The 70,722-nt window shown below is 52.3% G+C and overlaps 1 protein-coding gene across 1 annotated transcript; it reads left to right on the plus strand.

The window, feature by feature from the left end:
* The first annotated feature begins 24,669 nt into the window (after nucleotides 1-24,669).
* Nucleotides 24,670-43,689, plus strand: LOC142076216 (olfactory receptor 14A16-like). Its single transcript, XM_075138595.1, has 4 exons — nucleotides 24,670-25,412; nucleotides 43,232-43,346; nucleotides 43,466-43,562; nucleotides 43,607-43,689. The coding sequence occupies exons 1-4, from the start codon at nucleotides 24,670-24,672 to the stop codon at nucleotides 43,687-43,689; spliced, it is 1,038 nt and encodes a 345-aa protein (XP_074994696.1).
* The last annotated feature ends 27,033 nt before the right edge of the window (nucleotides 43,690-70,722 follow it).

Genomic DNA, 70,722 nt, shown 5'->3' on the forward strand with positions numbered 1-70,722 from the left:
CCCCAGAGGTGGAGTTGTGATGGAGAAGGACACTGTCCCTCACAAGAGAAGCAAAGGACTCTGAGCGGAGAGTACTGACCTCCAAGGGAAAGCTCAGCCCTCCCTGGGATCCTGCAGGAGAGCTGTGCCTTTCTGGAGGGCAGCTCGCAAGCCCAGCAGGACAGGCAAAGCGGAGCGTCAGGGGTCCTGAAGATGGGATGTCCTAAAGGGAGAGTCAGCTCATTGCCCAGCAGACAATGCCCAGAAGACATCCACAGTGAAGGACCGAATGAGAGCTGCCTTAACGGAGCCTACCCTGGTGCTTGTTTGCAGCTTCCTCCCACCCCCTGCCCAGGTCTCTGCTGCCTGGAGCTGTCCCTGCCGAGAGCTGGTTCCCTGTCCCCACCTCTCCTCCCTGTCGGTGCTCACAGACCCCATCCCACCCGCTGTGTGCTCAGCTCTGCCCTGCAGACCCCTCCTGGCAGCCGGGCACTGCGCAATGTCTTCTCTGTCCATGCAGGCTCTGATGGGATCATCAGACCAACCCTGATGAGCCTGGAGAAGTTGTACTGCTGCTGTCTGTAAGCCACGGTGTGTTGATTTCTCATACTCCCTGCTTTATTCACCTCCAGGAGTAACAGATTTGGAAATTCAGTGCCTCCTCTTGACATGAGACATTAATTTCTATGTCCCATTGCCCACCCAGGCAACTCAGAGTAGAAGATAGAAAGAACAGGACACTTGATTTACAGGTAGCCCCTGCCTTGCTGTGCTTCTTCAAAAGTCTTCTGGGAAAGTCCTGTAGTGATCTGAAGATGTGAGCAGGGCTGACCCCGGCAGCAGCCTCTCGACAGCAGAAGGACCCTGCCCTGCTGGGGCTCGCTCCTTCCACCCACAGCTTCTCCCCACAGCGCCGTGGGGAGCTCCCCGGGCAGGCTGAGTGCTGAGCCTGGCAGGCGGCAGAGTCCCTGCCCCAGCACACAGCCCCTGGGGTGCAGGGACCCTGCTCGCAAGGACAGCCCTGGGCACCCCTGCCTGCACACCCCTGCAGTCCCCCCCAGCACAAGGCAGCCCTCATGCCCTGTCCCTCTGACCGTGCAGCAGGGAAGCCCTGCTCTGGAGCACCTCCTCCTCCTCTACATTACAGAAACTGAGTGACTCCTCCTGACAGAACCAATAAACTGTCAGATGTACCAGTTTTCGGAGATCCCTCCAGGAACTGAAGCTGCATTGCCCCGCACCCAGAGACTTACCACGTAGAGGGCTGTGAAGATTCTCCCCCAGTGAGCTCTCAGCATCCTCCAACTCCCAACTGCCTTTAAGCTCTCTCAGCCTCGCAGGTCTCCTCTCGGTACCTGCAGGCAGTGCCCCCAGCCCTGCTGCGCTTTGCAGAGCAGCTGCTCCTGGGCAGAGCTGTCTCTCTGCAGCGCTGCCCGCTTGCCATGAGCTCCCTCCATCCCAGGAGCCCAGCCCAGCTCAGCAGCAGAGGACCAGCCCAAGGCACCACTTGCTCTGCCCCCTCGGGGCTCCCTCCACGTGTCCCTGCGCCTCTAGGGAACCTGCTGGGAACAGCCTGAAGCCATCACTGATGGTCCCTCCCTCAGCTGCGGAGAGACACTTCTTTCCAGCAGGGGCATTTCTCCCATCTGAAGAAGAGTCAGCTCCAGGAATCACCTTTTCATTGGCCCATCTGTAGACAGGACACCCGGACAGGGACAGGGAAGGACCTCATTTAGCAGTGCCGAGGGAAGGGATTCAGCCCCCATTCCATGGTTGTGGCCCTGGGGCTAGAAGTGGGCTCAGCTGCCCCCCACGCACAGCACAAGCCCACAGGAGGTGGGATTCCTCTGGCCTCAGCTCAGGTGTGCACACAGCAGACACCTGCATGTCAGCTCCTTCTCTCAGCTCCCTGCTAATTAATGGAGATGGAGGCCAGGGCTGACGTGGTCACGTGCAAAGACCTGGGGACATTTGGAGTGCCAGAGGTGGTCCAAGATACCTGGAGCTAGCTGCAAGCTCTAGTGGAGCAATGCTGAGAGACAGGGCAGCATCTGGGGGCACCTTCTTGGAGACTGGAGGTGAATCTCTCTGGCCAGTGGAAATGGCATCAGATGCCCACATTTAGGATGATGGAGCCTGTCTCTCTTCTTTATGTTCTGGGCAGCCTACGCAGGGATTCATCTGATGGAGTCATGTACCACAGGGAGAGCTCAGTTCCTCTCTGTCTTTCCCATCCGCCAGGTTGACTAGATCTCCATTGACTCTAATGGCGGTGGTGTCCTGAACATTCTCCCATTGCCCAATCCACTTCAGGGCAGTTATTCCATGTAAGGCCAGTTACAGGCCTGTAATGGTAGGTGAGGTGCCAAGGCTCTCGCACACAGCGACATGCCGTTGGCAGGGACAGCGATGGTCCTACACAGGAAAGCCATCCCCATGCAGAGCGAGGGTGTGACAGACACCCAGACAGCATTGCGACAGATCCAGGGCCTTTGGGCCAGAAACTGATTGCCACCCCTGCAGCGTGGCAAGGTCCGTCCCTTCTCTCTCCAGTAGAGGTAGGGCACTCCATGGATAGGAAGCCCATCACACCAGGGTCACCATGCGTGTGTCTACACCTTCAGACTTCTGTTTTTTTCTCTCCACCAACCTTCACTCCTCCCCTGGAGAACACAGTCAAGGACCAGACCAACAGTTGTCACAGTGGGCCTCTCAGGAGCACCTTGTCATTCCTGGAGATCAGCTTCACCTCCACCAAAGGCCCTCGGGGACAGCAGAGACCCCACCGACAACAAACCCATGTCTTGCCAGGGCTGCCCTTCCCAGCCCTGGTCCTCTCTGCCCTTGGGGACAGCAGGGTTTGCTCACTCTCTTGGCACCCAGGTTCAGCTTTCTGTTTCCACCTGCTCTCCACTCTGGCATGTCTCTGCTGTGAAGCAAAGCCTTTGCACACACGGGGGCTGGGACACTTGGTCCCAGGTTTGCCTAAGATAAGTGAGAGCTTGGCCTGGGTCTACACCTGAAGTGCTACAGCCCAAATGTGCACTGATGCCCTCAGCCGGGGGCACAGCCAGGACGAGCTGGAGCCAGATGGGCCAGCAAATGTAATGCAAACCTGGATCTGACACTTGCAAGCAGGTGAGAGCTGGCCAGTGAACTGAAGGTCAGTGTAAGCCTTGGTTGTCCTGACACTGAAACAGTGGGGTCCCAGCTCCCGGGGGAAGTCAGGAAGGAGAATTGAAGGCTGTAGATGCCGGACATCAGAGGAGCAGACTTTGGCCTCTTCTGGGGAGTTCTGGTGCGGTCTCGTGGTCAGCAGCATTGAAGGGCAGCAGAGCTCAGTGCAGCTGGTCTGCAAGGACAGCATCCTCCAAGCACAGAAATGGTCTCTCTCAAAACTCAGTTGAAACTTGAAAGTAAATTCAAGGGCACCATAATGAGCTGTTACTACTTCAGGGACAGTTCAAGAAGAAGCAAAGATAATATGGGATCACTCCTAAATCTAGTAAGAGTAGGCATGGATAGATCTGAGATATTTCATGTGCTTTTATCACCAGCAAGGTCTCCCAGGCCTTTGTGCCTCAAGGCAGGACTCTAGAGGAAAACAGCCATCAGTGGACAGGAATCAAATCAGTAGCTGCTTGAGCAAACTCAAACTTTACCAGTGAAAAGGGACCGGATGTAGAAATCTGTAATTACATCGAGGGAGAGAAAGTGTCATCAGCCTTGCTGGTCCATGTCCATGGCCTGTGAAAAAATAATGAGAATTTACAGACCAGTGTCAAAGCTGTCAAGATGAAGCCTTCTTACACACTTATTACGCCGAGGTCGTTTCTGCATATGTTTCAACTTCTGCCTAACATCTTCCTTCAGGGGTTGATGCACTTGCCCACACCGAGGCGGGCACTGCCTCTGAGATTCCCAGGGGTAGCTGAAGACCCCACATGGTACTGGGAAATGTTACCCAGGGCTGACAGGAGCCTTTCTGGAGCAGGAGCTGGTGGACAGGCAGGGTAGGCCAAAGCATCTCAATTGAGACAACTCATTTCTCTCCCTTGAGTAGAAAGGGAAGCCTGGACAATTGCCCCCAAGGTGTCCAGCACTGGAGGAGAATGAGAAATGAGTGGGTCTAGGTGCTGCAGAGTCTACTTGAAGATGCTCCTGTAACCCCGCTATGTTGGGACTAGTGCAGATTTGGCTGTTCAAAAGAGAGCATTCCATGCACTTTGCCTCTTTGCTTCCCTCTGTGCATTAAGGGAGCTCATGACTTCAGCGTGTGACTCGCTGTGAGTGAGTATGGAGAAACAGAGTCTGGGGCAGGGAGTGCTTTGGGGGTTCTTGGGGTCTGTGCTTGACACAAACATGTGTTTTCTGTTGGTCTAAGGCCATGCACTGTGGAAAGTGGACTTCAGAGGAGGTAAGGTGGACTGAATATACAGCAGAGGAGAGTGGTTTATTTTTTATTGAACCATGCCTTCATTTGGTTTTGTTTGCTGGAATTAAGAAACATCCTTCTGTGTCTGCGTGCAGCTCGTTCTCCAAGCAAAGCGGGTGGGAGTTGGTGCCAATGGGCTGAAACACGCAGCTACGGACTGTAGTGGAGAAAGCTCAGGTTTGAACAAAGGTGCTGTAAGTCCCAGGGGGCTGATGGGAGAAATGGTGGGGTTGGAGGTAGGGACAAAGACTGCCAGTCTGACATACAGGGTCTTGACTTCCCTACATCTTCAGCCTCCGTTAGGAGATGCTGAGGATCAATATCAGTTGGAGTTTTCTGGTACCACTGAATGTGTAAGCAGAAAAAGAAGAAAGGGAAAAAGAAGAAATGGTTTCTTACTGATATTTAGTATTGAAAACTTTTCACTTTGACTACACTCCTGAAACCTCTCACATTAACCACATAAGAACAGAGGAATGAAGGAAAGTTATGCCCAGAGACTTGGCTGGGTAGGGCATTTTGCATGTTAATGAGCCCTCTGGTGCCAAGGTCCTGAACTGCAGATACTGAAAGAGGATTGAACTGGCCTCTGGAGAAGGAAAAGTCAGCAGCACGTCTCCAAGTTTCTGCAGGTGTTATTTAGTCCCCCTGAGGGCCATCACTGAAGAGATCATGGAGGGAATGAGAAGACAAGGCGACTGTCTCTGGGGGCCGGTGAAGCAGGAACGCAGAGGCACTGCTTACAGGTTGAAGATCAGATGTGCAGGCAACTGTGAAAGGCCTTGATGTGTTTCATCAAGCAGATGCTCAAGCGCTGACCCCCATCCCATAGGAATGGGGATCCGTTCCCTCCTGTGATGCTCAGGGCTCTTCCAGGGAGCAGGGAGATGTGGGGGTGCGATGCCGAGGGCAGGGCTGCAGTAGGACTCCTCCCAGGCTGTGTGGAGGGTGGGTGAGGAGGCAAGGAAGTGCTGGGACTGTAAGGAACTGGTGTCCTCTCAGGGGCTAGAGTGGAAGAGACAGCAGCCATAGTCGAAAGGACAAGGATTTCAGTTCTGTTGGGGGGTCCCAGCCCCCACAAAGGGGCCATCCCCTCCACAGGCTGTCCTACACCGTTCTGTGCCTGTGCCTCTTTCTCTGCAGGTTTTAACCACCAGCCCTGATTCCCCACCTCACTCTCACCCCATCATGTCCCAAGCTTTACTGATGACTTTCTGTCCTCATTGACTCATTCTTCAAACACAAAGCTGTGGTTTTCTGAGGTTCTGCAATGGCTGTGAGTTCTCCACAAACTGTGCAGCTTCTTCCAAAGCCCTGCTAATGCTCCTCAATCAACCAAAATGTGATGGGACATCAGCCCAGGAGGTTTGTGCGTTCTCCAGGCTCATGGATGTTTGCCTGAGGTCCATCCAAGCGTGGGCAGTGAAGGAAGAAAAGAGATCAAGGTCAGCTCATTGGGCACCACTGAGCACATTCCCCCCAGCAGTGGGCATTCCCCTTCTGCCAGGCTGAGCTGTGCACACAGGATGGAAATGTCTCTATCATCCCTGTTTGTACAAGAAGGGCCTTTCTTCCTGCCATATTCCCAGGACAATCCTCCTCTTCTTCCTCCCCCACCTGCAGACATCAACTGCTGTCCATTGCTGCGCTCAGGCATGGTTGTAAGGATTTGCTAAAGCCATCAGCCATCCCCTTGCTTCTCCCGGACATCCCCCGATCCTCTCTCCCAGACCTACCCATGGCCAATCACTGCTGCTCAGGGCCTCTCGCTCTTCAGAAGAGGCCTTGAGCTTCTTGGTTCTTCCTGGTGCTCATTATAAACTTCCTCGCTCACTCCAGAGCTCATGGTGAGCTTTCTTGTCCACAACAGGGCCTTTTTGACCAGCTCTTATGAAACCGTTTTCTGTTTCTGATCGTCTGTGCAGAAAGAGCAGAAAAGCACCAAAGAGATCAAAAGGGATGCTGCGTGAAATGCCATAAAAACCTGCTGAGTTCCCCCCGCGGCTGTGTCTTTCTGGCAAGGAGTCTGTCCTGAGAAGGGGATCCAGCCTCTGCCACTCTCTGGAGAGGCAAACCAGCAGCGTCCATGCCACCTGGGGAGAAAAAGGGTGACTTGTGCAAGACCGCCCTTCATCTGAACCACTTAGATATGTACTTGGGCATGGGGTATCATGCCTTAGAGTGCAAACACCGATCTGATGGGCACTGCCCAGAAGGGCACCCACAGATGCAGACTGCTATGTTGCAGGTGTTTATATTCAGGCAGATTAACCCTTTTGAAATTGGCTTTTATTTTTCTAAAATACTGATACCCTTCGGGAAATCACACAAGCACTTGAAGGATTATTGATGCATTTTAACATGATTATGGACAAAAGACCCACCAGCTTTGCATGTAATGGGATGCCAGAGGCCAAGGGATGGATGGTTTGGGCACTGCCCTGGGATCAGGGAAAGAGAAGCGTGCTCCCACCTCCCCGACACCCTGCCCTCCTCACTGAGGCGTGTGAGAAACTCTGCCAACGAGGTCTGAGCTCACAGTCATGACAAGTATCATATGTCTAACTGCAGCCAACGTTGTCCTGCCAGCTCAGGATTTGAGCTTCCATCTGAGTCAAAACCCTTTCAGTTCACACTACCTCCAGCTTCCCTCTGAGGCTGGCTGTTGTGTGGCACAACTGTCCCAGCTCTCCAGGCAGGTTGGGCAATGGGTTGATGCCTGAATTGGAAGTTTTCCTCTTCCTGGGGTACAAGACCCTCGATGAGAGAAGGCTGTAGAGATTTGGTTGCAGAGGTTTGAAGTAGTTCTTTCAAAATCTGAGCAGGGTGAGCTTTGGAGCCAAGGAAAAATAGAGCAGCTCTCAAGGGTGTTTTTGAATTAGTGCTACACCACCAGTACCTGCACTTCCAGTTCCCAAAGTCCTACCGGTGCAGCAGAGAGCCTGGAGTTGTGAGCTCCCTTCATCTGCCCCGCATGTCAGCATGTGAAATGGAACTAACCTAGTCACAGAGTTGGGTTTGGTTCTCTCCACAGCCTGAAGCACCACATGGGTCAGGAGACAAGCCAGGATACCTGACGAGGACTCACACTTCTCTGCACTTAAAGCTTAGGGTTCCAGGGAATCTCAGGTGGCATGGCATACCGATTCCTGATTTGAAGGAGCTGGTCAAGTGCCTCGTCTCCATTTCTGTGGTGGTGGCTTTGATGCCTGGCTGATGTGCAGACTCTGTACATGGTTGCTGACACCTATTGAGAAACCTGCTCTGAAAGGATTACCAAGGTAGGCTGTTCTTTTTGGAAGGTATTAGGAGAGTAAAAAGGAAGAACGTGGGTTGGGGCAAATGAAAAGGGATGCCAAAGATGTGGTCAGGGCTGTTTGGGGGTACTTGTAAGGCAGCCCTGCACCTGATGTGAATTATTTCTGGGGTCAGGGAGAACCTGAGAGCTTCCTCTACTCTGAAACCATGAAGGGGAAGGAAGGACAGCATCCTTCAGGCTGGAAGGGACCTCAGGAGGTGTCTCCACCAACCTCCTGCTCCAAGCAGGGTCAGACCAGATTACTCAGGCCTTTATCCAAACACATCTTGATCATATTCCAGGACAGAGCTGGTGCACGCTCCCTGGGAAACAGCTTCCAGAGTTTGACTTTCCTCATGATTGAGAAGTTTCTCCCTTTATCTAGCGTCCTGCCAAGCTCAACCATCCAGCTTCTTTTTTACCCATCTACTTATACACCCATGCAGACCATAATATCCTCTCTTGGCCACAAGAATATTGTGGGGGATGTTGCTGCATGCCTTGCTGACTTCCAGGGAAAAGACCACCACCGCTCTCCCAAAGTCCAGCAGTCCTGTCCTTTCATCACAGAAGGCAAAGAGGCCAGCCAGGCACAATCTACCCTGGGTAAATGCAGTCACCTTCTCTTCCAGACCCCCAGAGGTGGGATCTGAGTGGACGTGCTCTGGGGCACAGCCTTTAGTTCCACTGCTCAGGCATTGGCCATTTCTGAAAAGTGCAGACCACATTTGGGTGCTGCCAGGCGTCAAGGAGTTCTCCCAGTCTCCGTGAGCTTTCAGAGATGATGGAGAGTGGCCTCACTGTGCCACCAGCCTGCTCGCTCAGCTCCCTGGGATGCCGCCCCTCCTGTCCCAGAGACTGGTAAAGATTGCATTAGTCCAAGTGATCCCGACTTGATCCCCATCCACTGCTGGCTGTTCTTCTCCAGATTCCTACCTCGAGTCACAGAGGCCTGGGAGACCTTGCTGGTGAAGACGGAGGATGAGAGGACATGGAGAATCTCTCCTCTATCCCTTATGAAATTCAGCAGTGGCCACACAGTGTCTTTGTTTCTTCTTTAACTCTTCCTCAAGGAGTCAACACTCATTATGGTGCCCTTGAGTTGCCTTACAGGTCTAGACTCAGTTTCGATCGGGACTATTGCTGTGCCTGGAGGATGCTGTCCTTGAAGAGCAGCTGTACTGAGCTCTGCCACCATGCCTTGGCAGTTCATTCCATCAGTGTCACAGCTCGGTCTCTGACATGAACGGCTCCAGCTCACCGTGTCTGTGGCCCTGGCTGAGGGCATTGCTGCACATCAGGGCTGAAGCACATACGCTGTGGAACCAGGCAAGCTCTGACTTGCCATAAGGGGTCCTGGTACCAAGTGTCCTCGACCCCGTGTGTGCAAAGGCTTTGTTTCAGCAAGACTCGCTCACCCTTTAACAGTCCCATATGGCCAGTGCGAAAGTCTAATGGAGAGTGGAGACTAACAGTAGACTATCGTGGCCTGAACGAAGTCACGCCGCTACTGAGTGCTGCCGTGCCGGACATGGTAGAACTCCAATACGAACTGGAGTCAAAGGCAGCCAAGTGGTACGCCACAACTGACATCGCTAATGCGTTCTTTTCAATCCCTTTGGCGGCAGAGTGCAGGCCACAGTTTGCTTTCACTTGGAGGGGCATCCAGTACACCTGGAACCGACTGCCCCCGGGGTGGAAACACAGCCCTACCATTTGCCATGGACTGATCCACACCGCACTGAACAGGGTGAGGCTCCGGAACATCTGCAATACATGGATGACATCATTATATGGGGCAACACAGCAGAAGAAGTTTTTGAGAAAGGGGAGAGAATAATTCAAATCCTTCTGAAAGCTGGTTTTGCCATAAAACAAAGTAAGGTCAAGGGACCTGCACAGGAGATCCAGTTTTTAGGAATAAAATGGCAAGATGGACGTCGTCAGATCCCAACGGATGTGATCAACAAAATAACAGCCATGTCCCCACCAACTAACAAAAAGGAAACGCAAGCTTTCTTAGGCGTTGTGGGTTTTTGGAGAATGCATATTCCAAATTACAGTCAGATCGTAAGCCCTCTCTATCACGTGACCAGGAAGAAGAACGACTTCAGATGGGGCCCTGAGCAACAACAAGCCTTTGAACAAATTAAATGGGAGAGAGTTCATGCAGTAGCCCTTGGGCCAGTCCGGGCAGGACAAGATGTGAAGAATGTGCTCTACACCGCAGCCGGGGAGAATGGTCCTACCTGGAGCCTCTGGCAGAAAGCACCAGGGGAGACTCGAGGTCGACCCTTAGGGTTCTGGAGTCGGGGATACAGAGGATCCGAGACCCGCTACACTCCAACTGAGAAGGAGATATTGGCAGCATATGAAGGGATTCGAGCTGCTTCGGAAGTGGTTGGTACTGAAGCACAGCTCCTCCTGGCACCCCGACTGCCGGTGCTGGGCTGGATGTTCAAAGGGAGGGTCCCATCTACACATCATGCAACCGACGCTACGTGGAGTAAGTGGGTCGCACTGATCACACAACGGGCCCGAATAGGAAACCCCAGTTGCCCAGGAATCTTGGAGGTGATCACGAACTGGCCAGAAGGCAAAGATTTTGGCATATCCCCAGAGGAGGAGGTGACACGTGCTGAAGAAGCCCCACTGTATAATAAACTACCAGAAAACGAGAAGCAATATGCCCTGTTCACTGATGGGTCCTGTCGCCTTGTGGGAAAGCATCGGAGGTGGAAAGCTGCTGTATGGAGTCCTATACGCCAAGTTGCAGAAACTGCTGAAGGAGAAGGTGAATCGAGCCAGTTTGCAGAGGTAAAAGCCATCCAGCTGGCCTTGGACATTGCTGAACGAGAAAAATGGCCAGTACTTTCTCTCTATACTGACTCATGGATGGTGGCAAATGCCCTGTGGGGGTGGTTGCAGCAGTGGAAGCAGAACAACTGGCAGCACAGAGGTAAACCCATCTGGGCTGCCGCATTGTGGCAAGATATTGCTGCCCGGGTAGAGAACCTGACTGTAAAAGTACGTCATGTAGATGCTCACGTACCCAAGAGTCGGGCCACTGAACATCAAAACAACCAGCAGGTGGACCAGGCTGCTAAGATTGAAGTGGCTCAGGTGGATCTGGACTGGCAACATAAGGGTGAATTATTTATAGCTTGGTGGGCCTATGATGCCTCAGGCCATCAAGGAAGAGATGCAACATATAGATGGGCTCGTGATCGAGGGGTGGACTTAACCATGGACGCTATTGCACAGGTTATCCATGAATGTGAAACACGCGCTGCAATCAAGCAAGCCAAGCGAGTAAAGCCTCTTTGGTATGGAGGACGATGGTTGAAATACAAGTATGGGGAGGCCTGGCAGATTGATTATATCACACTCCCACAAACCTGGCACGGCAAACGCTATGTGCTCACCATGGTGGAAGCAACCACCGGCTGGCTAGAAACATACCCTGTGCCTCATGCCACTGCCCGGAACACCGTCCTGGGCCTTGAAAAGCAAGTCCTATGGCGACATGGCACCCCAGAAAGAATTGAGTCAGACAAGGGGACTCATTTCCGAAACACCCTCATAGACACCTGGGCCAAAGAACATGGCATGGAGTGGCTCTATCACATCCCCTACCACGCACCAGCCTCCGGGAAAATCGAACGATACAACGGGCTGCTAAAGACAACACTGAGGGCAATGGGTGGTGGGACATTCAAGCATTGGGATACACATTTAGCAAAAGCCACCTGGTTAGTCAACACAACCAGGGGGTCTGTTAATCGAGCTGGCCCTGCCCAATCAAGACTTTTACGTACTGTAGATGGAGATAAAGTCCCTGTCGTGCACATAAGAAATATGCTGGGGAAGACAGTCTGGGTTACTCCTGCCTCTGGCAAGGGAAAACCCATCCATGGGATTGCTTTTGCTCAAGGACCTGGGTGCACTTGGTGGGTGATGCGAAAGGATGGGGAAGTCCGGTGTGTACCTCAAGGGGATTTGATTTTGGGTGAAAATAGCCAATGAACTGAATTTTATGATGTCAATTGTTATATGATATTGTATATCATTATTTCTATGGTTGCTATCTGTGGGTAGTTAGGATCAGGCGGCTGGAAGATATCGCGCTGTACGGAAAGATAGGACCCCCTCCCCTAATGGCCAGTAGCATTTAGGTGTGAAGTAAGCAGGCGGAAATGACGTCGTAAACCCAAGGTATATAACACCGTGTTATCCACCAATAAACACCATTTGCCGTCCACCACATTGGTGTCTGCGAGTCGATGGCCCGAGCGCCCCGGGGAGGGGGGTCGCCGTGCCGTTCCTGAACCAGGTCGCCTCGCCTCACGAAGGCGACAAGTGGTGCCGAAACCCGGGAAAGCCCACCTGGAATCGGGTGAACGGTGGCCGGAGCGGCAGGACCAGCCCGGCGGGGAGGACGCTCCCGGACCAACAAGGAGGATGGAAGCTCTTGTGAAGGTCGTATCGCAATTACATAAGCAGTGGGATATTGATTGTAGGCCCAAAGATTTTACCCTTGCCGTTGCGAGGCTTTTACACATTGGGGTCATTGACCAGCCGGTCGATATCCTTCACCCTGAAGTGTGGGATAAATGTACTAAAGCGTTAGCTGAGGAAACGATGTCCTCAGGTTCTGGGAAAACCCTTAAGTCGTGGGGGAAAGTCGTACAGGCTCTGCAGAAGGCAATACAAGAACAGGAGACTTGGAGGGCGGCAAAGAACTGTTTGCTGGCCATCCCGAAATTGGGAGTCGGGGCAGCCACGCAGACTTCGCACCCCTTAGATGGTGATGATTCTGCTGAGCCTAAAGATCTGCAAGAGGGCGCCATGTCCCCTCAATCCCCGAACCCTGACCCGCTTACGGAGGCGCAAGAGAGAGCTAAATCCTTCTGGGGAGGGCTGGCTGAGGAGGCCAGGGGCGTTACGAAAAGGATAGAGTCTGAGGAAGCCCGGGCTAAACCACCACCCTATACGCCCCAAGATGGCGCCGAGCACAAAGGGGATGGGCGGGCCGAAGATGCCCGCGGCAGGAACTGGGAGGAGGCGCTAGCATTAACAAGCGCACATGAACAAAAAGGGGAGGAGAACGAGAAGAAGAAAGGCGGCGGGAGTGGCCAGGAGGAGGAGGGGAGCGTGAGCGAAGGGCGGAAAGCCAATCAGAGCGACCATCTGAAAAAATGCCCTCAGAGGGCAGACACCCCCCCCGAGCAAAGGGCGGGGCGAACCAGAAAGGAGGGGCGGGCCAAGAGGGAGGGAATGGCTCGCCCGCAGGAGAAGCGGGCGGGGCTGGAGCCCGACAAAAAGGTATCAGAAACCGGAAGCAGCCGGTCAGTCGAGTTCCGGCTCCGGATCAGACACGAGCTGGGACGAGTGGCTCGTGACCGATTCAAGCTCAGAGGAGGAGGAAATGGGAGTACACACAGTCAAAAGCCAAAACACTTTCATCCAAAATAAAAACAAAAACCTCCCCCTCACCGACTGGAGGAAAATAAAGACTGTGTGTGCCGAGTGGGTTCCATCAGCCAGGCTAGCGTTCCCGGTCCGAGTGACGGACGGGGGACAGAGGGTTTACTCGCCAGTAAACCCTAAGGATGTACAAGCGATCGTTAAGTCGATTGCAGATAAAGGCCTTAATTCTGCCATGGTCTCCACCCTCATAGATGGTGTCTTTGGGGGAGACGATATGCTCCCGTTCGATATAAAACAAACTTGTAGATTGATTTTTGATGGGGCAGGGATGATCGTTTTTAAACAAGAATGGGAGGACAACTGTGCGAGACAATTAGCCCAAGTGGCCGGGGCGGATCACCCGCTGCATGGTTCCAGCCTGCAGCGGCTGATGGGTACAGACCCCACCATGATTACCCCCAGGCGCAGGCCCAGGGCCTGCGGGCCCATGAGATTATGACAACTACCCGCGCGGCTAGAGAAGCCATTCGCACCGCTTCTAAAGTTATTGCCAAGCCGTCGCCGTGGTCCACAATTAAGCAAAATGAAAGCGAGAGCTTCACGCAGTTTGTGGATCGCCTTCAGGCAGCGGTCGACTCCTCGACCCTGCCCGCGGAGGCGAAAGGCCCGGTTGTTGCAGATTGCTTACGTCAGCAGTGTAATTCGGCAGCCAAAGAGATCCTACGATCACTGCCAGTGGGGTCAAATATCGCAGACATGATCAAGCATGTCGCAAAGGAAGAGCACTTAGCCCCAATTCAGGTAGCTGTTCGCACTGCGATAGCTAATGTGATGGCATGTTTTAATTGTGGTCAGGTGGGCCACGTGGCGGCAAACTGCCCTCGGTTGGGGAACCTGCCCACAGCGCTCCCCCCGCGCCAAAATCGACCGAGAGGACCGTGTTGGGCCTGTGGAAAGAAAGGGCATTTCGCCAAAGACTGCAGATCTAAACACCAGGGAAACGGGAAGGGGAGAGGGCACTCGGGCCGCGCACAGCCCTCTCCCACTTGGGACATAATGCGGCCCAGTTATGCCAACCCCGGATGGGGCACAACACCGCCGAACCCGCTGCCCCCTCGAGACATGACCAACTTTATGGCTCAACCGACGATCCATCCGAACCAGTCCCTACCTCAAGGGCAGCAACAACCACCTCCTGGGGGCGAGACCCCAGGGTGGCCCTGGCTGTAAAATGCGATAGCCCGCCAGTGGTGTGGGGAATCTGTTCCCTCTATAATACCCTAGATGACACCACCATTAGTGTGCCCTTTTTGATTGACACCGGAGCAGATGTTACAGTTATTCCTGAGACAAACTGGCCCCCGCATTGGAAATTAGAAAACGCCCCCATGGTGGGTGGAGTCGGGGGGTTAACCCGGGCTCGGAAAAGTGCTCAACTAACAGCAATCACGCTTCACACTGAAAAAGGGCCGGAGAAAACCATTACCCTCTTCCCATATGTTATGTCAGGAGTCCCACCCCTGCTGGGAAGGGACGCTCTAGCCCTTTTGAAAGCCAGGGTGACAAATTTATTGTGAGGGCCACTGCCGCACACCCACTTCCACCTATTAAACTGACGTGGAAATCGTCCGACCCAGTGTGGGTCGAGCAGTGGCCCCTGTCAAAGCCTCGAATGGACGCTCTTCTTAAGCTAGTCGACCGCGAGTTACAGCGAGGTCATATAGAGCCTTCCACTAGCCCATGGAACACCCCAGTTTTTGTAATACCCAAACGAACCGGCGAGGGGTTTCGTCTCCTCCATGACCTGCGCGAAGTAAACAAGAAAATTCAACCAATGGGTCCCGTCCAAACACTGCTGCCCATGAACTCCATGATACCAGAAGGACAACCGTGTGCCGTCCTTGATATTAAAGACTGTTTCTTTTCAATACCACTGCATGAGGAGGACAAAGAGCGGTTTGCTTTTTCTGTAGTGTTCCCAAACAGCTCACGCCCTAACCTACGTTTCCAGTGGAAAGTGCTGCCTCAAGGAATGATCAACTCGCCTACTATCTGCCAAATTATAGTGGACCGCGCAGTAGCACCGGTTCGGCACAATGATCCAACTGCGACTATCATTCAATACATGGATGATATTCTAATCGCCGCGCCGACAGAGAATCAGGTGAACCAGCTAGTAACAGCGGTTTCGGAAACTTTAAAAACGAACGGGTTCGAAATCGCGGGCGCAAAAGTCAAAAGGGGACCATGTGTAACTTTCCTGGGGGTGGGGATCACCAGTTCTTACGTAACCCCCCCCCAAATAAAAATCCGTCGGAACATCAAAACACTCCATGATATGCAGCAATTGGTGGGATCCTTGCAGTGGCTCCGTAACATTGTCCTGATCCCTCCTGAAATCATGGCCCCCCTATACGATCTTCTGAAAGGAAAAAACCCCTGGGAACAAAAAGCTCTGACGACGGAAGCAATGAACTCTCTCGACTTTATCGACCAACAGGTATCGTCGAGCACGCTCGCCAGGTGGAACCCAGGTGTACCGCTTGATCTGTATGTACATTTCACGGAGGGCGGGGGAGTAGGGGCATTAGCCCAGGGGCCCCCTGAAAAGGCTCGACCAATACAATGGATAGTCCTGGGAAAACCATCACGTGCATTCTCTCCAGGAGTCGAGTGCCTTGGTAATCTCATCATGAAAGGCAGAAAACTCGCCCTAAGACACCTAGGCATCGAACCCGCCAGAATATACCTACCCTTCCGCAAACAGCTCCCAAAGCAATCAGTAGCGATGTCAGAGTATCTAGCTATAGCTCTTGTTGGGTTTGGCGGAGAAGTCCGGTATGCTACAAAGCCCCCCTGGACTCAAATGCTAGCCATTGTCGACATCGACCTCCCACAGAAGATCATGGACCGACCCCAACAGGGACCAACGGTCTTTACAGATGCATCCTCAATGACCTCAACCGCGGCAGCAGTATGGCAATCTGGAGAAAAATGGCACTGCATTAAAATGACCGACTGTGCGCTTTCAGCCCAGCAGCTAGAAGCGATGGCCGTAGTACTGGCGTGTGGACTATTCCCAGAGGAACATCTCAATATCGTGACCGACTCGATGTTCGTGGCCAAACTTTGCTTGGCCATGGCGGGGCCCGGCGTGTCAACATCCACAACAGCCCTGATGCTGGAAGAAGCACTTTTTTCTCGAAAGGGCACCATATCGGTCATCCACGTTAACAGCCACGACCCAATCAAAGGGTTTTTCCAAACCGGTAATGACAAAGCAGACGCCGCAGCGAAAGGGTTGTGGACGCTAAGGGATGCCCGTCAGCTACACGAATCCCTCCACATCGGAGCTAAAGCGCTAGCGAAGAGATGCGGAATCTCGGTCACCGACGCAAAACATGTGGTAGCCACATGCCCCCACTGTCAGAAAACACCACTGTGGTCCAGTGGAGTCAACCCCAGAGGTCTCAAAGCCTCCGAATTGTGGCAAACAGACTTCACGCTCTGTCAGTTGCTAAAACCCCGAGCGTGGCTAGCAGTAACTGTAGATACATATAGCGGAATGATCGTAGCCACACAACACCTTAGAACCAACTCCAAAGCAACCATCCAACATTGGTTAACGGTTATGGCGTGGCTTGGCATTCCTAAGCAGATCAAAACAGACAACGGCCCGAATTTTGTCTCCAAATCAGTTCAGGCATTCGCTTTGAAATGGGGTATTACCCTGACACACGGCATTCCATATAATAGCACAGGACAAGCCATAGTCGAACGAGCGAATCACACTCTAAAGTCTAAATTAGAGGTGCTGGCAAAAACAGAAGGTTTTACCAGCGCCATTCCCCCAGGAGACCAAGCACGCCTGTTAGCAACCGCTCTTTTAGCACTAAACCAATTTCCTAGGGGGGAAGAGAAAAATAGCCCCACCCAAAAACATTGGGCCACTCGGGCGCTAGAAGAAGGCCCGTTGGTCATAGTCAGAAATGAGCTAGGAGAATGGGAACAAGGGTGGAGGCTAGTCCTTACAGGGCGAGGGTATGCCGCAGTCAAAAGAGATGGAACAGTTAAGTGGTGTCCGCTTAAGTCCATCAAACCAGACCTCCAGAATAAAACTAATAAAAATTGTGAGTTTTTCTCCACAGAACCGGATTATCGGACGCCCTCGTAATCCGTATGCTCCGGTAGCAGGAGAAGACGACAAATCAGCAAACGTCCTGCCCACACCTGCGAGTTCCGCACCAGCAGAATCCGGACAACAGCGACACAACCCCCATAAGCGGAGGCCACAACGTTTACATCCACAATGTGTAATCTTCATTTTAGGGCTCGTCACTATAGGACAAGCAGCATCAGAACACCATCCTCATCGTCCACTTAAATGGTCCCTCATTCGAGTCAAAGATCAGCACGTTATCGCTACTCAGATCACATCAAGTGCACCGAGCTTCACTGCCACTCTGTGTCAGCTTGTCCCGATGAACCCTTGCTGGGAATACTCAGAATTTTATATGTGCCCCAGCTCTAATCCTGGGAAAGGTTATTGTAACTACCCTGATCAATATTTTTGCGGTCATTGGGGATGTGAGACCATAGCCCCTACTTGGATACCGGGTGACGGTAAGGATAAATACCTGAAAGTCCGGTGGGGCCCGTATAAGTGTTCCATACACCTGGCAGAAGCAACCCGTCCAAAATGGCAAATCGCTCGCCGGGGACATGCCCCGGTACAAGGGCCAAAACGACCGCATCACCAAGCTTGCTCATTCCTCTTTCTAAATGTTACCAACCCCCGAGAAGATGCTTGGCTTCTTGGGAAAATGTGGGGAGTAAGGTATCTAGAATCAGGGTCAGACAGAGGCGGTTTTATCCTCATAAAAAAGGAGATTGTTCCGAAAGATCCCCTGCCAGCAGGCCCTAACCGAGTAATTGGGCCTAACCCGGTTCCTCACCCAAAAATACCTGACCCGACAATACCTGCACCATTGCCACATAGTACAGTAAGTAGTACCGAACTTATTGTACACACCACCAGACTTACTGCACAGACCGCCGTAATTTCTGACCGACATTCTCTCTGGAAAATGATGCAAGCTAGCTATCAGCTGCTGAACAAAACTAACCCACATCTTACGGAGCATTGTTGGTTGTGTTACGGAATACGGCCACCCTTTTACGAGGCTGTAGGAGTAAATAACAAGCCCATGCGAGTAAATGGTTCAAATCCAGCCCAGTGCACATGGGACGTAGAAAAACAAGGGATTACATTTGCAGAAGTAGTAGGAAGCGGCGTGTGCGTGGGTAAAGTCCCAAACCACAAAAAACAACTATGTGTTAATGAGACACAGGATAAAACTCCTGCAAGGTGGTTAATACCGGCCGACAATACCAAGTGGGTTTGTTCTATTATGGGAGTTACACCCTGTTTGTCCTTGGACAAATTTGATGAATCCTCGGAATATTGTGTCCAGGTAGCTATAATCCCTAAAATCTTTTACCATTCCGAAGACTTTGTCTATGACTCACAGATTACCCCAGCACACCATCTGTCAAAACGGGAACTCTTTACAGCACTAACAGTAGCCACTCTAATGATCATAGCAGGCACGGGAGTGGGTACAGGAGTAGCATCCTTAGTGCAACAAAATAAAGAATTCAGTGCCTTGAGAATAGCAGTAGATGAGGACTTAGCTAGAATCGAACAATCAATAAGTGCGTTAGAAAGTTCAATTAGATCGCTATCTGAAGTAGTGCTACAAAATCGGAGAGGGTTAGACCTAGTGTTCTTACAACAAGGAGGAGTATGCGCTGCGCTGAGAGAAGAATGCTGTGTATATGCCGACCACACTGGAATAGTGAGAGACACCATGGCCAAATTGCGAGAAGGACTGGAAAAACGAAAAAGGGAACGAGAGGTGCAGCAAAATTGGTTTGCATCATGGTTTAACCATTCACCGTGGCTTGCCACCCTGATATCTACCCTGGTAGGGCCAGTAGTAACAATCATAATAGCATTGATCTTCGGACCCTGTATATTGAATAAGCTCGTGTCGTTTGCCAAGAGCCGGCTAGAACAAGTTAACATCATGATGATAGAACGCCGGCAATTGCTCTAAGAATGTTCTTCTTTAGAATTTTTTACCTACCTCTAGTTCTACCTCTAATTGCACTGTTATTCCCTGTTACACCCTAGTTATCCCTTGCATTAGCGTGCCTTATATTTTCTATTCAAGTTTATAGTATATATTTCAACGTTTTTTACCCAAAGATCATGATACATATCTTTTTAAGATTTTTACATTTAGCTAGTTTCATTATGCATAGGGAGGGGGGAAATGTGGGTAGTTAGGATCAGGCGGCCGGAAGATATCGCGCTGTACGGAAAGATAGGACCCCCTCCCTTAATGACCAGTAGCATTTAGGTGTGAAGTAAGCAGGCGGAAATGACGTCGTAAACCCAAGGTATATAACACCGTGTTATCCACCAATAAACGCCATTTGCCGTCCACCACATTGGTGTCTGCGAGTCGATGGCCCGAGCGCCCCGGGGAGGGGGGGTCGCCGTGCCGTTCCTGAACCAGGTCGCCTCGCCTCACGAAGGCGACACTGGACACCTTGGGGGCAATTGTCCAGGCTTCCCTTCCTACTCAAGGCAGAGAAAGGAGTTGTCTCAACTGAGATGCTTTGGCCTACCCTGCCTGTCCACAGCTCCTGCTCCAGAAAGGCTCCTGTCAGCCTTGGGTAACATTTCCCAGTACCATGTGGGGTCTTCAGCTACCCCTGGGAATCTCAGAGGCAGTGGCCACCTCGGTGTGGGCAAGTGCATCAACCCCTGAAAGAAGATGTTAGGCAGAAGTTGAAACATATGCAGAAACGACCTCGGCGTAATAAGTGTGTAAGAAGGCTTCATCTTGACAACTTTGACACTGGTCTGTAAATTCTCATTAGTTTTCACAGGCCATGGACATGGACCAGCAAGGCTGATGACACTTTCTCTCCCTCGATGTAAATACAGATTTCTACATCCGGTCCCTTTTCACTGGTAACATTTGAGTTTGCTCAAGCAGCTACTGATTTGATTCCTGTCCACTGAAGGCTGTTTTCCTCTAGAGTCCTGCCTTGAGGCGCAAAGGCCTGGGAGACCTTGCTGGTGATAAGAGCACATCAAATATCTCAGATCTATCCATACCTACTCTTACTAGATTTAGGGGTGATCCCATATTATCTTTGCTTCTTCTTGAACTGTCCCTGAAGTAGTAACAGCTCATTATGGTGCCCTTGAATTTACATCCAAGTTTCAACTGAGTTTTGATAGAGACCATTTCTGTGCTTGGAGGATGCTGTCCTTGAAGACCAGCTGCACTGAGCTCTGCTGCCCTTCAATGCTGCTGACCACGAGACCGCACCAGAACTCCCCAGAAGAGGCCAAAGTCTGCTCCTCTGATGTCTGGCATCTACAGCCTTCAATTCTCCTTCCTGGCTTCCCTCGGGAGCTGGGACCCCACTGTTTCAGTGTCAGGACAACCAAGGCTTACACTGACCTTCAGTCCACTGGCCAGCTCTCACCTGCTTGCAAGTGTCAGATCCAGGTTTGCATTACATTTGCTGGCCCATCTGGCTCCAGCTCGTCCTGGCTGTGCCCCCGACTGAGGCCATCAGTGCACATTTGGGCTGTAGCACTGCAGGTGCAGCCCCAGGCCAAGCTCTCACTTGTCTTAGGCAAACCTGGGACCAAGTGTCCCAGCCCCCGTGTGTGCAAAGGCTTTGCTTCACAGCAGAGACATGCTGGGGTGGAGAGCAGGTGGAAACAGAAAGCTGAACCTGGGTGCCAAGAGAGTGAGCAAACCCTGCTGTCCCCAAGGGCAGAGAGGACCAGGGCTGGGAAGGGCAGCCCTGGCAAGACATGGGTTTGCTGTCGGTGGGGTCTCTGCTGTCCCCGAGGGCCTTTGGTGGAGGTGAAGCTGATCTCCAGGAATGACAAGGTGCTACTGAGAGGCCCACTGTGACAACTGTTGGTCTGGTCCTTGACTGTGTTCTCCAGGGGGTGAGTGAAAGTTGGTGGAGAGAAAAACCAGAAGTCTGAAGGTGTAGACACACGCGTGGTGGCCTTGGTGTGATGGGCTTCCTATCCATGGAGTGCCCTACCTCTACTGGAGAGAGAAGGGACGGACCTTGCCACGCTGCAGGGGTGGCAATCAGTTTCTGGCCCAAAGGCACTGGATCTGTCGCAATGCTGTCTGGGTGTCTGTCACACCCTCGCTCTGCATGGGGATGGCTTTCCTGTGTAGGACCATCGCTGTCCCTGCCAACTGCATGTCGCTGTGTGTGAGAGCCTTGGCACCTCACCTACCATTACAGGCCTGTAACTGGCCTTACATGGAATAACTGCCCTGAAGTTGATTGGGCAATGTGAGAATGTTCAGGACACCACGGCCATTAGAGTCAATGGAGATCTAGTCAACCTGGCGGATGGGAAAGACAGAGAGGAACTGAGCTCTCCCTGTGGTACATGACTCCATCAGATGAATCCCTGCGTAGGCTGCCCAGAACATAAAGAAGAGAGACAGGCTCCACCATCCTAAATGTGGGCATCTGATGCCATTTCCACTGGCCAAAGAGATTCACCTCCAGCCTCCAAGAAGATGCCCCCAGATGCTGCCCTGTCTCTCAGCATTGCTCCACTAGAGCTTGCAGCTAGCTCCAGGTATCTTGGACCACCTCTGGCACTCCAAATGTCCCCAGGTCTTTGCATGTGACCACGTCAGCCCTGGCCTCCATCTCCATTAATTAGCAGGGAGCTGAGAGAAGGAGCTGACATGCAGGTGTCTGCTGTGTGCACACCTGAGCTGAGGCCAGAGGAATCCCACCTCCTGTGGGCTTGTGCTGTGCGTGGGGGGCAGCTGAGCCCACTTCTAGCCCCAGAGCCACAACCATGGAATGGGGGCTGAATCCCTTCCCTCGGCACTGCTAAATGAGGTCCTTCCCTGTCCCTGTCCGGGTGTCCTGTCTACAGATGGGCCAATGAAAAGGTGATTCCTGGAGCTGACTCTTCTTCAGATGGGAGAAATGCCCCTGCTGGAAAGAAGTGTCTCTCCGCAGCTGAGGGAGGGACCATCAGTGATGGCTTCAGGCTGCTCCCAGCAGGTTCCCTGGAGGCGCAGGGACACGTGGAGGGAGCCCCGAGGGGGCAGAGCAAGTGGTGCCTTGGGCTGGTCCTCTGCTGCTGAGCTGGGCTGGGCTCCTGGGATGGAGGGAGCTCCTGGCAAGCGGGCAGCGCTGCAGAGAGACAGCTCTGCCCAGGAGCAGGGCTGGGGGCACTGCCTGCAGGCACCGAGGGGAGAGGAGCGAGGCTGAGAGAGGTTAGAGGCAGTCTGGGCTGGGAGGATGCTGAGAATGAACGGGAGGAGAAACCTTCACAGCCCTTGACACGGTAAGTCTCCGGGTGCAGGGCAAAGAAGCTGCAGTGCCTGGAGAGATCTCCAAAAGCTGGCACATGCCACAGCCTGTGGGACATTTGCGGAGGTCTCTCCCACCTTCTGTGGTGTGGAGGAGGAGGACATGGTGCAGAGCAGGGCTTCCCTGCTGCACGGTCAGAGGGACAGGGCATGAGGGCTGCCTTCTGCTGGGGGGGACTGCAGGGGTGTGCAGGCAGGGGTGCCCAGGGCTGTCCTTGCGAGCAGGGTCCCTGCACCCCAGGGGCTGTGTGCTGGGGCAGGGACTCTGCCGCCTGCCAGGCTCAGCACTCAGCCTGCCCGGGGAGCTCCCCACGGCGCTGTGGGGAGAAGCTGTGGGTGGAAGGAGCGAGCCCCAGCAGGGCAGGGTCCTTCTGCTGTCGAGAGGCTGCTGCCTGGGTCAGCCCTGCTCACATCTTCAGATCACTACAGGACTTTCCCAGAAGACTTTTGAAGAAGCACAGCAAGGCAGGGGCTACCTGAAAAGCAAGTGTCCTGTTCTTTCTATCTTGTACTCTGGGTTGCCTGGGTGGGCAATGGGACATAGAAATTAATGTCTCATGTCAAGAGGAGGCACTGAATTTCCAAATCTGTTACTCTTGGAGGTGAATAAAGCAGGGAGTATGAGAAATCAACACACCGTGGCTTACAGACAGCAGCAGTACAACTTCTCCAGGCTCATCAGGGTTGGTCTGATGATCCCATCAGAGCCTGCACGGACAGAGAAGACATTGCGCAGTGCCCGGCTGCCAGGAGGGGTCTGCAGGGCAGAGCTGAGCACACAGCGGGTGGGATGGGGTCTGTGAGCAACGACAGGGAGGAGAGGTGGGGACAGGGAATCAGCTCTCGGCAGGGACAGCTCCAGGCAGCAGAGACCTGGGCAGGGGGTGGGAGGAAGCTGCAAACAAGCACCGGGGTAGGCTCCGTTAAGGCAGCTCTCATTCGGTCCTTCACTGTGGATGTCTTCTGGGCATTGTCTGCTGGGCAATGAGCTGACTCTCCCTTTAGGACATCCCTTCTTCAGGACCCCTGACCCTCCGCTTTGCCTGTCCTGCTGGGCTTGCGAGCTCCCCTCCAGAGAGGCACAGCTCTCCTGTAGGATCCCAGGGAGGGCTGAGCTTTCCCTTGGAGGTCAGTACTCTCCGCTCAGGGTCCTTTGCTTCTCTTGTGAGGGACGGTGTCCTTCTCCATCACAACTCCACCTCTGGGGTGGGAAAGAGAAGAGTGTGCAGATCTGCCCTCTGCAACAGTGCTCCCCTGCTTTCATCAGAGCCCAGTGGTTTGGTTTGGTTTCTTTTAATGAGTAATTTAGGTGTGAAGTCATCTTTGAGGCAGCACAAGGGAAAGAGCAGGGCAGCTGGGTAACAGACTGATGGACACTGCAGCTCACCTGACTGCACTAAGCCACAGAGAGCTGAGCCCTTTTGCCTCTCCTGTCTCAAGACTCTTCACATTTTCAGTCATAGAAATGAGCATTTCTACCCCTAAAAAGAACACTCACCAGATGTGATGGTGGAAAATAAAAAACAGAGACAAAATTCTTATAAGGTCACCCTAAGCCTCTCTTCTGCAGCCCATGCTCTTGAGAGTCATGAGTGCAGATACTGATCTTTTCCATTAAGGGCGGATGACATCTGACATCCCTTGGGAACATCGGAGCTGTCACAGACCAGCTGCCAGGTACCCACTGCAGCAGAGAAAAGCTGGCTCCTTGGCCGTGGACAGAGGTCCTGCTCCTCACAGCACACTCAGCCAGCACAAACCAGAGAAGGAAATGCGTTTCAATTTTGGGGTGGGGGGTGGATTTCTATGAAAAAAGGAGTGGCTGTGACTGGAGAAGTCTTTCATCCTTTTTCCTTGTCTATTCCAGTTTTGAACAGTACCCCTATGCCAAGAAACAGCAAATGTCCAACGGCAGCTCCATCACCCAGTTCCTCCTCCTGGCCTTCGCAGACACGCGGGAGCTGCAGCTCTTGCACTTCTGGCTCTTCCTGGGCATCTACCTGGCTGCCCTCCTGGGCAACGGCCTCATCATCACCGCCATAGCCTGCGACCACCGCCTGCACACCCCCATGTACTTCTTCCTCCTCAACCTCTCCCTCCTCGACCTGGGCTCCATCTCCACCACTGTTCCCAAAGCCATGGCCAATTCCCTCTGGGACACCAGGGACATCTCCTATGCAGGATGTGCTGCACAGCTCTTTCTGTTAGCCTTTTTCATCACAGCAGAGTATTGTCTTCTCACTGTCATGGCCTACGACCGCTACGTTGCCATCTGCCAACCCCTGCACTACGGGACCCTCCGGGGCTGCAGAGCTTGTGTCCACATGGCAGCAGCTGCCTGGGCCAGTGGGTTTCTCAATGCTCTCCTGCACACGGCCAATACATTGTCACTACCCCTCTGCCATGGCAATGCTGTGGACCAGTTCTTCTGTGAAATCCCCCAGATCCTCAAGCTCTCCTGCTCACACTCCTACCTCAGGGAGGTTGGGCTTCTTGTGGTTAGTGTCTGTTTAGGATTTGGGTGTTTTGTTTTCATTGTGGTGTCCTATGTGGAGATCTTCAGGGCCGTGCTGAGGATCCCCTCTGAGCAGGGACGGCACAAAGCCTTTTCCACGTGCCTCCCTCACCTGACTGTGGTCTCCCTCTTTGTCAGCACTGGCATATTTGCCTACCTGAAGCCCCCCTCCATCTCCTCCCCATCCCTGGATCTGGTGGTGGCAGTGCTGTACTCAGTGGTGCCTCCAGCAGTGAACCCCCTCATCTACAGCATGAGGAACCAGGAGCTCAAGGATGCCCTAAGGAAACTGGCCCAGTGGACGCTGTTTCACCGACAATAACCTGCCTCCCCTTCTCTGCACATTCCCCAGAGTTTATCTTAGGCCACGAGTCTGCTTTTTTCTCTTGTGATAATCCTGCTTATATAGAATTTTCTGGGGTTATACTACTTGTCTTGCGGCTTGATCCTGTGACTCTTGCCCAACACTGTGTCAGATGTGGCATGCCCAATAGCAGCTCTTCAATAAAAGGGGATCTCCCAGGTGCAGCACCTGAAGGCTGGGCTCTTCCTCGAGAGTTGCTTCCAAATAAATATCCAAGGAACTGATATTTTAAAAAGTCTGTTCTCCTTTTTATTCTCAGTGTTTTGGGGTTAAGCTCACGGTACCATTGGGTTCCACTGGACCAAACGGTCTGGATTTAAGAGCTCTCCTCTTGGTGTCCAATGGCAGGGGAGATGGTCCATGACCTCCCATTATCTTCTCACATTTCTTCATGGATGACAAGACTGATGGCACATACCAGAGTCTCTGGAAATGAATTTGGAGGGGAGAGGAGAGGAGACGATGGGGACTCACCCCGTGCCCTGGGGTTGCAATGAATGGAGACTCAGAAGGTGAAACACCCTCCAAGGTGAAGTCCCCAAAAGTAAAGCACCAAATCGATGTATCCCTGGACAAGGACTCTGCAGTGCCATGGGAGTGAGTGGGGACCCAGCAGGCAGAGGGAGGGGAGACTGGAGAGATGCAGGAGGTGCCGGAGGAGGCCCAGGGCCAGGACTGTCGTGCTGTCGTGGGGAGTGGGGCTGGTGGGAGCAGAGGAGGGGGCAAATTCAGTGAGGGTTGGGCATCACCTGCAATATGAATTCAGGAGAGGCAGCGAGTGAGTAGCCTCCATTTCCTCGTGGCCTTGGGGCCAGCAGCATCCCTGGGGCTGATGGGGAGGCTGAGCTCCCTGTGTGTCCCCCAGCAGCTGCTGTGCCCCTCAGAGGGGCTGGGGCCGTGGGGTGAGTGCCCAGAGCTCTGCAGCACCCTGCGGTGGGCACTGCCGTGGGACCAGCCCAGGCTGGGCTGCTCTGCTGGGCTGGGCTGGGGAGAGGGCAGGGGTGGTGGGGAGAGCTGGGGAGGGGCTGGGCTGGGCTAGGAAGTGCCCGGGAGAGGAAAGCAGCAGTGTAGAGCTCAGCTGTGTGAGTGTGCAGGGTGGGGGCACACAGTAGGGTGCTCACAGTGCAGAGTCAGGCGTCATGGAGAAGGAAGCAAGGCGCCAAAGGTGCAGAAGAGAGAGGCCCAGTCTGTGCCATGGTCCCTGGACACCCCGGGGAAGCTGTCCTGGGAAAACTATCCCAGACCAGTCCCACACACTGGCCATTTCCATCTCTGGTCATACCCCCCAGCCCTGAGGAGGGACCTTTGCTGCATGGTCACCCCCGTTCTCCGCTGGGGCTCAGTGATACCCAACTCCTCGGCCAGTTATAATGAAAAGGAAACCAGTTTCCTACTGACACTCATTACACACACCTGGAGGGATGTAAAAGACTTGTAGACGCAACGCTTAGGGACATGTTTTAGTGGTGGACTTGGCAGTGTTAGGTTAGTTGTTGGACTCGAAGTTCTTAAGGGTTTTTTCCAATCTAAATAATTCTATGTTTCTATGATAGGTGTTGCCACAGCTGGTCTCTCAGCCAAGCCCCTTCTCAGACAGCCCCAGCTCGATCAGGAGCTCATGGCCCTGTCTCAACAAACATTGAAAATCTCCATTGATTGAGATCCCACCAACTGGCCTGGGTCCTTGCCCCAGTGTTTGGCTCTGAGGGATTTCTCAAAAACCCAGCTCTCTCAGCCTCTCTTTGTCCAAAATGTGCTTCAGGCCCCAATCAGCCTTCTGGCCTCTGCAGGACTCGCTCCAGTCTGTCAGGGTCTTTCTTGTGCTGGGAAGTGCCATACTGGATGCAGCAGTCCAGATGTGGTGGTCCTGTAGAGTGTTAACCCTGGCCGGCAGTCAGACACCCACCCAGCTGCTCATTGATTCCCCTGACTCAACAGGACAAAGGGAGAAAATAAGATGGAATAGCTCATGGGTGAAGGTAAAGTCAAGGTGATCAGTTACCAAGTACTGTCATCGGCAAAGGTCTTTTGACTTGCCGAGGATCAATTTAATTTGTTGCCAATTAAAAGAGGTTTGGATTGTGAGAAATAATGACAAAAATATTAAAGACCATTCTCCTCACACGTTCTCCCAGGCTCAAATTACTCCACTCTTCCCAATTCATCTACCCACCCACACACCAAGAGGAGCAGGGGGGATGGTAAAGAGGGGATTAACAGTCAGTAAAGAACATCCCTGCCACTCCTTCCTCCTCACACTTCCCCTCTGCTCCCCCCTGCTCCCCCCTGGAGAGCTTGTGTCCTCTCCATGGCATCCCACCATATTTAAAATCAAGGCCATGTGTTGTTCATTTCTTTCTGTCTCTCTTTTCTCCTTTATACTCCCAGAATCACAGAAATGTTGACCTCTGGAGATCATTCAGTCTAACTCCCCAGCTGAGGCAGGGTCAGCTAGAGCAGGATGCTCAGCACCTTGTCCAGGTTGGTTTTGAATATCTCCATGGATGGACACTCCACAACCTCTCTGGGCAACCTGTTCCAGTGTTTGACCACCCTGATACTCAGAAAATGTTTTCTTGATTTCAGATGGAATTTCATGTGTTTTTATCTGTGTCCATCACTCCTTGTCTTGTCACTGGGAACTACTGAGAAGAGTTTGGCTCCCTGGTCTTCAAACTCTCCCATCAGGTGTCTATACACATTAATAAGATCCCTCCAAGCCTTTTCTTCTCCAGACTCAACAGTCCCACATCTCCCAGCCTTTCCTCCTGTGAAAGATGCTCCAGTCCCTTAAAGCAGCTTTGTGGCCCTTGGCTGGACTTGCTTTAGTAGGTCAACAACTGTCTTGCACTGGGCAGCCCAGCACTGGACACAGCACTGCAGATGGGGCCTCACCAGTGCTGAGGAGAGGGGAGGGGTCACCTCCCTCCACCTGCCAGCAATGCTTTTCCTAATGCAGCCCAGGAGGCTGTTGGCCTTGGCCACGGGGGTGCACTGCTGGCTCCTGCTCAGCTGCTTCTCCTCCGGGACCCCAAGGTCCTTCTCTGCAGACGTGTTATCTGGCCAGCTGGCCCCCAGCATGATACCCACAGTGTGGCTGGATCACAGGCTGTCCTCCCCCAGGGACATTCTTAGCAGCACCTTGTCCTTCATGGAGATCAGCTCCACCTCTGCCACAGGCCTTGGGCACTGCAGCTTTTGCTCTCGCTGTGGCAACCTCATCCACCATGCTGTTGCCACCTGCCACCCACTCCAGCATGCCTCTGCTGGGAAGCAAAGCCTTTCCACACACGGGGTCCCATCTCTGGGTACCAGGTTTGCATGGGACAAGTCTGCCCTTGGCCCTGGTGCCCCATCGGAGGGGCTGCAGCCCAAATGGGCACCAAAGCCCACAGCCTGGGCCACAGAGAGCAGGAGCCGCGGGTGCCATCGCAGAGCTGTGACTTCAGTGGGATAAGAGCTGAGGTGGGGAAGGACAGCTCCAACGGCTTTTGTGGTGCATGGAGATACAACATCTTTAGGAGAGACCGACGGGGAAGATGAGAAGTGGGGGCTGCCTTGTGTGGTGTCAGGGCAGCTCAGGTATATGGAGGGTCTCTATGGACAGGTAACAGGTTAGATGGTGGCTTGTGTGTGGGTCAGCTTCTGAATGGGCCACCTAGTCTGCTGCTCACCTGGACCTGGTACTGCCAAAGGAGGAAGAGCTGGTCAGGGATGTGAAGACCAGTGTCAGCCTTGACTGAAGTGACCACGAAATTGTGGTCTCCCAGATGCCCAAGGACACAGGAAGGAGAGCAGCAGAGAGCAGACCCTGCACATCAGGGAATGAGAATTTGGCCTAGTGAGGGCAGTGGCAGGTGGGGTCCAATATGGCAGTGTCAGGGCCCTGAGAGCATCCATAGGCCTTCATGGCCATGAGCAGCATCACGTGAGGCCTCCACCTGCATCTCTGCCCATGGACCCAGGAGACCACTGAAGGCCTGAGGTTCAGCCCCACCTTCATCTAAGCTGTAGGTGTTCGGGTCTCCAGACACAGCCAGAGACACAGCCTTGCCTGGCCATGGACCTTGTTGGTTCGGACTTGCAGAGGCACTCCCCAGCTTGAGTCTTTATGGGGTGTCCAATGAAATGACACCATCGCCCTCCAGGTGCCAGACCCCGGCTGATGCACAGAGGCCTGGGGCCTTTCTGCTGCCTTTCCTCCCATCACTTGGTCAGGTTTTGGGAGGAGAGGACGGAAAAGCAGGTGAGGTTTCTGGGTGCCAAGGATTGAGATGGGGGAGCAGAGCCCTCACATGTGAAATGATCTAAAGGCTATGCTAGTTCACAAGTGTTCTCTTCAGCTCCTTTCTCGGATCCTTCAGCAGGAACCTGGAAATGCTGAGATCCTTCCACCTCCCTCTCCTTTAGCAATTAAGTTGACAGTACCCAAGCCAGAGGGTTTCTTTCAATCTGTTTCCAGCCTAAAGCACCCCATGGTCTGGAGAGATGCCAGGAAAATTGCAGAAGAACCACACGCCTCTGCACAAGAAGGTGGATGTTCCCAGGAATCTCCGGAGGCATGGCGTACCCCTAGCTGTGCTCAGGGAGCTGCTCAAAGGCCTCGTCTCCATTTCCGTAATGGTGGCCCAGATGCCTGGTTCATGCGTAAACTCTCTCGGTGGGTGCTGACATTTACTGAGCAACCTGGTCTGACCTCAGAGCTGGCCCTGCTTGGAGCTGGGCATTGGACTACAGAGCACCTGAGCTCCCTTCCACCCTGAACTGTCCTAGGAGCACAGGATGTAGAGACCCTCACCTCCAGCTTCATCTCTTCTCATAGGACACGTGGTCAAGGCACAGGCTCATGGAAGGGTTGGTGGGAAAGAGACTGCTGGGGGTCTCTAGTCCAGCCTCTAGTCCAGCAAAGAAGAGCTCCAAAGGAGATCACAGCAACGCTCAGCCTAGGCCATTTTATTTTCCCTAAGGCTCAGCCTAAAGCTCCCAAGAGGCAGTTTGTGCCTGTTGCCTCTGTCATATCATTGGCCACTGCAGAAAAGGCTTGGTTCCATCATCTCTCCAGGTAGCTGTAGGCTCTTCCTAGGTTGCCCCATGCCTCCTTTAGCAGCCTAGAGAGGCCCAGTTCCCTCAGACTGTCCTCCCAGCTCCTGCTTTAGGCCCCTAGCTCCATCTTGGCAGACCTCCTCCGCACCCTCTCCAGTTTCTCCACTTCCCTTTTGAAATGGGAGGCCCACTGGCTCCTATGGCATCGTCCTGGTGCCCAGCCCTTCTCCTCAGGGCACTCCTTAGCTGGCCAGGTCTCCACCCATGCTGCTGCATGGAGTTGTTGTGCAGCTTGTGGGTTGAGATCAAAACAGATAATAGGGGACAAAAAGTGTAAACCCAAACATAAACCATAACAAAGAGGCAATCACTTACCACCTCCCACAAGCAGACTGACGCCCAGCAGTCTCCCAGCAACAGACACCTTGAACGACAAAAAACTCCTCCTCCTTCTTCCTCTGCAACAGATTTCATTGCTGAGCATGACGTCATATTGTACGGAGTTGGTCACTCAAGGTCAGCTGTCCTGGTTGTGTCCCCCCACCAACTTCTCGCCCACCCCCAGCCCACTCACTGGGAGGGAGCAGAGTCAGAAACAGGAAAGTCCTTGGCGCTGTGCAAACACTGTTCAGCAACAGCCAAAACACTGGTGTGTTATCAACACTGGTTTAGGCACAAATGCCAAAGACAGCACCACAGAGGAAGTTAACCCCATCCCAGCCAGACCAGTACACTTGAACCACGGGACCAGAAGTGGACACAGTAGTGCACTGGTGGTCTAATGAGTAATGAGCAGGGGGAGACAATCACTTCCCTCACGCTGTTGGCGAGGCTCCTCTTTACACACTCCACGGTACTGATGGCCGCCTCTGCCACCAGCTCACACTACTGGGTTTTGTTTTGCCTTCTGTTCCCCAGCACCACCAGGGCCTTTTCCGCAGAGCTGCTCCCCAGCCAGGCAGGCCCCTTCCCCTGCCACTGCAGGCTGTCAGTCTATCCCAGGCGCAGGACCTGGCCTTTGTCCTTTGTCTATCTCATGAAGTTCCTGACAGGACAGTCCTCCCACCCGTCAGGTTTCCCCTGAAAGGCATCCCTAAGGCACAGGAATGGTCCTTCCAAGTTAGGATTACTGAAAAATGTGGTGAGAGTTGCCTCCTCCGGGCCGTGGATACAGGTGTTAAACTGCACAAGGCTCAGCAGAGTCCCCTGTGCCCCCTCACCAAACCCCAGTACGTCCCCTGGCCTCCAGGTAGAGCATGGCCCCTTCACCCTGCTCTCTCAGTCTCATCATCCAACTGGTGTTTTGCTCATCTGTTTGTCTCCCTCTCCAGACTGGAATGGCCTAACTTGGGTACAAGAATATTGAGGGAGACCACGCCAAAAGTCTTGCTGAAATGGAGGTCAACGACATCCACTCTTCTCCCCTCATGCACAAATGCAGCTACTTCATCATGAAGGCAACCCGGTTGGCGAGGCATGATTTACCCTTGGTAAGTCCATGGCCATGCTCTTCTCTTTTAGGTGCCCACAAATGTCACCCACGAGCACTCATTCAATGGCTCACCCCCCCACCAAAGTGAGCTTGTGCAGCCTGTGGTTCCCTGGGTTGCACTTTTGGCCACTTTCAAAGATGAGTGCAACTCTTGCTTGTCCTCACTCACAAGAGACCTCTACCAATCCAATGACCTTTCAAAAGGGGTATTCCAAAGAAATATTGGTCTTGCCCCGTAACTTCATTACCACTGTTCTTCCTGTTATACGGTGTATTCAGTTTCTCTAATCTTTCATATAATTTCACCTGTCCTCATACAATGACCATTTCTGATGTCGCCTTTGCAGATGCAGACTCTCTAGACAAAGGCCCGTTCCATTAGTCTCTAATTTTCTCTGGACGTTATTCTTTGTTCATTCAGATAACTCTCACCTACTCAGTTGCTGCTTTCAGCTTCAGGGAGTTAAAAGCTTGCCTGTCTTTCAGTAGTCTCATTGGCTCTTTAGCCAATTCTTTAATTATGGTTGTATCTAACTTTTTTGTATCTATCTCAAACATTTCTCATAAGATTATCCCTTGTAGAAAGACAACTTCATTAGAGACAGCTTGTACTTAGCATATGGTTGAGGAGTGTGTTTTATTCTTTATGAAACTTTATCATGCTTTGCTTTTCTCTGTTTGCAAATAGAAAATATTCTTATATGGCCTGTGTGCAGCCAATTCTCTGAGGGAAGCAGGTGGGAGATGGTGCCATGGAGCTGTAACACCCAGCTGCAGAGATCAGTGGAGAAGTCTGATGCAAGGAAGAGTGATGTAAGTCCCAGATGGCCAATGAGAGAAATGGTGAGGTTTGGGAGGTGAGGAGCAAAGTTCTCTGCACAGAGTCAGACCTCAAGGGACTGCTTCTCCTGCCTGTCCAGACCTCCTGAGGAGACACCCTGGATCACTATCACTTGGAGAATGCTTCCATCATCTCTTCTCTAAACTGAGAAGTAATAACATAGAAACTTTAAATTAAAAAATATTTTTATTAGGTGCACTTTGAAATCTTCCTCTTTAACTACACTATGAAATGACTCCAATTACCTGTACAAACTTGGAAGACCTAAAGAAAACTACAGGAAGAGAAAGAGCTCCTTAAGGCTTTCTGTATTTTCATGAGACCCATAGTGTATTTGGTGCTGAGTCCTTGAAGGTCCCATGATGAGTGGAGAAAGAACAAACCTCTCAAGAAGTCAAAGTCAGAAGTAAAACTCAAAGTACCTTGAAGTATTAATGGGCCCCACCGAGGGCCATTACTGACAAAGCCTCCCCGTGGCCTCGTTAGAGCAGATCATTGGAGGCCATGCTTGCAGGTAGGCAAAGGCACTGTGCAGGTGGCTGTAATGCTGAGAAAACCCTTGGTTTATTTTGTGAAGCAGAAAGGCCAAGCCCTCACCCCCAGGCCCTGGGAAGGCAGATCCTGTCCCTCACGCGTGGCTCAGGGCTCTTCTTGGGGGCAGTTGGATGTGAGGGTAAGCAATGCCAAGGGTAGGAAAATTCTATGGTACCTCCTGGCCTCCCAAAGAAGGGGCAAGGAGGAAGAAATGAAGTCCAGAGCCTCAAAAGAAAGTTCCTCCTTGTAGGCCTTGGTGGCAGAGGTAACTGCCTTAGCCAAGGGGACACAGACCTCGCTTTTGATGGGCCTGTCAGTCTTGCCAGAGGTCTAGGCCATGTCTGCTGCAGGCTGTCCTACACTGTCCCATGCCTGCACCTCTTGCCCTTCAGGCTGTAGACACCCATCTTGCTTTCCCACCTAGCTCTCACCCCAGCATTTCTAGACCTTCACTGATGTCTCTCCACCCTCACTGGCTTTTCCTTGAAACACAAAGCCATGGGCTGATCCAGACTCCCTCTGGGTGACCTCTTACACCACAAGGCTACCCTTTGAGTGAGAGTTCTTTTTCCTCACATCCAGTCTGAACATTCCAAGCTGTGCTTTGTGGAGGTTTCCTTCTCTTCCCACTACCAAGGTTGCCTTCCCTTTGCACTGCCAAGAAAAGCTCCATCATCTCGGAAACCACCCTTCAAGTAGTTGACGGCCACTACTAGAGAGCCCTGAGCCTCTACTTCACCAGGCTAAAGAACCCCAGGTCTCTCAGCCTCTCCACAGAGGCCACAAACCACATCCTGGCACATGTCCTCTGGGGCCATTCCAATTCGTCCCTATTCCTCCAGACCAGGGAGGCCCTGGTTTTCCATTTCTTCTATCTAAGAAAGAATTCTGTTCTATTCTATTCTATTCTATTCTATTCTATTCTATTCTATTCCATTCTATTCTATTCTATTCCATTCTGTTTTCCTCTCTCCCAGGAGATATGGGAAGGCTGTCATTAGGTCTCCCCAAAGCCTTCTCCTCTCCTGCCTTTGCACCTTTGCAGCAAAGGCAGACAACGGCACCCTGGCCTGCATTAGGCAGAGCACTGCCAGCAGGTGGGTGGAGGTGATCCTTCCTCTCCACTCAGCCCTGCTACAAGTTGTCTTGCTGACTTCCCTCAAGGGTTTCTACATCCCCACCTCACTCCCACTGCAGCCAAAGCTGCCCTCCACATCTTCCACCAGCTTCTTGTGAGAAACAAGTCCAGGAGAGCATCCCCCCATGGCAGATCAGGGATCACCTTCCACCTTCCCTCTGACTGAGGCCTTCTAGCAGAGGTCCATGGCCTTCAAAGTCCCCAGTGACTACCAAGTCCTTTGTGTCCCTTCCTCCAGCTTTCTAAAGGAGCCCTCACCCTCTTCCTAACCTTCCTCAGGCGGTTCGGTGATCCCGACCATAAGAGTACATGGAGGAGTTAGTGATCCCCCTAACAGTAAACCTGAAAAGACCCTGGCCTGCATGTGCCGCGCCGTGCTGTGCTCCACACACAGCTTGGTCTTCAGGCTGTGTTGTGCTGAGCATATCCCTGGGTCACAGGAGAAACTTGACTGCAACAGAGGAATCTGCAGGAAGCTCCCACCTGGTACTGGTGATGAGGCCAACTGCATGTCCTTACCTTTACCAAACACTGCAGCAACAAATTTGCATGTGAACATCACTGCTTAGGGCAGGAGAAATGACGACTAGAGCTTGTTTCCCTGTTAGAAAACATGGAAAGAGATCACAGGGGCAGATTCCACAGATGGAAGCTGCACAACTTTCTGCCCCACTGTCAAAGACTCTGGCATCTGAAGGAACCTAATATTGCCTCCATGATCTGCTCTTTGTTTATGGTGTTTCTCTAACAAATGGCATTTTAAACACCACCTCACAGCGTCTGCGTGCCTTTCTTAGTGGGGACATAACAAACCAGAAGCTCCAGGTACAAAACAACCACCAAGTCACGTGCCTGCTGCTGCCTATCACGTTCTCAGCAGAAGGGAATGTCAGAGCCAACACCCCAGCCCTGTGCCTGCTGATGGCCAATCACTCAAGGAGATTGGAGACTAAGGGGGCCTCACACTCCCCTTCACGGCCATGTGCCTCCTGCTGGCCAATGAGCTCCTCAGACACAATTGATAACATAATAACATCCCAACCCACCAGCCTCCTTGTGGCCTATCAGCCCACTGGACAGAAGTGACCTCACCATGATCTCCCAAGCCGCGTGCCTGCTGCTGGCCTTTCAGCTTCTGGGATTGACCCAGCCAAGCCCTGTGCCTGCCCCTGTCCCCTCAGTTACTGAGGTGGAAAGGAAGTGACAACCCATACCCAACGCCTCTTCCCGGGTTGGCCTACCAGGTAATTAGGGGGCGTGGGGGAAGCTGTGGGTAGAAGGAGTGACCCCTGGCAGGGCAGGGCAGGGTCCTTCTGCTGCCAGGAGGGTGCTGTGTGATACAGGGCTGCTCACAGCTCCACATCACCCCCAGGGACACATCTGAGTGCAATCGTCCTCCAGCTGAAGGAGCTGCCAGCACCGGGCAGCTGAGCCCAGGACTGGTGGGCAGACTGGCCGTCCTCGCTCGGCACTAAGGGACAGTCCCTTTGCCTCTCAGCACCCGCAATGTTTCACGTGGAGTGCAGCAGAAATGCCAACAATTTCTGCCTTAAAAACACTCCTCAGGTGTGGTGGGGCAACTAGAACAGAACAAACCCAACAAACCCCCCCAGCTCTGCTCTGCAGTCAGGTGAGTTGGGAGCAACAATGCTGCAAAGCTCTTTGATGCCCTGAGTGGTTTTAATCTGGGATCTCTCCTGTTTCCTATTTGCGTATTGCTGGAGGGCAGGACTGACTCCTGCAGAGCCCCCAGCAGAGCTCCCAGCTCCTTGGGCAATTCACTCTGGGACACCAGGGACATCTCTTATGCAGGATGTGCTGCCCCGGTCTTTTTCTTTCTTTTCTTGATGTCAGCAGAGTATTGTCTCGTCATTGTCATGGCCTACGACCACTGCGTTGCCATCTGCAAACCCCTGCTCTGTGGGACCCTCCTGGGCAGCGGAGCTTGTGTCCACCTGGCAGCAGCTGCCTGGGGCAGTGGGTTTCTCCATGCTGTGCTGCACACTGCCACTGTGGACAGGACAGACATGGACCTGTTGGAGCAGGTCCAGAGGAGGTCACGGAAATAATCCGAGGGCTGGAACGCCTCTGCTGTGAGGACAGGCTGAAGGAGTTGGGATTGTTCAGCCCAGAGAAGAGAAGGCTCCAGGGAGACCTTCTTGCGGCCTTTCAGTACTTAAAGGGGGCTTGTAAGAAAGATGGGGACAGACTTTTTAGCAGAGCCTGTTGCGATAGGACAAGGGGGAACGGTTTTGTACTAAAAGAGGGGAGATTCAGACTAGATTTAAGGAAGAACTTATTTATGCTGAGGGTGGTGAAACACTGGCACAGGTTGCCCAGAGAGGTGGTAGATGCCCCATCCCTGGAAACATTCAAGGTCAGGTTGGACCAGGCTCTGACCTGATCTAGTTGAAGATGTCCCTGCCCATGGCAGGGGGGTTGGACTAGATGACATTTAAAGGTCCCTTCTGTCATGGTTTAAACCCAACCAGCAACTAAGCACCACACAGCCGCTCGCTCACTCCCCCCTGGTGGGATGGGGGAGAGAATCAGAAGGGTAAAAGTGGGAGAACTCACGGTTTGAGATAAAGACAGTTCAAAAGGTAAAGCAAAAGCCACGCACACAAGCAAAGCAAAACAAGGAATTCATTCACTGCTTCCCATCGGCAGGCAGGTGTGCAGCCACCTCCAGGAAAGCAGGGCTCCATCACGCATAGCGGTTACTGGGGAAGACAAACGTCATCGCTCCAAACATCCCCCTCCTTCTTCCCCCAGCCTTATATGCTGAGCATGATGTCATATGGTATGGAATACCCCGTTGGCCGGTTGGGTCAGCTGTCCTGGCTATGCCCCCTCCAGCTTCCTGTGCACCTGGCAGAGCGTGGAAAGTTGAAAAGTCCTTGACCAGGGTAAACACTACTCAGCAACAACTCAAACATCAGTGTGTTGTCAACGTTATTCTCAGACTAACTCCAAACCATAGCACTATTTACCAACTGCTAGGAAGAAAATTATCTCTATCCCAGCCAAAACCAGGACACCTTCCAACCCAAACCATTCTATGATTCGATGATGAGTAAGTATGGTGCTGGGACATCTTAGGTGATTGAGGAGCATTAGCTTTGAAAGAAGCTGGATGTGTTGCTTGGGGATTCACAGGTTTGGCAAAGCCCCAGCAAACCAGAGCTTTGTGTTAGAAGGAAAAGGCAGGGAGGACAAAAAGCCGTTGGTAAAGCCTGGGAGATCCTAGGTTCAGAGTGAGGTGGGGAAGCAACGGGGGGTGGCCAAAGTCTGCAGGAGAACTGCTGCAGGCATGGGACAGCATGGGAGAGCCTGTGGTGGGGATGACTGAGAGCCTTGGTGGGGCTGGGACTTCCCCAACACAACCAAGATCTCTGTCCTCTCAGCTATGAATATCGTCACTGCCACCAAGAAGCATGAGGGGACATCATTTCCTTACAGCCCCATGCCCTTGTGGCCTCCTCATCCCTCCATGGAGTTCAGGCAGTCCTAGGGTTGTCCTGCACTCGGCATCACACCCCCCCACATCACACTGCTCCATGACGAGCCCTGAGCAACGCAGGAGGAAAAGAATCTCCCTTCCCAGGGATCAGAGCTGGCCCATCCTTCCTGAAGGAACACATCAAGGGCTCATATGGCATCAGAGCCGCCTGCACATTGTGTTTGTCACCTGTAACCAGTGCTTACCTCTTTCTAGTTTAAGGCAGCCCCCAGGGAGGGGTACCTCCACCCGTGCTTCCCTTCATGGCTTCATCTGTGATGGTCCTCAGGGGGCCCACTGACACCCTCAGAATCTTGGAGAGTTTAATCAGATTTTAAATACTTCTTCAGCGGCTTGTTCAATCTTCTTTCAGGATCTGCAGTTCAGGAACTCGGCACCAGAGGGCTCACTGAAATGCAAAGACCCGAACGTGCCAGGGCTCTCTGCAGTTTTCTTTAATTCGTCTATTCTTGTGTAGTTCGTTAGAGAGATTTCAGGAGTATAGTCTAAATGAGAAGATTTCAAAAAGAAATAACAGTTTATAAAGATTCATGCTTTTTCCAGTTTTCTTTATTTTCCTGCTTACAGAATAAACAATATAAATAATCTCCAATTCATGCTGATCCAGAGTGTCTCATGAGGAGGTATGAGTACGTAGGAAAAGCAAGACCCTTTCTGTCAGACGCTCTAGAGACGCTCTTCATCCCACCCCCACCCCCAATCCCCACCTGGGTACTTGGGAGGGGTCTGAGTGAATGGAGAGTAATGGGAGGGGGAAAAGGGGATGGACACTCGAAAATGCAAAGGTGCAGACAGTCCGCTGAGGAGATGACTTGAGAAATGGTCGATGTAATCAGGACATGTGGCAATACCAAAAAGATTAGTGAGATTCAATACATTCTGTACTGGGCAGAGCAGTGGTCAAGCAAGTGCTGGGAAGATCAAGGTTTCTTCTCCTGAGAGCAGTACACATCCTGGAAAACTTCTTGATGGCAACACAGGAAAACACTCTCTCTCCATTAAAAGTATTCAAAAGTGAAAATGTTCCCGTACTACGTAAATGTTGAGAAAATGTCCTCATCTTTGCAAGCCGAGCTCCGTTCTTGACCAGAAGCCTCCAGTGCCAATTGAGGAGGTCCTGGTGTGCCTGACACACTCACCTGGGACTGGTAGTGACCACAGGGGGCCGTGGGAGACCAGGACCCTCCAACTGAGACTGCAGATGGAGGGCGACACCAGGCCTCTGCGCTCCTGTAACTCAAGCCACCCTGATGTCCAAAATTGTTCTTAAAAAAAAACAAAAAACAAAAAACAAACCAACCCCAAAACAAACCAGCCCTCCTGCCCCACCACAGGACAAATGTTTGGAAAGAGGGAGGATAAGGGCATAAGGAGTTCTAAAATCTGTAAAGTGCAATAATACAATTATTTTGCTTTATTTTTTTATATTTCTTTTCTTTTTCTGTGTGCTCAGTTTCCAGGTCACCACGTCCCTCCAGGCCCAACCAGCCAATCATTTCTTTACCCATCAACTTATTCAACCATGCAGAATGCAACGTCCTAACTTGTGATCCAAGAGGACACGCGAAGGGACGCACTCCTCAACCAAAGGGAGGCTAAGCAGCCTTTAGCTCCCCAGCTCATCTTTTGGGCCTTTTTGAAAGATGCTCGCAACATTTGCTTTTTGTCAGTCTTCAGGAAGTTCCCCTGACCTCCTTAACCTCTCAAAGGTGATGATGAGTGATGCCACTGTGACATCGGCCTGCTCTCTCCTCACCCGCGGAGGCAGCCCCTCTGGTGCCCTCGACTGTGAAGGGCTCAGTTTGCCCAAGTAACCCCTGACTCCATCCCCCATCCACTGCTGGTTGTTGTCCTTGGGTTCTGCCGCGAGGTCCAAAGGCCTTGAAGACCTTGCTGGGAAAGACTGAGAGAAAGAGGACACAGAGGATGTCAGAGCTCTCTGCATCTACTCTCCCTGAAGTCAGAGGTGGCCCCGCGTTTTCTGTGTTTATCCTTTAACTGTCACTGAAGTAGTAGCAGCTCATTGTGGTCCCCTTGGACTCCCTTGCAAGGGTCATCTCTAGGGAAGCTACGGGTTTCCTAAAGCCGTTCCTATTTCTAAAGCCCTCCATCTGAAGTGGGTCTCTGCATCCACCTCCTGGAGGCTTCCATTACCTATGGAGCTTCCTCGTGAGTTCCCTCTTCACCCAAGCTGGTCTTGTGAGCTATGTACTCACCCCTGCTCTTCGTGGGTGATTCTGTCGTTAAAGACAAGCTGTACTGAGTTGTGCTGCCCTTCGCTGTGCCCACGGGATCCCCACTAGAAGCCCCCTGAATAGGCCAAAGTCTTCCCCTCTGAGGTCTGACACCTGCACCCTGCTCCTCTCCTTCCTCAGTCTACTCAAGAGCTGGACCCCCCTATTTCATGGGCACTACAGCCAAGGATGACACTGGTTTTCACCTCCCTGACCAGCTCTTCATGGTTTGCAAGGACCTGACCCAGGTGAGCATCATCCATGTTGGTCCTCTGGTGCCTTTCCTAAGAAATTGCTCCAACATCCTCCAGAAACCTATTGGTCTATTTTCACAGTGCTGTGTTCCCCCTCCAATGAATGTCAGCGTAATGAAAGTCCCCAGAAAGAACCCCAGGTCGCTCATCTGGAGACTTCCTCGAGTTGCTTACGTAAGAGCTTGGCCACATCCTCCCCTTGATTGCAGGTTCTTTATCTCCCACCACGATGTCGCCCTAGCTGGCCTCTCCTCCGATCCTCACCCACAAGGGCTCACCCAACCTGGTGACTCTTCCAGCAAGGAGCTCCATACATCCCAGCAACTCCTTCCCACATAACGTATTCCTCTTCTGATGCTCCGAGCCCGTCTCTCGTGAAGAACCTTTATCCATCCATTGCAGCACACAAGTTGTGTGAGGTGTCCCACTGTGCCTCGGAAGTTATTCCACCAGGGTCACAGCTTGTGACAGACCACGGGGTCCAGCTCCTCCTGTCCGTTCCCAGTCAGAGGACAGTGTTGCACATCTGGGCTGCAGCCCCTGAGTTGTGGCTCCAGGGCCAAGCTCAGAGCTGTCATGGTGAACAGGGATACCAAGCACCCAAGAGCCCGTGTACGTGAGACATGCTGGAGCGGATGGCAGATGGCGTTGTAAGAAAGACATGAGGTGCCCAGAAAGAGAGCAATCCCTGCTGTCCCCAAGGTCAGAGAGAAAGAGAGCTGGGCTGGGCAGCCCTGGCAGGAGAGGGCATTGCTGGCTGCGGCGTCTCTGCAGCCCTGGAGGGCCTTTGGTGGAGAGAGGCACTGATCTCCTGGAAGGACAAGGTGCTGCTGAAATTGTCCTTGGGGGTGGACATCCCGCGATCCAGGCACACTCTGAAGTCATTGGACTCTTTGAAGACCGTATCATCAAGAGGGTGAGTGAAGGATGGGGAGGGAGAACCAGAAGAAGCTGAGAACGTAGGCCCACAAGTGGAGACCCCAGCGCAATGTGCTGCTTATTCATGCAGTGCCTTGCATCTACTGGAGAGAGATGGGAATCAGCCACTTTCACACAAGCACCCAATTACTCTGAGATGCCGCCTGGGGTGTCTGCCACGCACCCACTCTGAGTGGACATGGCTTTCCTGCAGGGCCTGGGCTGTCCCTGCCAGCCACGTGCAGTTTTGGTGGAGAGCCTTGGCGTCTCACATGGCACTACAGGCCTGTGTTTGGCCATGAAATGAGCAGCTGCCCTGAAGGAGGTTTGGCTACGTGGGGACGTGTGAGACACCTATTGTTACAGCCAATGGACAGCTAGGAAATACAGGTACGGGAGGGGAGAAAGAGACAGACTTCGCTCTCCCTCTGGCACATAACTCCCTTTGGCCAGCTGAACACCTCTATAGGTGGCCCTGAACAGCGTGAGTAGGGGCAGGTGGTGATGTCCTAAACGTGGGCATCTGCCGTCATTTCAGCTGGCATCCTCACCAGGCTGCAGGATGATGCCCCCAGATGTTTCCCAGTCTCTGAGTTCTGCTCCATTATTGTGGACAACATCTGGCACCCCAAATGTCACCAGGTGTTTGTGTGTGAACTCTCTTCCATGAAGAAAGGCTGAGAGAGTTGGGGTTCTTCAGCCTGGAGAAGAGAAGGCTTTGGGAAACCTTCTTGCGGCCTTTCAGTACTTAAAGGGGGCTTATAAAAAAGATGGCAGCAAACTTTTTAGCAGGGCCTGTTGCGACAGAACAAGGGGGAATGGTTTTAAACTAAAAGAGGGGAGATTTAGACTAGATCTAAGGAAGAACTTTTTTACACTGAGCGTGGTGAATCACTGGACCAGATTGCCCAGAGAGGTGGTAGATGCCCCATCCCTGCAAATATTCAAGGTCCGGTTGGACAGGGCTCTGAGCAACCTGATCTAGTTGAAGATGTCCCTGCCCACGGCAGGGGGGTTGGACTAGATGACCTTTAAAGGTCCCTTCCAACCCAAACCATTCTATGATTCTATGATTCTATGATCTCCATCGATGACCACGGCACCATGGAAAAGAAGTGCAGGTGCCTATTTCTAACAGACACCACCCCTGAAGCAAGAGGAATCTCACCTCCTGTGGGTTTGTGGCAGGTGTGGGAGGGAGCTGAGGTCCCTTCCAGCCCCAGGACTACAGACCCAGGGTGAGATGCCTCCATTGACTCAGCCGATTCCCTTCCCTCAGCAAAGGAGGTAAAGGAGATCCCTCCCTGCCGGTGTCCAGGGGTCCTGACCAATGGTGGGACAAGGAAGGTGACCCTCAGACCCAGCTGTGTCTCTGAGAGGAGAAAGGCCGCAGCTGGAAAGACATGTCTCTGCAGAGGTGAGACAGGCAACACTGGGGATGACTTCAGTCTCTTTCCAAGCAGGTCCCTGGAGAGCCCCAGGGACACCTGGAGGGAGCGCAGGGCGGGGTGGGGGGCAGAGGAAGTGACGTCTTGGGCGGGTCCTCTACTCCTGGGCTGAGACAGGCTCCTGGGATGGAGGGAGCTCACGGGGAGCAGGCAGCGCTGCAGAGAGACAGCTCTGCCCAGGAACGACTCCTCTGCAAAGCGCAGCAGGGCTCTGGGAGAAGGAGTAGGGCAGAGAGAGGTTCCAGGCAGTCTGCAGTGGGAGGACAGAGGAGAGCTCGAAGGGAGGAAAGCTTGACAGCCCCTGACACGGTAAGTCTCTTGGTGCAGGGCAATGCAGCTGCAGTTCCTGGAGGGGTCTCCTAAAGCTATCCCAGCCTCCAGCCTGCAAGATCTGGCAGGAGGACTCCCAGGCCAGGGGCTCCTGTTAGACAAGCGTGAAGGGGTGAAGCCAGGCTGTGCACCCAGAGCTGCCCAGGGCATTTCAGAGGGGACTCTTCCAGAGGAAGACCAAGGCAGGGGATACCTTAAAGGTAAAGAGCTTTCCTCAGTCTCTGCTTTCAGGTTCCTGCTGTTTCAGGAAAAAGGGTAAAGGCGCTGCTGCCTTTGGAGAGGGAGACTGAGAGTCCTGAGCCGCTCCACCGAGAGATCAGGAGGTCTGGTAGGAGCCAAGTAAACTGCTTTCATCCACTCCTCTGGCTCCAGAGAGCACCAGCATCACCTTTGTTGTCCTCGTCGGGGTTTGTCTGACCTGCTCCTTACTGCCTGCAAAGGGGGAGTACCTCTAGAGAGTGCCTGGAAGTGGGAGGTTTCTTCAGGTCAGAGCTGAGCAGAGGGGAGTCGGTGATGGGGGCTGTGATCCCTGACCGGGAACCATTTGAGGGCAGAGAAACAGTTCCCAGCAGGGATAGCTCCAGGCAGCAGAGACATGGGCAGAGAGCTATACGGAGCTCCAACCAGAACTGTCATGGGAGGGAGAATTTGGGAAGCTCCCTGTCATCCCCTCCAATGCAGACCCCTTCCTCTGAGCAAGAGCCCGGGTCTCGTCTCCCACCCAGCAGAACCTCTGCCCTCAAGGCGGTGTGGTCCAGGGCAGGAGCTGCCTCCTCTGCAGCCCGAGCTCTAGCGCAGCAGAGGTGCGTCTCTCCCGACACGTGGCCACTTCCCTCTGCAGGGCAAAGGGGCTGAGAGCCACTGCCCTGGGATTTTGCTCACTGGGAGGTGCTGTGCTCTGCTGGGTGAGGAGAAGGCTTTCCTGAGCGCCCGGCCGCTTCTCCTCTCCTTGCTTCCCTTAGGAGGAGAGTCACAGAGCTTTTCTTTGTTTCCCCACCTGGTTGTGCTGCTCTTCTTCCTGCTCCTGGGGTCCCTGGCAAGAACCGCTGTGGTGTGGCGCAAGGGGTGGGGGTGTTGAGTGCCTGCTCTGACACTGCCCTGGAGGTGCTGCCCTGGAGGTGTTTCCATGCGACCAAGGTGCCCAAGCCCTCTCTGAATTTTCCAGCCTCGAGACACTGCACTCAGTGGCTGGGCAATGAGACCCTGCTCCCCTTAGCAGACGTCACCTGATGATGCTGGACAGGGAGTCCTGCGGGGCTGTGAGCATCACTCCAGAAGGGCATAGCTCTCCTGTAGGACCTTTGTGATGTCTGAGAGCACCTCATCTGCCCATGCGAATCACCATCCTTGTCCTCTCCTCTTCATCATACTCTGCAGAGCTGTGCTGGAAAGGAGAGGTGGTTTTAAATCTGCACGTTGAACGGGACCCCTCTGCTCCCAGTCCAGCCCAGTGCCTTTTCAGAGCAACCTCTGTGTGTAGCCCTCCTCCAGCCGAGAGCGGTGCAAGCACAGAGCAGCTGGGCACCAGGCTGAGGGACAGAGCAGCCCTCCTGGGTGCCAGCACTGACGCAGGTTTACACCGAGAGCAATGGGGCAAGGGGGCAATTTTACCCTTTCAAGAACATTTCCCAAGTTGGGGTGGGGGTGTCTGAATACTAACCACAGCGTAACGAGACACATTTGCTGCACCTCACTTCCCACCTTCCCTGTGGAAGGCAGCGTCCTTTCGAGCTTTTTACCCTCCGCTATAGTGCAGCACAGGGAACTCCTCCCCAGAAACCCTCCCTCCAAACACAGGGGGCTGTCGCTCCCTCCATGTGTCAGTGCTGTAAAGCAGGGCTGACCCTTCAGGAGCCCGTGGGTAGAGGGCACAGCCCTGCACAGCGCAGTCAGCCAGCACCCACCAGAGCTGAAGCCTCGGAGCTGCGTAACAGTTCCCCAGGAAAGAAAAGCACCCGGAGGTATTCACGATGAATGAATCAAATTTTGCTCAGAGAAGCTTCTCTGAATTTTTCTTTTTTCTCTCCTTTGACAGTACCCGTGCCCAGAACCAGCAGATGTCCAATGGCAGCTCCATCACCCAGTTCCTCCTCCTGGCCTTCGCAGACACGCGGGAGCTGCAGCTCTTGCACTTCTGGCTCTTCCTGGGCATCTACCTGGCTGCCCTCCTGGGCAACGGCCTCATCATCACCGCCATAGCCTGCGACCACCGCCTGCACACCCCCATGTACTTCTTCCTCCTCAACCTCTCCCTCCTCGACCTGGGCTCCATCTCCACCACTGTTCCTAAAGCCATGGCCAATTCCCTCTGGGACACCAGGGACATCTCCTACGCAGGATGTGCTGCACAGCTCTTTCTGTTAGCCTTTTTCATCACAGCAGAGTATTGTCTCCTCACTGTCATGGCCTACGACCGCTACGTTGCCATCTGCAACCCCCTGCACTACGGGACCCTCCTGGGCAGCAGAGCTTGTGTCCACATGGCAGCAGCTGCCTGGGCCAGTGGGTTTCTCACTGCTCTCCTGCACACGGTCAACACATTTTCACTACCCCTCTGCCACAGCAATGCTGTGGACCAGTTCTTCTGTGAAATCCCCCCACTCCTCAAGCTCTCCTGCTCACACTCCTACCTCAGGGAGGTTGGGCTTCTTGTGGTTAGTGTCGGTTTTGTATTTGGGTGTTTTGTTTTCATTGTGATGTCCTATGTGGAGATCTTCAGGGCCGTGCTGAGGATCCCCTCTGAGCAGGGACGGCACAAAGCCTTTTCCACGTGCCTCCCTCACCTGGCCGTCATCTCCCTCTTTGTCAGCACCATCATGTTTGCCCACCTGAAGCCCCTCTCAATCTCCTCCTCATCTCTAGATCTGGTGGTGGCAGTGCTGTACTCAGTGGTGCCTCCAGCAGTGAACCCCCTCATCTACAGCGTGAGAAACAAGGAGCTCAAGGATGCCCTGAGGAAACTATTTGAAGACACATTACTGCAGCATCAATAAGGTGTCCATCATCCTCAGGAAAAGCTCAGATGTTCTTTTGATCATATGTGTCTTGTTTTTCTCTTTGTTTCTTATACATCATATATTACTTCCACTTAAATAATATTAGTCTTTCCCACCCCCACCAGTCTTTTTGGACCCAAAAGACCTCATGTACATATGGAGCCAGGCTCCCTGCGTAGGTAAAGGAGCTGGGAATAAAGAATGCAGCAGAAAATTATTTGTCTCTGCTCCCATCTCTTCCATCTCCTCTGGAGCTGGGGGTGCAGCCCCAGCACACAGGAGGGCTCAAGGAGCCACGAGCCCCCCTGCCACATGGAGGAGCAGGCACTTGTGGACCTCGGGGCTGCCCCTCGCTGCCTCAGTGGACACATCCTTGCTGCCACCTTCACATGGGGCTGCTGCTTCCCTGGAGCCATGGCCATGGACGACAGCAGGACTTGGTCTTTCCAGAGCAGCACTGCCAGCTCAGGGCCCTGTGGAGAGCACGGGGTGGGAACCAAGACAGGCTGGCCAGGCCAGCATGGACATGCTCACGTGGGGCAAGGGACATCCAGGGAGAAGAGCAAGGGAGCATTTCTGTGCCTGCAGGGAGGAATCCCTGAGAAAGAGAAAGGTCTTTCTGCAGGCACCCACTCGGGGCAGGCTGCTCTGTCCCCTGACCAGGACTCTGGTGCTGGCCTGGGGAGAGCGGCTGGCACTGAGCTCCAGAGGCAGCCTGGGCTGGGGATCTCCTGCACCCAAGACCAGGAACTCTTCGGTTTCGCTGACCTCCATTTCCTCATGGCATGGTGAGCCTCCAGCCCTGGGGCTGATGGGGAGGCTGACCCTTCTCTGCCCCCCAGCAGCTGCTGTGCCCCTCAGAGGGGCTGGGGCCGTGGGGTGAGTGCCCAGAGCTCTGCAGCACCCTGCGGTGGGCACTACCGTGGGGCCAGCCCAGGCTGGGCTGCTCTGCTGGGCTGGGCTGGGGAGAGGGCAGGGGAGAAGGGAAGAGCTGGGAAAGGTCTGGGCTGGGCTGGGAAGTGCCCAGGAGAGGACAACGCTGATGTTAGCTGAGCTGTGTGACCATGCAGGGCAGGGCCATGCTCCAGTGGGTGTGTGGTGTAGAGCCCAATCTCCTGGCAGGGAACTGAGACAGGCGGGTGCAGGAGAGAGGAGGCTGCTCTGTGCCCTTGGTGGCAAGGACAGAGCGAGAAGGTGTCCCAGGGCATTTATCACACCCCCACCCCAGCCTCTTCCCTTGGCCATTTCCAGCACTGGCCACTCATCCCAGTTTACGGGTGTTTTTGCTCTGTGGCCACCTCCTCCCTCCTGTTGGTCTTGGTACCTGTGTTGGGGGAAGAGCCAGCCCTGCCCCAGGCTCTCTTCTTGCCCAGACCTTGGCAGAGCCCAGAGTGGGGCTCTCTGCAAAGCCTTGCGTGGGCCACGGCTGGGGCTGGGCACTGGTGGGCTGCAAAAGGAGGAGGGCTGGTGGGGATGGACCCTGAGGTCTGGCACGGGGACTTGTGGTGGGGAGCGTTTCCCCACCCCAAACGTACCCTGTGCTGTGCTGTGTCTGCTGAGGGGGATGTGGGGGCACGTGCTGGGCAGTGGGGCTGCACTGGCTCAGGCACAGGTGGGAGCTCCAGCACAGCCATCAGGAGGTGGAAGCAAGGACAGGCTATGCAGGGGGGATTCAGGAACATGACCTGAGCATGCGGGGATGTGTTTAGGAAAGCCAGAGCTCACCTGGAGCTGATGGGGGCTGCAGGCAACACCAAGAGCAAAATGGAGACCTTCAGTCCCTGGCTTTGCAGTAAAAGGCTGAACAAGGAACACGCTGGTGAGTGATGAGGGAGGGGTCATAGCAGCAGACCCAGACGAGGCTGAGGCGCTCCATGCCTTCAGTGCCCGGGTCTTTGCTAAAAAGGTCTCCCAGGCCTCTGCTCGGTGAAAGGGCTGCAGGAGGAGGAGAGCACGTATTGGCAGGAACCTCATGAAGTCCCACAAGGACAGATGCCAGTGTCTGCCCTGGCAGGGGACTCACCCTGGCAATGGCACAGGCTGGGGGCTGCCTGGCTGGGAGCAGCCCTGTGGGAAAGGTCTTGGTGGGCAGGGAGCTGGACAGGAGGCAGCCGTGTGCCCTGGCACAAGGGAGGACAGCAGGGCCCTGGGCTGGACGACCAGGAGCACGGCCAGGAGATGGAGGGAAGGGATGATCCAGGTTACCGTGTCCAGATTTCCAAACTGGAAGAGGTTTAGCAAAGGGCCTCCAAGATGGTCAGGGCTGGAGCACTGTGCCTGTGAGGAGAGGCTGAGGGAGCTGGGCTTGTCCAGCCTGGAGAAAGGAAGATCTTGGGGGGAACGTGCAGCAGCGTTGCACTGTTTCAGGAAGGCTGAGTCAGGCTCATGTCTGTGATAGAAGACACAAGGCCAAGAGGCAATGGGCTGAAACAAGAGAGGGTCAGGCTGCATATAGGCAGAAAGTTTTCCAACAGGAGGATAGTCAAATGCTGGAAGCTGTTTCCAGGGAGTGTGCATCGGATCTGTCCCAGAAAGTGACCACGACATGTTTGGATAAAGCCCTGAGTAATCTGGTCTGACCCTGCTTTGAGCAGGAGGTTGGTGCAGACACATCCCGAGGTCCATTCCCGCCTCAATGATGCTGTCCTTCCCTCCTCTTCATGGTTTCAAATTAGAGGAAGCTCTCAGGTTCTCCCTGACCAGAGCAGTGATGCATATCAGGCACAGGGCTGCTTCACAGGTGCCCCCAAACAGCCCTGACCACATCCTTTGCTTCTGTTTTTATTTCCCCCTACCCAAGATCTCCTCTGTTACTGTTGTAATACCTTCCAAAAAGAACATCCTACCCCCTTAATTCTTTCCCCATTGGCCATGCAGTTCTTGTTTTGTGACCTCTGATGGCATTTCTGAAATAGTTTCTGTGGTATTTTCCACCTTGGGTAGCAATTCCATTCAGCACATCATTTTCTTTCTTTCCCTGTAGTGTCCTGCAATTCCCCATATTCTTATCTTGCTTGAGGCACTGCCCACAAACCTTAACTGCTGATGTGTTGGAGTTTCACCCTGGAGGGACCTTGACACACTTGTGGATTTGGCCAAGAGAAACCTCCTGGAGTTCTACAAGGCGAAGGGGTCAAGGTCTGCACTGGGGGCAGAATAACCCCGTGCATCAGGACAGGCTGGGACCTGAGTGGCTGAGGAGAGTCCTGGGGAGAAGGGCATGGAGTTACGATGGATGTCACATGAGTCAGTGGGTTTCCCATTTTGAAAGGAGGATGTGGAGACTGGGAAGGCCCAGAGGAAGTCTGTCATGATGGGGTTAGGAGCCTAAAGCACATAAGCTGTGTGGAGAGGCTGAGGGAGCCGGGCCTCGTTAGTCTGCTGAAGGGGAGGCACAGGGCACTCTAAAAGCAGGTGACACCCACCTGGAGAGGTGACAGATGGTATGGAAGAGGCAACAGCCACCAACGTCCTCCTGGGAGCTTCACCCTGGGCATTAGGGAAAACTGCCTAGGAGGGCGGTGCTGCGCTGCAGGTAGACACTGAGAGAGGATCTTTGATCTCCGTCTTTGGAGGTTTTCAGATTGCAGCTCCACAAAGTCGCAGCCAGCCAGACTCTAGGGTGGGTTATTCCCCATCCTTTGCTGGCAGGCTGGACCGCAGACCCCAGCAGACCCTTTCCCACAAACCTTCCACGAGCGTGTGCCTTGCAGTGTGCCCCAGGAGAAGGGGTTCAGCTGGAGGTGAGGGGCGCTACAGCAGAGACACAGGGGACGATTCCGGGAGCAATTGTGCGTGCTCAGGAGGTCCCTAGTCCTCCCTTTGGTTCCAAGAAGGGCCAGCTCTGAGGTTTGAGCACGTTGCTCAGTAAGTGTCAGCATCCATGTGCAGAGTCTGCACATGAGCCAGGCGTCGAAGCCACCATTACAGAAACAGAAAGGAGGCACTTGACCGGCTCCTTGAAACCAGGAATCGGCATGCCATGCCCCCTGACATTCCTGGGAACACCTGAGCTTTATGTGCAGAGAAGAGTGAGTCCTCTTCTGATGCCTGGCCTGTCCCCTGGCCTGTGTGGTGCTTTAGGCTCTGCAGAGAATCCACACCAACTCTTTGAGGAGGTGAGGTTCATGTTACATGCGGACATGCAGGGCAGGTGACGGGAGCTCAGAGCTTCCTTGATCCCTGCTGCAGAGTTAGCACTTGAGAGACTGGAAATGCAGGTAAAGGGGCTGGGTCAGGGTACCCCACATGGAAGTTTTGCCTTCCTTTGTACCTTCCCAATACGCTGGGATATGTCCCTTGGTCTTCTTTGCTAAAACCAAAACAACCCCCTATTCCACCTCCCCCTCCTCCACAAAACAGGGAGAAAAGATATGGAGGAGGGATGATGTAAGGGCAATTCTGTGTAAGAGGGGTAATCTTTAAATGATAACAAAGCGTTAGCAGTGAGAGAAAACACATTGTTCTAAAAAATTTATGCTGGAGGTGAGCTACTGGGAAACATCCAGATGTTTTGTCAAGTAAGAATGACAGTTGGGGATGAAATTTAAGACCTTTATTTCATCATCACCGAGAATAAGAAAGAATTCCCTTAGGGCACTGTCCTGTTACTGTCATCAGTGATAGCACCACTAATTCCAAAACACCCTTGAGAGATTCCTTATTTTTCCTCAGATCCAAAGCTCAGCCTGCTCAGATCATGAACGGACTACCTCAAATCTCTGCAACCCAAATCTCTCCAACCTTCTCTCATCCACGCTCTTTTAACCCAGGCCACTTCTCCCCGTCACTTCAGCACACTGCCCAGTCTCTATTTTCTCAGCCGGGTGAAGTCAGGGTGCTCCTTCGCACAGCCGTCCCATCGAGAGTCTTCTCTGATCACGCTTGTATCACCTCATGCTATGTACTGTTCCATCTCCCTTCAGCAAATCTCCATTGGATGGGCAGTTTTCCTGTTTCTTTCATACACATTCACCTTCACAACCTTTTTGTATTGTATGCATACCAAATACACTCTGAAGCAGCACATTTATCCCCTACAGCTTCACCCATTTCCCATTGCAGGCTGAGATATTTCCCCTCTTGGAGCACACGGTGTGCAAAGCTGCTCCATACATGGAAACCCACTTCTGTGCTGCACATACATTTGGGTTAAAAAAAAAAAAACAAACCAGAACATTTCAGAGAGTGTTGCAAAGTGGCAAAGCAGCTGAAATCCATAAATGCTGAGAGACAAGTTACAAAGAGAGAGGAAAAAACAGGTGAAGCTGTATCGCCCGGACTCACAAACTCTCTGTCAGTAAAGAGAAAGTCCCACAGCCTGTGGGATGTTTTATTAGCTGGTCCTGTGGGAAGGTTGATTTCTGAATACAGCCTGCTGCATTCACATTTCCAGTACGGTTCAGGCATCAAATTTTTGCCCGTCCTGCCTGGAGATCCAGGAGAGTTGTCTCACACAACAGCCACCCTCAGAGGGAGGCTGCAGGTAGTGTGGCCTGAAATTATTTGGACTCAAATGGAAGCTCAGATCCTGAGCTGTTAGGACAACATTGGCTGAAGTTAGACATAAACTACTTGACATATCTGTGAGTTCAGACCTAGTTGGCAGAGTTTCTCACACAGCTCGCTGAGGAGAACAGGGAGTTGGGGAGAGGGGAGCATATTTCACTTTCCCAAATGCAAGGAAAGAGTTGAAAGCATCCTTCCCTTGGGCTCTGGCGTCCCATTTCTTGAGAATCAAATCTGCTGGGCCTTCTGTCAATAATCTTACAATAATTCTTCAGGTGCGTGTTGTTTTTTTTTCTATTTCCCCAAGAGTATCATTATTTACCAAAAATAAACATTATTCTGCCTCAGCATAAACGTCTGGAACAGAACACCCTGTATCTGTGGTAGCAACACTGGGCAGTGCCAACTGAGTCAGTATTTGCCATGTAAGTCATGACACTGCACCCTCAGTGACATACCCAGGGCGGTTCAGATGAAGGGAGATCTTGCAAGAGTCACCTTCAGTGTCCCCAGGTGGCAGAGGCTGGATCCCCTTCTCAGGACAGACTCCTTGCCAGGAAGCCACAGCCCTGGCTGTTGCTCACTGGTTCTTACTGGCACTTCACTTGGCACCCCTTTTGGTGTGTTTGATGCTTTTCCATGACTCTTCTTTCTGCACAGAAGATCATAAGAAGACAACCGTTTCAGAAGTGATGGTCATAAAGGCCCTGCTATAGACAAAAAAGTTTGCCATGAGCTCTAGATGGAGACAGGAAGGTAGTTAATAAGCACCAGGAAGCTCAAGGCCTCTTCTGAAGATGAGTGGCCCCGAGCAGCAGGGATTGGCCCTGGGTAGGTCTGGGAGAGAGGGTGGGGGATGTCAGTGAGAAGCAAAGTGATGCCTGATGGCTTCAGCAAATTGTGAAACCACATCTGAGCCCCAAATGGAAAGCAGTGGGTGTCTGTGGGTGGGGAAGAGGAGGAGGTTTGTCCTGGGAAGGTGTCAGGAGGGAAGGCCCTCCTGTGCAAATCAGGGGTGACAGAGACATTTCTATGATGTTGTGTGCATGCCTCAGCCTAGAGACGGGGAACGCCTGCTGCTGGGGGTGGCCATCCTCGGTCATGCCCCAGGAGCTGACCTTGCTCTCTTTTCCTCCTTGTCGTGGTTTAACCTGGCAGGTAGCCAAATACCACGCAGCCCCTCACTCACTCCCCCCGCCCCTCAGCGGGACTGGGAGAGAATTGGAAGGGTAAGAGTGAGAAAAACTCGTGGGTTGAGATAAAAACAGTTTAATAGGACAGAAAAAGGGAAAATAATAATGATAATGATAGAATATACAAAATGAGTGATGCACAATGCAATTGCTCACCACTCGCGCTGACCAATAACCAAGTAGCGATCGGTACTTCCTGGATCACGCCTACCGTTCATATACTGAGCATGACGTCACATGGTATGGAATACCCCATTGGCCAGCTGGGCTGGCTGTCCTGATTATGTTCCCTCCCACCTTGTGTACCTAGCTCAGTCAGTAGGCACGGGAGCTGTCCTTGGACTAGGAGGGCACTTAGCAACAACTGAAAACATCAGTGTGTTATCAACATTCTCCTCATACTAAATCCAAACACAGCACTAGGAAGAAATTTAACTCTATCCCAGCCAAAAACAGGACAGTATCCACCCCTCATTCCATACCATTTACATTGTGCTTAGGTCTCACATATTTTTTTTTAAATACATTTCAATTAACCACCACTATCTTTCCTTTTATATATACACATATATATATGCACGCACAGATATCATTCCCTTAGCCTGTGGGCCATCCCTCTAAAATGTCCATTCAGTCCATTTAGTCCATGACTTTGAGCTCCATCTGTCATAACAGTCTTTCAGGGCCGGAGAGATGGTGTGTGGTGTTGGGCTGTTGCATCCTGAAGCCAGTTCTCATTTCGGTACTGCTGCGCTCGTCCAGTTCTATCATCGTTGCACTTTGCTCGGTTTCATCGGAGTTAGCTCATTCTTCATTAATCTGGGTGATTTTTACTGCTACACCATTGATAGCAACCATAGAAATAATGATATACAATATCATATAACAATTAACATCATGCAATTCAGTTCATTGGCTGTTTTCACCCAAAATCAAATCCCCTTGAGGTACACACCGGACTTCCCCATCCTTTCACATCACCTACCGAGTGCACCCAGGTCCTTGAGCAAAAGCAATCCCACGGGTGTGTTTTCCCTTGCCAGAGGCAGGAGTAACCCAGACTGTCTTCCCCAGCATATTTCTTATGTGCACGACAGGGACTTTATCTCCATCTACAGTACGTAAGAGTCTTGATTGGGCAGGGCCAGCTCGATTGGCAGATCCCCTGGTATTGACTAACCAGGTGGCTTTTGCTAAATGTGTGTCCCAATGCTTGAATGTCCCACCACCCATTGCCCTCAGTGTTGTCTTTAGCAGTCCGTTGTATCGTTCGATTTTCCCGGAGGCTGGTGCATGGTAGGGGATGTGATAGACCCACTCCATGCCATGCTCTTTGGCCCAGGTGTCTATGAGGGTGTTTCGGAAATGAGTCCCGTTGTCTGACTCAATTCTTTCTGGGGTGCCATGTCGCCACAGGATTTGCTTTTCAAGGCCCAGGATGGTGTTCCGGGCAGTGGCATGGGGCACAGGGTATGTTTCCAGCCATCCGATGGTTACTTCCACCATGGTGAGCACATGGCGCTTGCCGTGTCGGGTTTGTGGGAGTGTGATATAATCAATCTGCCAGGCCTCCCCATATTTGTATTTCAACCATCGTCCTCCATACCAAAGAGGCTTTACTCGCTTGGCTTGTTTGATTGCAGCGCATGTTTCACATTCATGGATAACCTGTGCAATAGCGTCCATGGTTAAGTCCACCCCTCGATCACGAGCCCATCTATATGTTGCATCTCTTCCTTGATGGCCTGACACGTCATGGCCCACCAAGCTATAAATAATTCACCCTTATGTTGCCAGTCCAGATCCACCTGAACCACTCCCATCTTAGCAGCCTGGTCCACCTGTTCTGGTCCACCTGGTCCACCTGATGTTCTTCAGTGGCCCGACTCTTGGGGCATCACTCTCTCTTTCTGTTCTCCATCAGCTGTATTTCCTACATGTCCTTCGAGTATAATGGCAGTTTTGTCACGCGCATCCCTTGCACTCTAATTGTCTAAACTAATTTAGGGCAGCTGAATCTTAATTTAATACCCAAGTACAGGCCTGTTGTGCTATGTGAGATGCCAGGGTGCTCCAGCACAACTGCGTGCAGCTGACATGGACAGCACGGGTCCTATACAAGAACCCCATCCCCACTCAGACTGGTTGTGTGACAGGCACCACAGATTTGGTGCCTTTGGGCCAATGACTGAATCCCACCACTGCAGTGACATGAGGTCTGTCCCTTCTCTACCCAGGAGATGCTGGGCAGTGCATGAACACCAAGCACATCACACCTGGGTCCCCACTCGTGTGCATTCCCCCTCAATCGCTGCTAGTTCTTCTCTCCCCCATTGTTTAACCATCCCCTCGATGTCACAATCATGCATCAGGCCAGTGATTTTCGTCGTGCCAGTACCACAGGGTGTCCACACCCAAGAACATTTGCAACATCATCTCTTCCTTCCTAGATCAGCTTCACCTCCACCACAAGCCCTCAGAGGATGCAGAGACACCACAGACAGCAAACCCATCTCCTGCTCAGACTGCACAGCCCAGCTCTGTTTCTCTTTGGCCTTGCAGAGAGCAGGGTTTGCCTTCCTTGTGGGCACCTCATTTCTTCTTTACATTGCCATCTGCTGTGCACTCCACCATGTCTCTGCTCTGAAGCAAAGCCTCTGCACATCTGAGGTCTTGGGGGCTTGGTAGCAGGTTTCGCTGCTGCAAGTCTGCTCTCAGCCCAAATGTGCCACAGCTGAGGTGCTGCAGCCCAGACCTGCACCGATGCCCTCAGCCTGGGGCACAGACAGGAGGAGCTGGAGCTCTGCGTGCAATCTCTTCATTCCACTTTGAGGGAATAACAGCTGAGGTGTGTTGGGACAGGGAATAACAGCTGAGGTGTGTTGGGACAGCTCACATGATTGGGGTGCTGTGCTGGGTGGGTACAGGATCATCAGGAGAGACAGGCCAGAAGGATCAGAAGGGAGGTGTCCTCAGTGTGAAGAATCTGCTTAGATGTGTTAAGCTCCTCTTCGGGATGAATGAATTGGGTGAGCCCTTGTGGGTGAGGGTCAGAGGAGAGACTGGTAAGAGTGACCTTATGGTGGGAGACGAAGAACCCATTAAAGTCCCCTTGCGGACTTTAATTACCCTGGCATTCACAGGACGGAGACCACAACAGCGTGCAAACAGTCCTGGAGGTTTCTGGAGGGGCTTAGGACACAGCTTGGAACACAGGCCTTTATAGCACAGCTGCCAGATTGGCCAAAACTGAGGACACTGATCCGCATCTGTTACTCTCAAAGAAGGAAGAGCTGGACACGGATGTGAAAAGCAGTGTCAGCCTTGGCTGTCGTGACCATGAAATAGTGGGTCTCACCTCCCAAGGGAAAGGAGAAGAGAAGAGTGCAGATGCTAGACCGCAGAGGAGCAGACTTTGGCCAAGTCTTGCGACTTTAAGTGGGGGATCCCATGTGAGCACACAGAAGAGCAGCAGAGCTCAGTACAGCTGGTCTTCAAGGACAGTGTCTTTCAAGCGCGAGAGTGTGCATACCAATAGTCAGGAAAACAAGCAGAGATGTCAGGAGAGAAGCTTGGGGAAACAGAAGCTTGGGGAAACAGGAAACTCCTGGGGACGCTCCATAGAAAAAAGGAAGCGTACAAGAGGTGGATGCAAGGATTGAAACAAAGGAGGAACTCAGAAATACGGTTGGTTTTAGGAAAGCCAGAGCTCCCGTAGAGTTGACACTTGCAAGGGAGTTCAAGGGCACAATGTTCCTACTTCAGGAACAGTTAAAGAAGAAATGAAGACAATGTGTGGCCACTGCTAACTTTAATAAGAGTAGGTGTAGATAGGTGTGAGGTTCTCTTGGCCTTTGTCTTCACCAGCAAGGTCTCCCAGTTCCATGTGCCTAAGAGGGAGAACCCCAGGTGAAATCCAGCAGTGGATGGAGATCCAGTCAGGGGTTTCTTAGGTAAGGTCAACCTTTAATAGTGCATTGGACCAGATGGGATGAACCCAAGGATGTTGAGAGACCAGGCCAATGTCATAGCAAGGCTGCTCTGATACATTTTGGAAAGTCATCATGACTGGAACAAGCAAAAGGCAAATCTTGCGTACGTCTTCTAAAAAGACCCAAGCCCTGAGCAGGGGAATTATAGGCGGTAGTGACAGAGGCCAGGGGCTGCGTGGCTGGGCAGCAGCTCTGTGGAAATGGCTCTGGTGGTCCTTGAGTTTCATTAGGCAAAACATGACCCAGCAGAGAATCCTGGGCCTATGAGCAGGACCACAGCCAGAAGAAGTGATTATCCCCCTCTGCTCAGCACTTTTTACACCACATCCACAATACTTGCCCAGGTTTGGACCCTGTGCAATGACAGCGAGACACTGGCAAACAGGAACCACTTCACCAGGGGGCCACTAAGTTGGTAATCCTTCCATTATCCTTCAAGTGTTTGTGTGATTTCCCCAAGAATATCAGTATCTGCAACAACCACCACCACAACAAAAGCATTAATCTGCCTAAATGTAAACACCTGCAGAGGAGCACTCTGCACCTGTGGTAGCCACTTTGGGCAATGCCAATTGAATCAGTATTTGCAATGTACAGCATGATACCCAATCCAAAAGTACACATCTAAAGCGGTTCAGCTGAAGGGCGGTCTTGCAAAAGTCACCCTTTGTGTTCCCAGGTGGCACGGCCACTGCTGATTTCCCTCCCCAGATTGGCAGAGGCTGGGTCCCCTTCTGAGCAAGGACTCCCTGCAAGGAAGCCGCAGCCGTGGGTGTTGCTCACCTGGTTCTTACTGGCACTTCACCTGGCATCCCTTTTGGTGTATTTGATGCTTTTCTGTGACTACTCTTTGTGCACAGCAGTTCATAAAAGGCAATGATTTCATAAAAGCTGGTCATAAGGGCCCTGTTACGGACAAGAAAGCTCACCATGAGCTCTGGAGGGAGCCAGGAAGATAGTTAATAAGCACCAGGAAGATCCAGGAAGCTCAAGGCCTCTTCTGAAGAGTAAGCAGCCTTGAGCAGCAGTGATTGCCCCTGTGGAGGTCTGGGAGAGAGAGTTGGGGCACACCCGTGAGAATCAAAGTGATGGCTGATGGCTTTAGCAAATCCTTACAAGCATGTCAGAGCCCAGAAAGGGAAGGCAGTTGACATCTGCTGGCAGAGGAGACGAGAAGAATGTTTGTCCTGGGAATATGGCAAGAAGGACCTTGCTGTCTTTTCCTCCTTCACTCCTCACGCTTGGATGGACCTCAGGAAACATCCATGAGCCTGGAGGATGCACAGACCTCCTGGGATGAGGTTCCATCACTGCAGGGGAAGAGGGAAGGACTTGTGAGACACATGGGGCTGCAGGTAACAGAGCGGTGTATGTGTAGCAATAAGTGCGCTACAGGTAGGAAGAAGACCTGAAACAGCATGGGCAAGGGGCGGGGGGGTGTCGTGCTGAATTGAAAGAGGTTGATTTTTTTAATTCGAGGCAGCAGAAGGAGGAGGATGTACAGATCAGTGCTGGCATATGGAGTGAAGATTCAAGCAAGTCTGGGGGCTAGGACAGCTTGGGTGCCAGAGGAGCATTAGCAGAACTTTGGAAGAAGCTGGGTGAGTTGTTAGAAACTCAGAGGCACTGGCAAATCCTCAGAAAACTTTGTGTTTGAAGACACACCAGTGAGGATAGAGGAATACCAGTAAATCTTGGGAGATCCTGGGTCAGAGTGACGCAGGCGACCAACGGGGTGGTTAAAGTTTTCAAGGAAACAAGCACAGGTAGAAGACAGTGTAGGACAGCCGGTGGTGGGGACAACCAAGGGCCTTGGTGGGGCTGGGACATCCCCCCAACAGAACTGAGATCCTTGTCCTCTCGGCTATGGCTGCTGTCTCTTCCGCTGGGGCCCATGAGAGGACAGCAGTTCCTGATGTTCCCAGTGCCTTGTTGCCTCCTCACCTCCATGGAGGCTGGGGGTGTCCTACCGCTGTCCTCACTCCACATGGCACACCCCCACCTCTCACTGCCCCCAGGAAAAGCCCTGAGACTCCCAGGAGGGAAGAATCCCCTTTCCCAGGGAACAGGGGTCAGGGCTTTGCTCTCTTGATTGATGAAATGCATCACAGGTGCATCAGAGGCACCTCCACTTTTGATTTTCCACCTGGAACCAGTGGTTCTGACTTCCTGCTTCACCAGTCCCCAGGGACGGGAATCTTGTCTGGTCATTCCCTCCGTGGTCTCTCCAGTGATGGACATCAGTGGGGCCTGCTAACACCCTCAGAAACTTGGAGTTTTGCTGCTGACTTTTACTTCTCTAGAGGCTTGTTCAGTCTTTCAGGATCTGCAGGATCTTGGCACTAGAGGGCTCATTAACATGCAAAACACCCCAACAAGCCAAGTCTCTGTGCATAGTTTTCTTTAATTCCTCACTTCTTATGTGGTTAATTAGATTTCAGGAGTCAATAGATTTCAATACTAAACAGCAACAAGATAGGATTCCTTCTTTTTTAATTTTTTCTTCATTTGTCTTCTTACACATTAAGTGATGTCAGCAGTCTCCAGACAATATTGATCCTGAATGTCTCCTCATGGAGTCTGAATATAGAAGTCAAAACCCTTTATGTCAGACACTCTACGGACAGTCTTTGTCCCAGCCCCACCATTTCTCTCATCAGGCAACTAGGACTTAGCAGCCGGTTCAAATCTGAGCTTTCTCCACTGAAGTCTGTAGCTGCATGGTTCTGCGCGTTGGCACCAGTTCCCACTGGGGCTTTACTTGGAGAACGAGCTGACACAGAAGGATGTTTCTTAATTGCCAACACAGAGAAACAAAGGAAGGCAGAGTTCAAGAAACAAAAGACATTCCTCAGGTGGAGGTTAAGTCCACATTACCTCCACTGAAGTGCACTCTCCATTCTGGATGGCCTTAGACTAAAACAAAACACATTTGTGTGTCAAGCCCAGATCCCAAGACCCCCCAAAACACGCCCTGCCCTGCACTCTGTCCATATTCGCTCTTTGCACACAGTGAGTCACATGTTGAAGTCACAAGAGTGAATGAGATGCTCTCTTTTGGATAGCGAAAACTGCACTAATCCCAAAACGTCAGGGTTTCAGGAGCATCTTCAGGTAGACTCCGCAACATCTAGCGCCACTCACCTTTCATTCGCTGCAGGGTAAATTACGTGGGACTCCGTTGTAGGTGAAGACAGGGATGAGAGTGATCTGCTACAACATTGGACACCTTGGGTACAATCGCCCAGGCTTCCCTTTCTAGTCAGAGGAAAGAAATCAGTTGTCTCAACTGAGATGCCCTGGCCTACCCTGTCTGTCCACCAGCTCCTGCTCCAGAAAGGCTCGTGTTGCTCCTGGGTCACATTTCCCAGTCCCTTGTGGAGGCTTCAGCTGCCCCCATGTATCCTGGAGGAAGTTGCCCCCTCTGTGTGAGCAACTGAATCAGCCCCTGGATGAAGATGTTAGGCAGAAGTTGAAACATGTGCAGAAAAGGCCTCGGTGTAATAAGTGGTCAGGAAGTCTTCATTTTCAGATTTTTGACGCTGGGGTGTAAATTCTCATGAATTTTTTCATAGGACGTGGACATGGACCAGCAAGCTGATGACAACTTTCTCACCTCCTTTGTAAATATAGATTTATGCAGCCATTTCCAAAACCACATTTTGTCCCAACACTTTGAATGGAGAAGCTGTGTTTGGAGGACGTGTTTATTTTCATACATTTCACATCTACATTGCATATCTAAATGGAGCTGGGAGCAATGAAGGTTGGGTAAGTGGGGTAGATCCTGCCTTTATCTCTTTGCTGCCAAGCAATGGCCCCACCTGCTAGCACTTCCCTCCTGTCGTCCCTTTTTTTGAGAGGGCCAAATCTTTATGGGGTTGTACAATGGCATAACACCATGGCCCTCCAAGTGCCAGGCCGCCACTGGGGTACATATGCCCTGAGTTCACCCAGAGACCTTCTCTTTCAGGCACCCAGAAATGCGATCCAAGAGGACATGCTCTGGGACATGTTCCTCATCCAAAGTGAAGCTAAGCAGCCTTGAGCTCCCCAGCTCATTCTCTGGCCCTTTTTGAAAGATGCGTGCAACATTTACTTTCTGCCAGATGTCAGGGAGTCCCGCCAGTCTCCATGGCCTTTCAGAGATGACAGAGTGGCCTCACTGTGACATTGTCTTACTTGCTCAGCACCTCTGGATGTAACCTGTCCATTCCCATGTACTGGTAATGGTTGAGTTTGCTCAAGGAGCCCCTGATTTGATTCCTATCCTCTGTTGGCTGTTCTCCAGGGTCCTGCCTTCAGGCACAAAGGCCTGAGAGACCTTGCTGGTGAAGTCTGAGGCAACAAGGACATAGAGTATCTCAGATCTGTCTTCACCTACTCTTACTAAATTCAGCATTGTCCAATCAATGTCTTTGTTTTCTTCTTTAAGTGTTCCTGAAGTAGGAAAAGCTCATTGTGATTCCCTTGCATTCACTTTCAGCTCTCAAACTGATTTTTGATACAGACAAGTATTCTGCTTGGAGGATGCTGTCCTTGAAGACCAGCTGTGCTGAGCTCTGCTGCCCTCCAGTGGGGCTGGCCATTGGATCCCCACTGAAACTCCCCAGAAGAGGCAGAAGTCTGCTCCTCTGAGGTCCAATGTCTGCAGTCTTCTATTCTGCTTCCTCACTCCCCGCGGGTGCTGGGACCTCACTATTTCAGGGTCACGACAGCCAATCTTCACATCTCTGACCAGCTCTTCCTTGCTTGCAAGTATCACATCCAGGTTGGCATTATTTTTGTAGGCCCATCCGGCAGCTGTGCTAAGACGTTGTCCTAAGACACTCCCAAAACCACCTGGGCTGTGCATGCTGCTGAGGTCCCCTTCCAGAAAATGCCAGGGTCATTGCAGTCCCCAGTGAGACCCAGGCTTCTACAGCCAGGGACTTCCTTGGGGGGCTTCGAAAAGACTCTGCCCACTTCCTCACCCTGACTGTGGGTTCCTCAGCTCCCACATGAGAGGCCACTTTTACTGGCCTCTGCTCTGACCCTCTCCCACACAAGGGCTCACCAAACTCTTCACCTGCCCCACAGAGGAGCTCCATACATCCAGTTAAAGTCTTCACTTTGAAGGAACCCCAATCCTGATCCTTCCAGCCTGTCTCTCCTGAAAAGCCGGTACCCAGCCATTGCAGCACTCCAAGCTGTGTCACTTGTCCCACCACGCCTTGGCTGTTACTCTATCGATGTCAAAAAGCACAGGCTCTCGCTCAACTTGTCTGTTGCCCTGGCTGAGGGCATCGGTGCACATCTGGGCTGTGGCATCTCAGGTGTGGCTCCAGGCCAAGCTCTGACTTGTCTTAAAGGAAACCTGGTACCAAGCGTCCCAGTCCTTCTGTGTGGAAAGGCTTTGCTTCACAGCAGAGACATGACCAACTGGACGGCATCTGGAAATATAAAGCTGAAATTAAATGACAGGTGGGGAGGAACTGGAAGTGCCCGGAGGAGGTCTGCATATGTCCTGTACTTAAGGCCCCATGAGGAACATGCCTCAGATATAGTGATAAAAATGTAAACATTTGTGTAGGAACATCATAACCATGAAGGACAATAACAACAGCAACAAAGACATATATAATGGTAAAAAATACCAAACAAAACCCAATGGAATCAGATACTGTGGGAGTCATTTGTGGAGAGAGGTGGTAATTTTATCACTATTAAAACATTTCAATGGAATCACTTTCCATAGGGCATCTTTGAGCTGCAGGTTTCTCATGCTGTAAATGAGGACGTTCACTGCCAGAGGCACCATGGAGCACACAACAGCCATCCAGGTGCAGGGATGGGGAGGAGATGGAGAGGGGCTTCCGGTGGGCAAAGTTGACAGTGCTTAAAAACACACAGACCATGGGCAGGTGAGGGAGGCACGTGGAAAAAGATTCGAGCTGTCCCTGCTCAGAGTTTATCCTCAGCACAGCCCTGAAGATCTCCACATAGGACAGCATGATAGAAATAAAACACCGAAATGCAAAACAAACACTGACCACAACTTCCCTGAGGTAGTCTGAGTCTGAGCAGGAGAGCTTGAGGACTGGGGGGATTTCACAGAAGAACTGGTCCACAGCATTGCCGTGGCAGAGGGGGTAGTGACAATGTATTGGCCGTGTGCAGGAGAGAAGTGAGAAACCCACTGGCCCAGGCAGCTGCTGCCATGTGGACACAAGCTCTGCTGCCCAGGAGGGTCCCGTAGTGCAGGGGGTTGCAGATGGCAACGTAGCGGTCATAGGCCATGACAGTGAGAAGGTAAAACTCTGCTGAGATGAAAAAGAAAAACAGAAAGAGCTGTGCAGCACATCCTGAATAGGAGATGTCCCTGGTGTCCCAGAGGGAATTGGCCATGGCTTTGGGAACAGTGGTGGAGATGGAGCCCAGGTCGAGGAGGGAGAGGTTGAGGAGGAAGAAGTACATGGGGGTGTGCAGGCGGTGGTCGCAGGCTATGGCGGTGATGATGAGGCCGTTGCCCAGCAGGGCAGCCAGGTAGATGCCCAGGAAGAGCCAGAAGTGCAAGAGCTGCAGCTCCCACTCCTCTAGTGTGTGTGAATGCCAAGAGGAGGAAATCAGTCATGGAGCTGCCATTGGACATTTGGTCCCTCTGGGCATGTGAACCTGTCCAAGGAGGAAAAGGCAGTGGCAAGTTAGGGGAGACTTCTCTGAGTAAAACTACTTTATTTCTCATAGAATTTCCCCCCACCCCCTGCCCCAAACTGCCTGTCCCCTTTCAGAAAGACCTTTGGCAGGTCCCATCCATGAGCTGGAAGGTGCTGGCTGAGGGTGCCCAGGGAGCTGGGAGCTCTGCTGGGGGCTCTGCAGGAGTCAGTCCTGCCCTCCAGCAATAGGCAAATAGGAAACAGGAGAGATCCCAGATTAAAACCACTCAGGGCATCAAAGAGCTTTGCAGCATTGTTGCTCCCAACTCACCTGACTGCAGAGCAGAGCTGGGGGGGTTTGTTGGGTTTGTTCTGTTCTAGTTGCCCCACCACACCTGAGGAGTGTTTTCAAGGCAGAAATTGTTGGCATTTCTGCTGCACTCCACGTGAAACATTGCGGGTGCTGAGAGGCAAAGGGACTGTCCCTTAGTGCCGAGCGAGGACGGCCAGTCTGCCCACCAGTCCTGGGCTCAGCTGCCCGGTGCTGGCAGCTCCTTCAGCTGGAGGACGATTGCACTCAGATGTGTCCCTGGGGGTGACGTGGAGCTGTGAGCAGCCCTGTATCACACAGCACCCTCCTGGCAGCAGAAGGACCCTGCCCTGCCCTGCCAGGGGTCACTCCTTCTAACCACAGCTTCCCCCACACCCCCTAATTACCTGGTAGGCCAACCCGGGAAGAGGCGTTGGGTATTGGTTGTCACTTCCTTTCCACCTCAGTAACTGAGGGGACAGGGGCAGGCACAGGGCTTGGCCGGGTCAATCCCAGAAGCTGAAAGGCCAGCAGCAGGCACGCGGCTTGGGAGATCATGGCGAGGTCACTTCTGTCCAGTGGGCTGATAGGCCACAAGGAGGCTGGTGGGTTGGGATGTTATTATGTTATCAATTGTGTCTGAGGAGCTCATTGGCCAGCAGGAGGCACATGGCCGTGAAGGGGAGTGTGAGGCCCCCTTAGTCTCCAATCTCCTTGAGTGATTGGCCATCAGCAGGCACAGGGCTGGGGTGTTGGCTCTGACATTCCCTTCTGCTGAGAACCTGAGAGCCAGCAGCAGGCACGTGACTTGGTGGCTGTTTTGTACCTGGAGGTTCTGGTTTGTTATGTCCCCACTAAGAAAGGCACGCAGACGCTGTGAGGTGGTGTTTAAAATGCCATTTGTTAGAGAAACACCATAAACAAAGAGCAGATCATGGAGGCAATATTAGGTTCCTTCAGATGCCAGAGTCTTTGACAGTGGGGCAGAAAGTTGTGCAGCTTCCATCTGTGGAATCTGCCCCTGTGATCTCTTTCCCTGTTTTCTAACAGGGAAACAAACTCTAGTCGTCCTTTCTCCTGCCCTAAGAAGTGATGTTCACATGCAAATTTGTTGCTGCAGTGTTTGGTAAAGGTAAGGACATGCAGTTGGCCTCATCACCAGTACCAGGTGGAGCTTCCTGCAGATTCCTCTGTTGCAGTCAAGTTTCTCCTGTGACCCAGGGATATGCTCAGCACAACACAGCCTGAAGACCAAGCTGTACGTGGAGCCCAGCACAGCGCGGCACATGCAGGCCAGGGTCTTTTCAGGTTTGCTGTTAGGGGGATCACTAACTCCTCCATGTACAATGCTCTTATGGTCGGGATCACCGAACTGCCTGAGGAAGGTTAGGAAGTGGATGAGGTCTCCTTTAGAAAGCTGGAGGAAGGGACACAATTTTAGGACTTGGTAGTCACTGGGGACTTTGAAGGCCATGGACCTCTGCTAGAAGGCCTCAGTCAGAGGGAAGGTGGAAGGTGATCCCTGATCTGCCATGGGGGGATGCTCTCCTGGACTTGTTTCTCACAAGAAGTTGGTGGAAGATGTGGAGGGCAGCTTTGGCTGCAGTGGGAGTGAGGTGGGGATGTAGAAACCCTTGAGGGAAGTCAGCAAGACAACTTGTAGCAGGGCTGAGTGGAGAGGAAGGATCACCTCCACCCACCTGCTGGCACTGCTCTGCCTAATGCAGGCCAGGGTGCCGTTGTCTGCCTTTGCTGCCAAGGTGCAAAGGCAGGAGAGGAGAAGGCTTTGGGGAGACCTAATGACAGCCTTCCCATACCTTTGTGGCCAGAAGAAAATGGAATGGAATGGAACAGAATGGAATGGAAAGGAATGGAAAGGAATAGAAAAGAATAGAATAGAACAGAACAGAACAGAATTTCTTCTTAGAAAGAAGAAATGGAAAACCTGGGCCTCGCTAGAGGAATGGGGATGAGCTGGAGTGGCCCCAGAGGACACCTGCCAGGATGTGGTTTGTGGCCTCTGTGGAGGGGCTGAGGGATCTGGGGTTCTTTAGCCTGGTGAAGTGGAGGCTCAGGGCTCTCTAGTAGTAGCCTGCAATGTCTTGACAGGTGGTTTCCGAGATAATGGAGCTTTTCTTGGTAGTTGGAAGACATGGCAACCTCCAGAAAGTGCAGCTTGGAAAGTTCAGACTTGACATGAGGAAGAAGAAATCTCACTCAAAGGGTAGCCTTGTGGTGTAAGAGGTTACCCAGAGGGAGTCTGGATCAGCCCATGGCTTTGTGTTTCAAGGAAAAGTCAGTGAGGGTGGAGAGACATGAGTGAAGGTCTAGAAATGCTGGGGTGAGAGCTAGGTGGGAAAGCAAGATGGGTGTCTACAGCCTGAAGGGCAAGAGGTGCAGGCATGGGACAGTGTAGGACAGCCTGCAGCAGAGATGGCCTAGGCCTCTGGCAAGACTGACAGGCCCATCAAAACCGAGGTCTTTGTCCCCTTGGCTAAGGCAGTTGCCTCTGCCACCGAGGCCTCCAAGGAGGAACTTTCTTTTGAGGCTCTGGACTTCATTTCTTCCTTCTTGCCCCTTCTTTGGGAGGCCAGGAGGTACCATAGAATTTTCCTACCCTTGGCATTGCTCACCCTCACATCCAACTGCCCCCAAGAAGAGCCCTGAGCCACGCGTGAGGGACAGGGTCTGCCTTCCCAGGGCCTGGGGGTGAGGGCTTGGCCTTTCTGCTTCACAAAATAAACCAAGGGTTTTCTCAGCATTACAGCCACCTGCACAGTGCCTTTGCCTACCTGCAATCATGGCCTCCAATGATCTGCTCTAACGAGGCCATGGGGAGGCTTTGTCAGTAATGGCCCTCGGTGGGGCCCATTAATACTTCAAGGTACTTTGAGTTTTGCTTCTGACTTTGACTTCTTGAGAGGTTTGTTCTTTCCCCTCTCATCATGGGAGCTTCAAGGACTCAGCACCAAATACACCATGGGTCTCATTAAAATACAGAAAGCCTTAAGGAGCTCTTTCTCTTCCTGTAGTTTTCTTTAGGTCTTCCAAGCTTGTACAGGTAATTGGAGTCATTTCACAGTGTAGTTAAAGAGGAAGATTTCAAAGTGCACCAAATGAAAGTTATTTTTTAATTTAAAGTTTCTATTTTATTACTTTTCAGTTTAGAGAAGAGGTGATGGAAGCCTTCTCCAAGTGATAGTGATCCAGGGTGTCTCCTCAGGAGGTCTGGACAGGCAGGAGCAGCAGTCCCTTGAGGTCTGACTCTGTATGGAGAACTTTGCTCCTCACCTCCCAAACCTCACCATTTCTCTCATTGACCATCTGGGACTTACATCACTCTTCCTTGCATCAGACTTCTCCACTGATCTCTGCAGCTGGGTGTTACAGCTCCATTGCACCATCTCCCACCTGCTCTCCTCAGAGAACTGGCTGCACACAGGCACAGAAGATTGTTTCCTATTTGTAAGGAAAGAAAATTAAAGCATGATCAGTCTCCATAAACAATAAAGCACACTCTGTAACCATATGCTAAGTACAAGCTGCCTCTAATGAGGCTGCCTCTCTCCAAGGGATAATCTTATCAGAAATGGTTTTGAGAGACAGATACAAAAAGATAGACAGGAACCTAATGAAGGAGTTGGCTAAAGAGACAATGAGACTACTGAAGGACAGGCAAGCTTTTAACTCCCTGAAGCTCAAAGCAGCTGCATAGGTGAGAGGTATCGGGATGAAGAAAGACAAAGGGGAGGAGAAAAGTGGAGAATAATGGAAAGGGCCTTGGTCTAGACAGTCTTCATCTGAAAAGATGATTTTAGAAATGGCCGTTGTATCATGACAGGTGGAAGTATACGAGAGAATAGAGAAACTGAATACACCGTATAACAGGCAGAACAGTGGTAATGAAGTTACAGGGCAAGATCGATCTTTCCTTGCATACCCCTTTTAAAAGGCCACGGAATTGGTAGAGGTCTCTTGTGAGTGAGGACAAACCAACGTTGCACCCATCTTTGCCAGAGGCCAAAAGTGCAACCCAGGGAACCACCGGCTGCACAAGCTCACTTTGGTGAGCAGTGAGCCATTGAATGGCTCTTCGTGGGTGACATTCCTGGGCACCTGAAAGAGAAGAGCATCAGCGTGGACTTTGCAAGGGTAAATCATGCCTCGCCAACCTGATTGCTTTCATGAAGTAATTGCATTTGTGCAGGAGGGGAGCAGAGTGGATGTCATAGACCTCCCTTCAGCAAGACTTTTGGCATGGTCTCCCTCAATATTCTTGTACCCAAGTTAGGTCATTCCAGTCTGGATGGGTAGACAAATAGATGGGTAAACCACCAGTTGGATGATGAGGCTGAGAGAGCAGTGGGGAAGGGGTCATAGCCTACCTGGAAGCCAGTGGGACATACTGGGGCATTGTGGGGCAGCAGAGGGGACTCTGCTGAGCCCTGTGCAGTTTAACACTTGTATCCATGACCCAGAGGAGGCAAGTCTCCCCACGGTTGTTGATGGCACTATGTTGGGAGGACCATTCCTGTGCCTTGGGATGCCATTCAGGAGAAACCTCACAGGCAGAAGGACTGTCCTGTCAGGAACTTCTTGAGAGAGCAGAAGGACAAAGGCTAGATCCTGCACCTGGGACAGACTGACAGCCTGCAGTGGCAGGGGCTGGGAAGTGCCTGGCTGGGGAGCAGCTCTGCAGAAAAGGCCCTGGTGGTGCTGGAGGACAGAAGGCAAACCACGATCCAGCAGCGATCCACACGATCCGGTGCGACCTGGAGGCAAAGGCTGCCAGCGGTGTCCTGGGGTGGGTAAAGAGGAGCTCATGAAAAAAGGGAGGGAGACAGTTGTCTCCCCATGGTCATCACAATTAGACCACCAGTGCACTACTGTGTCCACTTCTGGGCCCCTGGTTCAAGTGTACTGGTCTGGCTGGGATGGGGTTAACTTCCTCTGTGGTGCTGTCTTTGGCATTTGTGCCTAAACCAGTGTTGATAACACACCAGTGTTTTGGCTGTTGCTGAACAGTGTTTGCACAGCGCCAAGGGCTTCCCTGTTTCTGACTCTGCTCCCTCCCAGTGAGTAGGCTGGGGGTGGGCGAGAAGTTGGTGGGGGGACACAGCCAGGACAGCTGACCCCGACTGACCAGAGGGATATTCCAGACCAAATGACGTCGTGCTCAGCAATAAAATCTGTGGCAGAGGAAGAAGGAGGAGGAGTTTTTTGTCGTTCAAGGTGTCTGTTGCTGGGAGACTGCTGGGTGTCAGTCTGCTTGTGGGAGGAGGTAAGTGATTGCCTTTGCATTGCCTGTTTGGTTTTAACATTTTTCTTTTGCCTATTATCTGTTTTGATCTCAACCCACAAGCTGCACAACAACTCCATGCAGCAGCATGGGTGGAGACCTGGCCAGCTAAGGAGTGCCCTGAGGAGAAGGGCTGGGCACCAGGACGATGCCATAGGAGCCAGTGGGCCTCCCATTTCAAAAGGGAAGTGGAGAAACTGGAGAGGGTGCGGAGGAGGTCTGCCAAGATGGAGCTAGGGGCCTAAAGCAGGAGCTGTGAGGAGAGTCTGAGGGAACTGGGCCTCTCTAGGCTGCTAAAGGAGGCATGGGACAACCTAGTAAGAGCCTACAGCCACCTGGAGAGATGATGGAACCAAGCCTTTTCTGCAGTGGCCAATGATATGACAGAGGCAACAGGCACAAACTGCCTCTTGGGAGCTTTACCAAGGCAGACACTGGTCCTCACATCCCTGAGCAGCTCTTCCTCCTTTGGGAGTACCAGGTCCAGGTGAACATCAGACTGGGTGGCCCGTTTGGCAGCTGTGCTAAGAACTTTTCCAGAACCTCCACAAGAAACCTCCTGGACTGTTTGCATCCTGCTGTCTCACTTGACCAGTGAACACCAGGGAGACTGAGTCCCCCATAAGAGCCAGGGTCTGGGATCCACAGATTTCCTCAGGTCATTTAAACAAGACTTAGTTCATTCCTCACCCTGACTCTATGACCTGTAACTCTGTCCTGGGTCTGGCTGGGATGCAGTTAATTCTCTCCATAGCAGACCGTATGGTGATCTGCTTTGGGTTTGTTACTAAACGGCACTGGTAACACACCAGGGTTTTGGCTACTGCTGAGCAGTCCCTGCAGAGCCTGAAGGTTTTCTCCTTCTCACACTCTGCCCCCTCTGCAAGTAGGCTGGGGGTAGGCAAGAGATTGGCAGAGGCACAGCTGGGAAAGCTGACCCCAACGGACCAAAGCAATATTCTGTACCAAATGATGTCATGCTCAACAAAAGAACCGCAAGGAAAGACGGAGGAAGGGGGGACATTTGTGGTCATGGCATTTGTCTTCCCAAGTAACTGATACACATGATGCTTTCCTGGCAGTGGCTAAACATCTGCTTGCCGATGGGAAGTGTGAATGAATTCCCCATTTTGCTTTTCCTGCACACACAGCAAAACATCATCAATCACTGCAGAGCACACCAGACTACAAAACCCAACTCCAATCTTTAACAGGTACAGTAAAAACAAGAGCATGGTGCAGAACAAATTAATATGTTAACAGATATAAATTCCTTAATATGCTCTAATTAATTTGTTGTTATCTCAACCCTTCGCTGCCCCACATTGGGCACCAAAAAGGACTGTTGTGATTTAACCCCAGCCAGCAAATACACCCCATGCATCCGCTCGCTCACCCCCCCTCCAGTGGGATGGAGGAGAGAATCGGGAGGGCCCAAGCAGGAAAACTCCCAGGTTGAGATAAAAGCAGTTTAATAATTGGAATAAAACGAAGTAGAGCAGTAATAATAACAATGAGAACAACAACAATAAAAGAATATACAAAGCAGGCGATG

This window comes from Calonectris borealis, unplaced genomic scaffold (assembly GCF_964195595.1).
Source record: "Calonectris borealis unplaced genomic scaffold, bCalBor7.hap1.2 HAP1_SCAFFOLD_35, whole genome shotgun sequence".
In the NCBI taxonomy this organism is placed as follows: domain Eukaryota; kingdom Metazoa; phylum Chordata; class Aves; order Procellariiformes; family Procellariidae; genus Calonectris; species Calonectris borealis.

Excerpts from the sequence above, each read along its gene's own strand:
- LOC142076216 (XM_075138595.1), top strand. The coding sequence starts at position 24,670 with ATGTACTTCTTCCTCCTCAACCTCTCCCTCCTCGACCTGGGCTCCATC. Across the intron at positions 25,413-43,231 it reads GCCCTAAGGAAACTGGCCCA|GGCAATGCAGCTGCAGTTCC; the intron begins GTGGACGCTGTT and ends CTCTTGGTGCAG. Across the intron at positions 43,347-43,465 it reads TGTTAGACAAGCGTGAAGGG|GTTCCTGCTGTTTCAGGAAA; the intron begins GTGAAGCCAGGC and ends CTCTGCTTTCAG.